The sequence below is a fragment of the Caloenas nicobarica genome, chromosome 2 (assembly GCF_036013445.1).
Source record: "Caloenas nicobarica isolate bCalNic1 chromosome 2, bCalNic1.hap1, whole genome shotgun sequence".
NCBI lineage: Eukaryota > Metazoa > Chordata > Aves > Columbiformes > Columbidae > Caloenas > Caloenas nicobarica.
The window spans coordinates 73,805,199-73,877,287 of NC_088246.1; the positions used below are offsets into that span (position 1 = coordinate 73,805,199).

General features: G+C 38.2%; 1 protein-coding gene across 4 annotated transcripts; it reads left to right on the forward strand.

Annotated features, from left to right (window-relative positions):
* Positions 1-14,082: 14,082 nt before the first annotated feature.
* Positions 14,083-41,253, forward strand: SLC35B3 (solute carrier family 35 member B3). Of its 4 annotated transcripts, XM_065629569.1 has the most exons (10): positions 14,083-14,181; positions 18,793-19,071; positions 20,428-20,549; positions 22,482-22,636; positions 24,205-24,312; positions 29,203-29,300; positions 32,120-32,212; positions 32,635-32,746; positions 37,377-37,446; positions 38,577-41,253. In XM_065629569.1, exons 2-10 carry the CDS (start codon positions 18,871-18,873, stop codon positions 38,725-38,727), a joined length of 1,110 nt encoding a protein of 369 aa, XP_065485641.1. In that variant the 5' UTR covers positions 14,083-14,181; positions 18,793-18,870; the 3' UTR covers positions 38,728-41,253. The 4 variants fall into 4 exon arrangements, 2 of the variants coding, with proteins under 2 accessions (XP_065485641.1, XP_065485640.1); XR_010605814.1 differs by lacking the exons at positions 14,083-14,181; positions 38,577-41,253 and adding an exon at positions 36,881-36,975 and having other exon boundaries at positions 18,801-19,071; positions 37,377-37,449; XR_010605813.1 differs by lacking the exons at positions 14,083-14,181; positions 37,377-37,446; positions 38,577-41,253 and adding exons at positions 35,189-35,308; positions 36,881-37,060 and having other exon boundaries at positions 18,801-19,071.
* The last annotated feature ends 30,836 nt before the right edge of the window (positions 41,254-72,089 follow it).

Here is a 72,089-nt window from a genome sequence, read left to right on the forward strand (position 1 = left end):
CTAGAGTCTCATAAATAGGCCACTGAAACTTTAAAGCAAATATAGGGCATGCCAGAAAGTGAAGTGCAAGCTGTCAGCCATACTGATTGGTTCTTCTAATTCCTTACAGAAAAAAGACTTGCCAGAGCAGATTTTTTTTTTTCTTGTAGGCTTTCTCAAAGAATGGACAACGATCTGTTTTTCCTAAACAGCAGCCAGGAAATCTTCTTATCTAATTATTGTTCCATTGTCTGCAAAGGCAGAAGCCTTTATGAAGGAAGGACAAAAATCCTAAATGGAATTAGTTAAGGAATACCTCTCCAAGAACTTGCTCAACTTTTCTGATTTTCCCTGGCAGAAATCCCACGGTCTTACTCTCTATTGTAAGGCTGCTTCCCATCAGAAAGAAATGCAGAAAATGAGAAGAGAAAGCATAAAGAAGCAAATTGTGACTATCTCACAAAGGTCATTCAATATTCAGCAAGCAATATTCCAAGTAGATTGTCCACCTTAACTTTTTAATGCAGCAGTTTTTAAAAACAGAATTCAAACTGATCACGGTTTTAGTCTTATTTAGTTCCATGGACAGTACAAGGTCATAAAAAACAAAGAGGTTTGCTCTGTAAATGAATGCCAACTGTTCTACCTATACATGGCATTTCAATAGGTATGCAGAGCTGCTTAGGTTTTCTGCCATGGCCTTTTATCCACCACTCAAGTGATAAAGACATGAGTAAACCACAAGGAGGTAGTGAGAAATCACCACAGGAAGGTAGCATAGAATCAACAAAAACTGCCTTATACTCCATGCCGTGCCCTAGTACAGAGCATTGTTAGGTGTGTGGAATTTCAGTGCTATAGAAAATATATGGTATGTTGCATCTCACTGGCTAAAAAAAGGCTGCTATTAATTATAGCAGTTCCCTGAACTTCTCCAATTTATGCCAGAAACTTCCGTAATCCCTCTCTTGACAAACCCTTCAGTATTTCACCTCTCAGGAGAGTAGCATCAAATAATCTGTCCCACTGGGTCATGTACATTATAGAACTGCATATCTTTTACAACAGGACTTCAATACAGTGGGCAGCCCAAAAGAATGAAGCCAGTATCTTCTGACCAATGCCTCACTTGAAAAGAATTGAAGTATTTTTGTTTACAAAACAAAACATTCAAATGCCCTGTATTTATTGTTACCCAAATGAGAGGCCAGTAACATAACATAGGCTTACCCTTAATAGACAGATTTTAGAGAACAGCTATAACCCTGTTACACAGTTTATACTTCACCAGTCTCAAAAATTGCTTTAGAGGACCACCACGTCCTGCTAAGACTGAACTTGGTGTTCTGCATTCTGAAGGAATTGCATCACTCTTAACCACCGCTACAATCTCTCTCTTCCTCATACCTACAGAATGCCAAAAGCTTTGAAATGCATTACTATGCAAATATCTTGGGTGCCTTTACTACACATTTATATTGCAGAGTAATCAATAAATTATTATTTCAATATTTATTGGAATCTCAGAATAAGAAAGAAGACAGATTACACAAATCCATCTTAGTTGATTAATGGGTACTCCAGCAAAAGGCATACACTGATGGAGTGGGTCAGTATGCAGACTATATTACTGAATATTTCAGCTCGGTTGTAAATATAGTATCTGTTTCTCTTAGGGACTGTCACACTGAGTGCAGTATAAAAGGCAATAAATTTCAACAGATTAATTAACTCTTTGGTTACTGGGGCTGTGTGTCACCTATCCTGGCACCTAATAAAAAATCCCTTAATGCCAAGACATAAAGAAGGGCCTCTTTGGAAATGAGTTATTAACAGCATTTCGTGAATAGATGGAGAAATTGTAGCCCAGCCATTTAAGTGTCATAAAGTGCAGCAAAGGCTGCTGGAGGCCTCTGAGGGACGCCAGGCAATACCATAACAATCAAATCTGAGATGGAAGAGGGATTGAGCTGTCCACTCAGAATTTTTATATTGTCAAAGAGCAGCGAGGAAATAATGTGATCAAGAAGTGAATTAACCTTGTGTGTGAAAGAAAGGGGATGATCTGATGGAAAAGGCAGTAAAGTAAAAATCACTCCATAATGCCTACATTGCAGGCTGGTCATGAGGGGCCCCTAATGTCTGCAGGCTGTCACGGAGCAGATCCAGCCCTCTAAGTACCATAAACCCATTACCTGCATTAGTCTGTAATTGGAATACATTTATTCATACTTTGTAAGTTCTTAGGGTCCTGGTGCTGGCTAACCACACAGCATTAATTTCTGTAAGTGTTCTCTGTTTCCATCCTTGTGATAGAACATGGGACAGTCTTCTGGGGCAATTAATACTCAAAAAAGGGATGAAAGACTTATATACCATGTTACATTTATATGTATGTCTACATCACATCATATTGTTTAATCTGGTTTCCTTGGTGTCAATTGCCTATGAAGCTATGCTGGCATTTCCAGTAAATAAGAAGCTGCAGAAATTTGCACTGTTGGAACTGACACAACCATATGGGAGGACTATATCAAGGAGGAAATAATCCATATCAGGTCTGACAAGGTTGTTTTGACCTAAATGTCTTTAGTAGCATATTAGTCAAGCAAGAGGCAGTGAAAGTCATAGAGTATACTTCTGTCACACAGGAGTATGCATTTTTTTTTTTTTTCTCCTTACACAAGAGAAATTTTCCTTGGATCACTCTTTATGGAAGTGATGGACACAATCAAGACATTATGTCTACTGGGCACAAGCCTCTTATGTGTACATCATGCACAATCAGATGTGACACCAGTGAGGCCTAGTATAAAAAAAACCAAACATGCATGGACAAACACACTTAAAGTGACCCACAAAGACACAGATAAATTACACACAGAGTGGGCTCACACGCGATGTTTTGTATGTTTAAAAGTATTTTCTATTATTAATTAAGGCTGACTTCCTTATAAAAAATTTGTTCACTATTACCTCAAAGCAGAACATACAACAGCGCAATGAGTGCTAAAGGCCATCTAAGCAATTGGTTGCAGCATCACTATATGAACTGAGTACAAGAAAAGCATCCTTTAAAGAAGGTCTAACAAATCCTTACCCTATTAGAAATAACTCAAATTACAAACCTAAAATGCAAGTTTAACAAAGGTTTTAAAATGTACTATGGCTCTCCAAGTATTCTTACTTCAGTGAGGAAAATTCCGTTATCATCCATTCCAGCACAATTTACTCCATCTAGCAATCAAAACCAGGCTGAGAAATGGAAGCATACAAGGTCTCATTGTTGCTGCCAAGAGAATTTGCCAAAAAGAGAATGTTTCCTGGCCAGCCATTGCCCTGAGAGGGAGGGCACAGGACTCCTGGTATAAGTCATCTCTCTTAATATAGCCATGTTCAGCTGCCATCCTGAGGATACCGCTTGCTTTTGGTTTACAAATCTCCCCAGTCCAGCCCCTTGCACTTCTGACTCTCAGAATGTGAGCACAGTTTTAGTTTAGCTAAGAAGGTTTATTAAGATCTACTATTGTATCTAATTTTCAGAGGGCCTAGAATAAGTACTACTGTAGCTCTTGCAGTCTGCCCTTTCCTCTAACTGACACTAAGGAAAAAAAAATGCAAATGACATTTTTGTCAATACTACTTCTTAGACAAGCTTTTGTGAAACAGTGTGTTTATATTTATGCAGACGATTTGCTAACAATAGGAAGGGATATAAAATTAAACAATCAATTTCATAAACAGAAAATATTTACTACTTATGGTGAATGTATTCTCTTCCTCACATTCCATTCAGCAGGTCAACAATAGCATGAGTTCAATGAGTTTGGAAAGCTTTGGATGTGCTTATAATGAAGAGATTACATTATAAATATAACCATTGAGTTATCCTTCTCTGCTCTTTCAAGATTGTCCACACTCTCTTAAATGTTCATGACAAACATATAGCAAAATACTTAATGTCTGTCAGCATTATATCCACTTTTAGTTACCACCAGAAACTATACAAAAGCTTCTTCTAGGAGCATCTCTCCAGGGCATGTAAAAATGCATCCCTAATTTATCTGTCTCTTTTGTTCAACCAGCCAAGTATCCAAAGCACGTAAGTGAACAAGGAATACTGGAGAATACATTCAAAGCTGAAATTAGGTTAGTCACTTCCCAACTCTGAAGGACAACACATAAAGTATACAAATCCCATGAAAATATGGAATCAAACTGTACAGCACTGAGCAGATTTAAAAATCACTTTCACCAAAAAAAAAAAAAAATCTTTCTCCAGGTCTGCAGAGCAGCTGTGAGTGCCAAGCAAGACCCAAGGACAGCAAAATTAAATCTAGCAGAAGTCCAGGCACAGACTGCCAAGCATTGTGTGCAGCAGGAATACAGAAATCATTCGTCCTATTCCTAGACTTCCAGTTCAGTATCAGGTGAAAACACCTCATCATTTTTAGTAACCTCACACTGCTAATCCAATTGCTTGAAATGAAAAATAGTTTTGCCAAAGAATATTACATTGAGGCAATATTTGCTGAACCTAATGGCATTTGAGCACATGGCCACAAAAAGAGCGTGACCAAAGATCAATTTTTCAGACTCTCAGTTTGGTGAGAAACAGACACTTTGCTCCTCAGCAAACATTACAAAAATTGACACCTATATTAAAAGCTTGTTTAGTATTTCAGTTGCATTTTTGTTCCTCAAGACTTATTACTTAATCCACAAGCTTCACCTTCCATTTATGAAACAGGCACTTCAGTCCACAAACTACTAGGAGGAAAAATTACTTAACACATAGTACTGTTCACGTTCACATTCATGATCAGAGAAGCCTTCCTAACCCTGATTAATTCTTGAATTTCAATGAACTAAAACCAGGTTGGATGAAACTTTTTCCGTGATTATATTACACGCCTAAAGATTTCTAAAAAAAAGTTCACAGAACAGAAACATACATATATGAGTAAATAAAAAAGTGTCAAATACAGTGAGCCAGCAAAATTTTGAGAACAAAGACAAATCTGCCTGTCTTCAAAACAAACTCTCCTCAAATCTGAAGCATTCTGGGACAATGACCACTGTGCTGTGGAAGGAATTAATAAGCTCTAAGAGTACAAGAACTACTGCCCAGTGTTATGAATGCTTCACTCACTACTTCAGTTTTCTCACCTATAAACAGAAGCTAGAATAAAAACAGCATGGTGTTGAAAGGCTATTTGTGAGAGCTTATGTCACATTCAGACATTATCAAACACTGTACTAGTTCAAAGTATTATAGATAAATGGCTGGACTAAAAGACCACATTTCTATGCAAATGACTTTTCACTTGAGGACACAAGCAAACAGAATGGTTTTCATTCTTTCGTAATGGAAAATGTTATAAGAAGATGGTCTAAGTCATGAAACATCACTGTTCATTGCTTAAGGTTATGTCTACATCACACTCAATCACTTTAAACTGAACTCCTACTCAGTTCAGTTTTGTAGTCATGGGACTTAAGTATTTACATGGGGACAGCAGCATATGAAACACTGAACATTGAGACTGAAGAATCCCAGGGAAAATGACACAAAGGAACATTGTTTCAATCTGAAAAAAAAAAAATCTGTGGGCTTTGGAAGAGTCACTGAAGTATGTCCAGATACCTCAGCCAAAAGCAATGATTCTGGTTAGTGAGCCCAGGAGAAATTGTGCTGGTGAGTGAACTATCAAATAGTTCCTAATAGGGAGGTTCAAAACTAGCAGAGTTCTAGCCACTTCCCATAAAGAATGGCCTTTAAGATGGCTGAAGCATAATATCTTACAAGCAAAGGACCATGAAATTAATATTTTCATACAACCAGGTACTCTTCTAATACAACTGTGGTATAGCATGTTTTCAGAATGGCTAATCAGGATTAATGCTCACACAAACACATAGAATAATACTAACCATGCTTACCAGTCAAAGTGTTTGCCACAGCCAATACCATAGAAGTACAGTTATTCATTTTAGTAAATCTACAAAATTTATTTTTCCCTTGAACTTCTTTTTCTCTCCTGCAGTAAATATGAAAAAAACCAAAAAGATTAATCTTCAAGATTAAATGCATTGTGTACATGGGAAATAAAGGCCACTAGTTTCTATCTAAACAAAAATTGTTCGACAATACCTTTAATCCTTTACAGTGAACCCTGCTGGTTCTTGCTCACGGAAGGATTTTCTGCCATGAGCTTTTGTGCTCCAAGTAATTTTCGCCTTTCTCATGTACCATTAATAATGCTACTGCTCCAGGTATCACTAAACAATATAATTAATGGAGCCAAACTACACTGCAACCTAGCCATGTTGCAAAGAGATTTGGGTCTATAAAGAACACACTGAAGGCCTTGGCAAAACTGGCCGAATTACCACAAATAATAATGCTGTGTAGATTGATGGAGGGAGAAAAACAAACAAACAAACGAACCAACCCCAACAACAACACACCACACAAAAACCAAACCCCATCGCCTTCAACATAACCAAGCAATTGGAATACAACTGTAATAAACTGAGAATAATGAGCATGTTATAAAGCTACTTATTTGTAAATATCAGTTTAAACTGCTTAGCAAAGGAAAAAAGCTTGCAAGATAGACCTGGCAGGGGGGGTGGAAATAAAAAGAGACTTTAGATTATTGGCCTAAGTTCAGCAGCAGAGTTAGCAATTTATGGACTTGATTATACCTTCAAAATGAACAATAACCCAGTAACGACTGCAGTAGAAAGGTACTAAATTTTTATGATATGGGGTAATCAGGGTGGCTACTAAAGACATAGTAGACATGCTGCAAAGAAGAAACAATTCACATTAAAATAGCCGAGTAACAAATTTCTTTTTGAAAAGGATATTTTTCTTTATATGATGTCTTTAGCAGACTGTAGGCTGTTTCTTTAAATGAATGCATATGACACAATTTTCAGGCACACTTGGTTACAGAAACAGGCACTGCACTGTATATCATGTTTAGAAATAAATAGAGCTGTCATATCTGGATTCATATTGACATTTACATCAGACTCTTAATCTGTATAGATTTGACATATAGGAAAAAGTCAGTCGCCCCACATATAAATGATGCTTACATATTCATAATCAAAATGTTCTTGGTTGTTTACTCAGTAAAGCAAAACTAGTTTCTTCATACACCTCTACTATGGCAGTAAAGAGTCTGACATTTCAGCATATTTGGAGACTGTATGCTATTTTATTGCAATTACTATTTCCAGTTAAAAAATAAGGGGCAAAAGTTGTGGCGACTTTTCAAAAAAGTAAGATATTCATTTTTGTAGAAGGCTGAAAGGAATTGGATTCTGTGCTTCATGGTGCAATGGGTACTCACAGACTGTGGAATTAGCAATTTCCTACAAAATTAGTAAACTTTTCCCTTCTATTTAGTGCATGAGTTGTTAATAAAAATGAAAAAAAAAAAAATGAAGTACCTATGATTAGTCAATAAGCAATGTAATGCTTTTTTAATTACGTAATGCCTACAGGAGTAACTCAGTTGCTATAAAACTGATCCAAATGAAATTATAAAATAGAGCATTCAGAAATTAATGTAAATAATATCCAAGTATTTTTATGACTCTACTGTGTTTTTTCCAATGTCTTGCTATCTTCTGGAACTTAAAACAGTTTTTATACTGTCCTCTCCTGAATGTTTACGTAGTAAATTAAGCCCAAAGTTGGGCATCATCCCTGTGTAGTTCGATGTTGGTCACATTCACAGGGATTTCCAGGAGGCAATGAAGTCACATATGACATGAGAATTTTTAGGACATTGAAGATAACTTTCTAGATATCAATTTATCTTTGTCAGCTGCTTTATGCCACAAAATATTTTTCTGTTCAAGCATTTCAGACAGACTCTGGATACACTGTATCTTATCCTATTTCAAAAAGCCAATACACAATGCTTTAGATCTAACCATACTTCTTAACTGGGTATTTCTTGAAGCAATAAAATTCCCAGTGTAATCCACAGCCCATGGGCTCAGATATCTGTGAGTCAAGACGAGGTTTTAAGAAGCACATTGTGTAATGTTTATTCGGGTTTACTTCAGTTGTGAAAGACTATGTAAACTATAGCCACACAGGAAAGGAAAAATACAAACTAAAGTGAAACTGCTGAAATAGTAATAATAATAACTCAAGAGCTCAACAAGACACAGTACAAAAGTCTAACAAGAAACTTGAAGAGTCAGAAGAGACACTTGACAAACTAAGAATGATCCTGTTCTGAAGAACAATAGAGATCAACACTTCCATACCTTTCAGAAAGCTCATCAGATACCCTCGTTGAGAGTGATGAGATATTAATCCTTCACGTCATAGCATGTTAGCTCCAGCTACCCACCTGGCATATTAGTAGTTGATAATTGCTGTATACTGGGAAGTTACATATGATATGCTTGCACTCTCTCCATGCACAGTAGAAGATGCCCAAATAAAAAGTGACCCCACAGAATGTGTTTTATACCAAATGAGTTGTAGATCATATGAATTGGTATTTATTTCTATTTTCCGTAAGTTATTCCAATTCATTAACTCCCCTGGTCAGAGGTAGCATACCAGTTTTGATGCCCATAAAGCAGTGACAAAACTACTTTACAGGAGTGCTGTTTTATCATATTTGCAAGATACTCATAAGACACTATAAAATATCATTAAAACACCCATGAGTACAAAACAAGTGATGTGAAAATTAATTTCAAAACCTTCCCATGCATACCGTGTTAGTTTCTTCACATTAAATTATGTTATGGAGATTTTCACAATCTTTCTTGCCTTCAGAAAATTTGAGAATACATATAAAATCCATTATTTATCATATCAAGTCTTTAGTAATATAGTGTTTTGCTTTTAACCACAATTGTAGCTTATTCCCAGCTGACACTATTTTTCTAGCGCATTAGCAAACCATATAGAGTTCTTTGACTCAAGCTGTTAACTAATATTATTAAATAATTCAGCAGAAGAAATCACTGAAATGTAAATAATACTTCAACCCTGCTTTAAGAGAAATTAAGATGTAATGATGAATGAACTTCAGAAACTCAGGACTTTTTATTCAAATTTACCCAAACACAATATAAAACATTTTGATGCTTATCTAAAACTATCATTCTCCAGTTCAGCTTGTCCAAACCTATTCTCTCCCTAAAACCACCAATCAGAAGCATAAAACAGACCTTGTATTCGCCTTTCCTTCTTCTGAGAGATATCAATCCTTCCTTTCCAGTACCCACTTGACACCAACAAAACAGTTTGTTTTGTCTTCCAGGAACATGCCTTGCTTGTGGAACACCTACTTTCCAAGTTCGTGTATCTCAAAATACTGTATAATGTCTCCACTTATCCGTTCCATGACCTTTACAGTGCGCTTCAGTCCCAGACATATCCAAATTGAGAAACTGTTAAAGCTCCCTACAGCAGTTCCTTAGCTGAACATTAGAGGCCAACAACTTAAATGGCTTCAAAGCAAGACAGAGAAAGTGAAGGGGCTGTTTACTAGTGGCCATTAAACATTCTAGACACAACCTTCATGTAAGTCATTGGCACAAGCCAGGGGGCTATGCTAGCAGGACGACTGCTTAATGTATCCCCAGCTTCTATGCTCCTCTCTAGACTCCAGAGAGTGACTAAACAGACCTTTGATCTGACCCAATATTTCTTAAGTTAGGTCTCAAGCCCAGACATCCTTCATTTCATGAAAGCACACATCATGTAGCTTCAGGATGAATAAAGAGCCACATCCTTACTCAGCAAACTTCCCAAATCTTACACTTGAAGAAAGGGCATCCATCACATCTTCAATTCTCAGAAGCAGGCCCTGAATTCAATCTTTGCACAGCCGTGACACACCCTATTATTTACAGTCTGGAAGGTCCTAAACTATTATAACAATCATGCAATAGGACAGTGAGAAATTTTTATATGGAAAACATTCTATCAATCAAACTGCCTTACTAGCACTTATTCTGCCATTGTCTCCAGTGTAACAAAAGACCTGCAGGCATAAGTAAGACACCTTTACTTGCATGCTCTGGAGTGTCATCAGTGTAATGCTGCCAATTTTGGGTCATACGGCTGTTTCAAACTGCTTATGAATCAAAATAAGTTATTCTAAAGACGGCTGCTTGTGACCTAAACTGACTGGTAAAGTTACTTTAACCTCCTCAGATCAAAAAGTACAAAATAATTTGAATACGTTCTGACTCATACACAATATTTCTTATATCAATCAGTTATGACTGCAAAATTCCCTACAACGTTATTCCAAATAAGTTGTAGAATATAGATCCACACACCCACCCTCTAAGAAAAAAGCACTTACTGTTTGCAATTCCAAGTACTAGCATGCATATGCACCAGTGACAAGATAGAAATAATGAAGTTGTACTTAGACAGTTATCAACACTTGATAGATTATCTGTCTGGTCATACGTTCCATGTTTTAAGTGCAATTTAAAAATTTAAAAATCAGTATTACAGCACTTTGTAATGTCAGAGACAGAATGTTAATTTAACTTTATAATTCCAGATACAACCCTTGACTATGAAGTGATGCATCACACATTTCAAACTGGGTATTCTATAGTCATATAGAGTTACTGTTAAAACTGCAATTTAGTTTCTGAAGCAGTAAGACACAGAAGGTACAAGGAATACATTAGAAAATATTTTTAAAATTAGGCTAAGAAAAATCATTGCAGCTGGAATTTAAGCACAGAAAATTATGGCAAAGGATTCAGAAAATATTTATTAGAAAAGCCTAAATAACATATATGTTTTAAGGTAAAATACATGCTTTTTAAAATTGCACTGATATTGTGATACTTAGCTATCCATCCTCATTTTGAATGGGCACTTATTCCTAATTTTAAAAATATTCCCAGCAAAAAGCCCATCAAGTCTGTCTTCTACATGCGCCTTATTTATTTTGTTCTCATTCCACAGCATTTCAGAGTAACAGCAATAAAAACTATGAAGCTGGCAGGAACATCTTGCTGTGAAACATACGGTATTAAATTATCAGTAACACCATTGTATTTGTCAACAAGAGAAGAAATCTATTTATTCCTTTTCGCCATGCTTCAGAGATAAACAGCCTCTCTTCCTTTTTTCAGCGAAGTTTCTAGGTTCACCTAACTCCCACAAACTCAGTGGATGAAAAGCTATGACAGCCAAAATGCAATTTCATCTAAACAAAATACTTATTTTTGCATAATACTTAGCTGTCTTGAATGCAAACCCTAAAGCACAATTCATAGAAAAATAGGTGACTTTGCCTGTGATTCACCATCATTTCTGGTAAAGACAATAAACCAGTAAGTTACATTGGTTTTAGCTGTGTCAAGCCTCACAAACTTCCTAATTTGCATATGTCATGGTTTAGTCAACATCACAGGTTCTAAAATTATTTATACAAAGCTAAAAACCACACAGCTCTGAGATGTGGGTTCAAGCTTTTGAAAGTGGTATTAGTTTGCCTTTCATGCTGAAATATAACAAAAACGCCTCATTGTTTTGTTTTGTTAACTTCTTTTTATTTATCAGCCCGGCAAAAATGTTTGTATATAGTTGCGTCACTAGTGCTATATCTATTTATGTGTTTCATGGGGAAACATACCTGTACTATTTAGTTTTTGCACACATAGGAAATATTTTTACCCCTTTTAAATTCTTAACAGGAACACATACTATGTGACAAAGATATTACTGTCCACAATCCACTAGCAAAAAGCAAGATGTGTACTTCTTAAAAACATTCAACATTTGTGTTCTGTTCCACAAACAAGAAATGCATAACAACTTTGTTCTGGTTAAGTCCCAACCCACTATATAGGCCATGGGCACAGGCATATCGTTTTACAGTTGAAAAATTAGAAATCCTCATATTCAAAGAGCTGGAAAACAACCTAGGCTAGACAACAAAGATGAGAAAACCTAATATAAAGATGGTATTTCTACATTAGATTGTAGTGAACAAAAGTTCTTGTCAATAAAATTACAGCCAACAGCCTTATTGTGTATCTTCACATATATATTCCAGAAGAAAGACATAGGGTTAAATTTGCACACAGAGTAAGCTTCCCTACTGGTAGCCCAAGTTGGTCAAGGAGAAGTAGAGACAGGCAGCATGAGAAAACTTTGAGATCCTTAATACTTCCACTGCCCCTGCCTGTGATGTACAATATCTGTTTCCTGGATAAAAAGAGAAGTTAAGTCCCCAGAGCCTGGATCCAGTACCTTTCATAAGCCCTAACTTCATTTTTAAAAACGATAAAAGAAAACGTAATTTGCTTTCCAGCTTTACCAGTAATCCATACGTGTTCATGTCGCAGACTACAAAAACATCTGTGAGATCAATAATAAACACGCTACTCGTCGTTCGTTCTTCTGCTTTATTGAAAGAGAACATTCTCCGGCATACACCCCGCTCTAAACTTTCTCCAGTTTGAATGATGGAATACGGATAATAGGAAAATGCATTGCAAATGGCAAAATGGCATGTTCTTTACAAACAGGCAGGAGACCCTCTGAGATTAAATCAAGCAGTTTAATTTCTACATTTCTGAATAATAATGAGTTATAATAACACAGCAATATGACGGCAAAGTCTCATATATTAGGGAATATCAGAATCACATTTGCCAGTGTGTTCCTCCTCAGCACTCACCGATCCTCCTTTTCAGAAACAGCTATTTTGCTAAAAGGCTTCAAGTTATTTTTAAGTCAACTTCAAGCACACATTTTATTTTTGGCATTTGTCACTTAACAAATATGCTTTAAAAATACGATTTTAAATGCTGGTGCACTTGTTGCTACTAGCCAGAATACATACTGATTTACTACACTAGCATTTGAAAAGGTAAACTTTTAAAACACTGCAAACATAAAAGCTCAAATTTTCCAAATGCTACAGGACAATATATATTTATGTATAATGTTAAAAACTTCTGCACCTTGTTATTAGAAACACAGCACTTCCATTTTATAGCCTAATAGGATTAATAACTAGATTTTACGTATTTTCAAGTTACATCTAATTCATACATTTTCCAAAAAATGCCTTTAGCTACTTTTCTTGTAAGAATTTTACCCGATTCTTTTGGCCATTATGTTCTCTACGTATTTTGCCATTATTGCTCTCATTTACCTTTTCTCGTCATTATTAAATGTTTTTATTATTTTCTTCCCGCAGCCTCACACAGACACACCACCAAAAGAATGTAGAGTAGAACACATTTTTGCGATCTTTATGACGGCAGCAGCTTCACGTGGGTGATTTACTACTCACATTAGACTAGCGGAGCATTAGCCAAACCTGGGAACAGAACCCCTTCTCAGGGACTCCCAACTATTTTGGTTTCACCGCGAGGTGAAACGCGACCGTGCTCCTCTGGGGCCTTCCCTGAGCATCAGGGCACCGCCTGACCGACCCACGGCTGCCGACAGGTGCCCGCGGCTGACGCGCCCTCACACCTGCCCGCGGGGCGGCCGTTAGCGGGCGGCCGTTAGCGGGCGGCCGTTAGCGGGCGGCCGTTAGCGGGCGGCCGTTAGCGGGCGGCCGTTAGCGGGCGGCCGTTAGCGGGCGGCCGTTAGCGGGCGGCCGTTAGCGGGCGGCCGTTAGCGGGCGGCCGTTAGCGGGCGGCCGTTAGCGGGCGGCCGTTAGCCCCTGCCCCGCTGCTCCCTCAGCAGCGCACCCCGAGCGGAGAGACTGTGGCTCCTGCCGCCCGGGACACCTTTCTCGCAGCGGTACACCAGCACCCCGACTGTGTTCCGGAAGGAGAGGAGAGCACATAGCGGGATTATCTCCGATCCGCCGCCGAGCACCTGCTGAGAAACCCCTGCGAAGCCTCAAACCCAGCCCTCTCCCGCAGCGCGTCAGCTGCCTACGGAGCAGCGGGCGGTTCCCAATAAAGAGGCCCCGCCCCGCCGCCAGGCAGAGGCAGGAGCTGGAGGAAGCCGTCTATCGCCTCAAGGCCGAGTAGCGGAACGCCGAGCGCAAGCGGCCGCTCTCTCGATGCGCTCGGTGCTCGCGCCGAGCCCTGGCATCCCCGCCGCCACTTCCGGCTGGAGGGAGCGGGCCGGGCGCAGCGGCGGTTGGTGGAGGAGGAGGCCGGTTGGCCGCTGCCGCCGTGCCCCTCCCCTGCTCCTCCACCGAACAGGTACGGGGGCGGGGTTGCTCCTCCCCCGCGCACCGGGGACGGGTGGGGAGGGGGCGGGGTCGCTTCCTGGGGAGCGTCACCCGGCAACTGGGGGCCATGGCCGCCACGGTGAGGAGCGCGGGGGTCTGGCGGGGCAGGAGGAGGTGTCGTCCCGTGGCGGTGGGCCCTCGGGGCCGCTGAACAGCGAGACGTTCCCTTCCCCGGGTAGAGGGGTGAAGAAGGGCGGCCTGTCGCGGCTCCGGAGCCTCAGTCCCAGCCCTGCCCGGGGCAGCTGGCAAGTGTTCGGGCAGAGCCACGTCTGCCCTGGCCTTGGGGTGTGGCGTGGGCCAGACCTCGGCAGCTCGGGCGGCAGAGGGCTGGGCGCAGGCGAAGGGGCAGAAAGGAAGCTTCAAGGGTCGCGCTGGTCCCTGCCTCCCTTCCCTATTATTAATTATAATTTTATCGTTAGTTTTAATAATTTATGATTTATAAGCCTAACGGTATTCAGGAAACGACTATACAACGCTGTCAGACACATGGTGTGAACTGTGGCGTTGTCACATGCAGGGACAGGTTGTCATATGCTGCCCAGGGAAATGGTGGAGTAACCATCTCTGGAGGTGTTTAAAAGGCATTTAGATGAGGTTCTTAGGGACATGGTTTGGTGCTAGAGTTAGGTTATGGTTGGACTTGATGATCCTGAGGGTCTCTTCCAACTGAAACGATTCTGTGATTCTATGACAGGAGTTGGACTCTGATCCTTGTGGGTCCCTTCCAACTCAGGACATTCTATGATTCTCTTTTGCCTTTGGGGCAGGAACCAGGTGCCAACAAGCAGAGGATATGCTCAGGTCTTTGACAGATGTAGTTTTGCGTCCCTGTAACCCGGAGTATCCCTGTTACTGTGCCAGCTGCTATCCTACTGCCAGGTGTTTGTAGTATCACCTCCAAAGGAAATGAATCTTGGCAAAGGCCAACATGGAACTTGCCTTGCATGGCTCACAAGGGTGCTGAGATGCTAGTTTCTGCCATACTGATGCCTTTAAAGATGTTCTTCAGGGTTAAATTAAAAAGTTCCAGCATTTCCATAGTGTTTCTTCTGTGACTGATACAAGCCATGAACTTTTTGGAGGTCGAAGAAATTTTGCTTTTCTAGTTACTTCTTCATTTGATTCTTTTTCATGTAATAACCACTCTATTTTACTTGTGGTCTAGGATAAAATATTGCTTTGCATGGGACTTTTTTTCAAAGGGGAAGGAGCAAAAGGTCTTTGATCTGAAGAATGTGTTGTTTGCATTTTTACACAGAGGAGACAAAAAAAAGAAGGGGAATATGCCATTTTACACACATCAAGACAGCTCTTAATCCACCTGACTCTTTATAAAACATTTTTGCTGCATGTTTGTTCAAAAGGCGAATCAGTTGCTTGAGGGATTTTGGTGAGAGGAGGATAAATAACATTTTTGATAGTTAGAAAAAATAGGAGTATGAGAAGTCTAGTGGACTTCAGAAGAATTCTGTCACTGTTAGTAATGAAATTACTTGATGAAGAGTGTTTCAAATGCATGTATACATTTACAGTTTCTTCAGTTTTAAAATAGTATTCCTTGAAATGTTTCTTGAATGTGGTAATTTTTTTGTTTCCTTTAGAAGGTAATGGAGAGAAAACAATTATTAGGCATTATCTTCTTATGGGTGGCCTTGAGTGTGAATAGAGATATCAGTGTTGTTTCTTACTACTTTAGTAGTAGACTCAGCAATCTGCAAGAAATTAAATGGACAGATTGTAAAAACTGTTGGTGTTCCTGAGGAAATATTTTGAATATAAATAGTTGAAAATTGGAAAATTGTGTTAATTATGGTGTGGGTTAATGTTGATAGGCAGCTCAGGACTATACAGCTGCTTGCTTGCTTTACCCCTGCCCCAAGAGGGATGAGGGGAAAGGAAGAGTAAAAGCAAGAAGATTTACAGCTTGAGATAAAAATTGTTTAAGAAGTGGAGGAAAAGTAGAAAAAGAGGGACAGAAAACAAAACAGGTGATGTAAAATCAATCACTCCTCCCGCAGGTAGACCGTTGCCCAGCCAGTTCCTGAGCAAAAGATGGCTAACCTCCCTACACCCCCTCCTCTTGCTTTTTATTGCTGAGCATGATGCTTTATTGCATAGAATATCTCAGGTCAGGTGGGGTCATATGTCTGCTTCTGCCCCTTCCCACCCTCCTGCAAACACCGAAGTCTATTCACTGGAGGGGGGGGAGAGCAGAGGGAGAAACAGAAAAGGCCTTGATGCTGTGCAAGCTCTGCTCATCAATAGCTAAAACATTAGTACGTGTTTTTGGCATTGTTTTTGTCACAAATGTAAAACACAGCACCGTACAAGCTGCTGTGAAGAAAATTAATTCCATCCCAGCCAGACCCAACACACTTGTTACTGTTTCTTCTTCCCTCTACTTCTTCTGATCCTTACACAGATGGTACACAAATGATATCTAAATTAGTGGCTAGAGTGGAAATTGTAGGTACAAAACTATGCATTATGCAATTCACTTCATTTTTGAACTCTCGAAGCACACATAACAGTACATGGCTGTGTCTTCTGCTGGGCATATGTCATTCTCTGTGTTTCAGCTTAGGTGAAAAATCAGGCTCACATCATTTCTGCAACTCTTGTTCCTGCTGAGAAAGTGTGACATTAACAAATGCTGTGTGCCCAGCAAGAGGAAGTGCACACTGGACAGGAAAGATCTGAACAGGCACCAATGAAAATACAAGTTCAGCTAAGATGTCGATGTTGGATAGATTTCCAAATACATTGTCATTCCTTCATGGTGATTTGCTTCTTGGGCTTGAACATGAGCATGCTAACTTCGCATGCAGCTCTTGTGAGGAGGGTAGTAATTCATATCCTGGTTTAGTGACCAAATAAGGATCACTGAGTATCTTCTGCAGGCACCTTTACTCTTCTTACATGATGGAGGAAATGCTATAAAGGCAGGACTGAAGGGGACTGCTCAATCATCACACCCAATCTTAACAGCTTTACATAATTGCTTTCATAAACTTCACCTTAAAAACAGTTCAGTTGTTCCTTCTTTCATTTTTTTAGGCTGCTCTAGAATACAGGTAGTCTAGGGATGAAAAGGTAGTTCCTAGTAAAGTTGGTTCATGATCACTTTGTGTCCATTTGCTCTCATGTCCTTAAAATTATAATTGGTTTTCCTCCTTAATGGCAATCCCTGTGATACTTTTATTGGAAGCAAGTCTATTTTCTTTTCATCAAGGTTTTGCTATGCTAGACGAGTTACGCTTTCATCTCGTTTCAGTTTGTAAGATGGACAATCTGTTCCTCATACCTTTTATACAGTTGTTCTTTGAATTGGTCTTTGAGGATGATCAGAACTCTGTGTGTACTGTACGTGGAGGCTCACTAGTGCTTCATTGCATGACATTGGTACTTTTCTGGTTTTACTGAAAAGAGTCTACTTAAACTTTGTCTTTTTCCATTTTTATGTCTACCTCATTTTGGGATTAACTTAACAATCCACAAGGGTAAAATTTCTCACTTTTGGTTTTCAACTGACAAGCTCTGAATTTAAACATAAACAGTTGATATAGTCCCTAAACTACTGTTATAGTCCCCAAGCTGTCCTTTCAGAACTTTAATAAGAATCTAATTCCAACCTGACAACATGTTGTATCAAAAAAAGGAAAGATGACCACATTGCAAGATTTATGCTAATCCTTCTTTTTTCAGCTAAACTTGTCATTTCTTATATTGTATAATGAATTACCAATGTCCATGCAGATTACATTTACTACATTTATGGCATGATATAGCTTTTATATACTAGCATATTTTCCATTTAAACACAGTGGGAAAAGCATTTTTCATACATGTGTGATAAGTATTTTTGAGCTGGGGAAAACAAACCACTAAGTAGTTGAGACAAACAGAATTTAATTACTGACTGCTGGGTGAACTAGATGCTGACCTACACTTAAAAATCGTGGGACAACTGACCATTGTGTTTATCTTCAGGCTGAAAAGAAAAAAGGAAAAAAAAATAAAAGCCTCAAAGATCATATTCTCTGCTGAACTGGAGAAAATAATTTACTTGTCAATCTATTAAGCTGCTAAATTCCTTCTCCAGGCTTCAGTTATCCAGTTTTGTTTTCTATTACATGTGGAAGTGGCTGCATGTGGTTAATATTAAAGGGTTTTCCATACCATAGGCCTCATCAGATAACCAATCTAATTTCTGAGACTGGCTTCTTAATCTTCTTGTTTCCATCTTCATGTTCTTTTCCTCAGAAGTGTGTGAGAAGTAGTGAATGAATGTGAGAATGCAGGCATAACTTCCAGTTCAATGGGTTTTGTTTGTTTGTCTGTTTTGTAGAGTATAGGAATACTACTTCCCACATGAAGCAAAAGTGCTTTTATAAAATGTTGTTGGCCTTTGATACTAAGTGATGTTAACTTTGAACATCAGGAAAGATACATAAAATTTACTAATAAAAACAATCCAACAAAACTCTTAAACCTTTGTATTTTCTGTACAAACATCACTTGGTTACTGTTATTGTTGGAAGCGTGTATGTTATGTCCTGTCTGACTTTAGCATTTCTTTCAGCTTGCAGATAGAGGACACACAGAAAGAGACAACCAGAAAGAAGATAACAGTAGCACCGAATGCAGCGAACTAGGAATCATGGATCTGAAATTCACTTCATCAAGAAAATACATTTCCATCAGTGTACCTTCCAAATCTCAAACTATGTCACCTCATATCAAATCAGTAGATGATGTTGTAGTTCTTGGCATTAATCTCAGCAAATTTAGCAAACCTACTCAGTTTTTCATCTGTGTTTCTGGAGTTTTTATGTTTTATCTAATCTATGGATATTTACAGGTAAATGTCTTAGGCCAGTTCTTCCTACCCCTTTTCTTTTTCAATAGCATAATAATATAGTATGTATTTTAATATGCATAGATGTTTAAAGCAGATATTGATTGTGAAGTCAAGCTTTCAGAATTGAGGAGCAGTAAGTAATTATGTAATGCAAGATTCCATTAGAGTTCACATGCCTAGAAGGTTTGATTCAGTTGGACTTTCATAACTGGATCTTTCATTTCTGTGTGCAAGATATATCTTTCAATATTGTTTTGAATGTGTATTTTTTAAATGTGATTTCATAGTCTTCTGAAAACAAACAAATTGTAGAACCATACAGACTGACATGTAAAGTGTTCATTGATGTTGAAACCTTTAGATCTCCTTGAGTTCCATGAGTGCTGTACAGTAATAGTAGTCTACTGTTCTCTCTGTTCTCCCTTCAGGACAGAGCTGAAACATGAACTATGGTTGCTTGTTAAGCAGAAGCATAATGTTTATGCCGTTTTAGTAAAACATTTCTCTTCCTTCTAGCCTTTTTTATCTTGAGCAGCTTCATTTCTTTTCTGTTTTTTGTTTGTTTGTTTTGTTTTGTTTATTAGGTTCAGGTGCGCTTCTCAATAAAGCAATGATTTTAAACACTGGTAATTGAAAATCACCATGTTTCCAATGCAGTTTTCAAAACCAGCTGAGAATTTTGTTAAAATAAAGTTACTTCCAAAGAGTTAGACAAAGTTATCTGTAATTGAAAGCAGAATCTCAAAAAGCAAAATATGAGGTAGTCTTTTGTTTCTATAACTGACACATCTGCCTAATTCTTTATGCAGTGCATGTATTTTCCATAACAAATTGCTCTGGCTTTAAGTCTTCCTACAGCCTGCAGATTTACAAGCTCACAAGTGCCATTTAATATAGACACTCAAAATATTAGGTGCACATTCCTAAGAGATTAAAATTACCAGTAAATATGTCTTTTAGAGAAAGTTTGTATTTAATTTATTGTAAGCTATTTATAAATTTTGGATAAAAACTGTCTACTGAAGTAAATGAACTGAAAACCAACTGAAAAGCAGACAGGAAATGATCTATAATTTGAGATAAAGACTAGTGGATCAAATATATTCCCCCTGATGAATCGTTCCATTAATTTCAGTGGATTTACACCAGCAGTAAATTTTCTCATTGCAGTTTAGAGGACCTAAATTGTCTTTTTCAATACTTTGCAAATTACGTATGGCAGGTAAATTCTACTTAATATGCAGCAGCTGCAAAGGCTAGATTTGCATGTACGTGAAGCAAAAAAACCCCTTGATTCTGGTTTGATTCAATATTTCAGTGTCTATATGTGACCTTGGTGTTTTTTTGTTTTTATAGGAATTGATATTTTCAGTGGAAGGTTTTAAACCTTTTGGTTGGTACCTCACTTTAGTGCAATTTGGATTTTATTCTATTTTTGGACTAATAGAATTGCAGTTGATTCAGGACAAAAGGAGAAGGTATGTATTTTTCCAAGCATTTTACCTACTGCCCATCAAGTTAGAAGCTTTTAATATTTATGGTGAATTTAACCTACGTTGTTTGAACATGAGTACTGTGAAGCATTGGTAGCAGTTCTGTAGTTAAAATAAGGTGAATTTACTGGGCGATGTTAGAAAATGTTTTTTAAGCACCCACTTAGATTTCAGACCTGTAAGTAGTCTTGTTGTCTCTACTGTCACTTTGTCTCACAGAGCATATTCTACCCTTAAGGTAACCAATACAGACTGACTCATGTATGTGTTGCTTGGGATTGTAACGTCTAGAATGGGGCCAACTGCACTTCACAGCATGTGAAGCCATCTGTCACTGAATGCCTTTTTCTTTGAACCTGGGCACCTCCTCACTAAGAGGTTCCTTTGACATGCTGTGCATCTTGGAGAATGTCAGAGGTCTGCTCTCTGCCATGCGACTGTGTATGTTTGCTTCAAAGGATGTGCTTATGTTTTGCATTTTTTCATTTAAGATAGCACTCGTAACACCCTGCCACAGTATTATTCTGTGTTTCACTGCAGTTGACCAAGGAGATTCTTGCTGTCTTGAATCCTATGGATATGGGGTAATTGATATTACTTGATGTGGCCATTCTGTGGCTTCATGCCCAACTATAGCCTCTGCAAACTGCATACTGAGTTCCTCTGGAAGCTTGAATAGAGGCTGTCATGTTGTACATGAATTTTAAAATTGCTTTACAGCATTCTGTACTACTTGAGCATAACTAGTTTTCCTTACCTGTAGTCAGCCTTGGCTGATTTTGCATATACTGATTTTAGGTAATAAAATTATTTTATAGCCAAACAATGTAAGTTCAATGAATTAATCTTTTCTATTTTAAACATTGACAGCTCGTATTTCAAGTTATCTGACTTCTTGAGTCATTATGCATCAGATAATATTGCATAGTTACCTTTTGAGCATTCCGTAACTAGTATTTAGGTTTTGATTACCACATAGTTGCTAATGCTTGCAGAGCATGACTCTGTAAGTAAGCTATGTTGGAAATCTAGATCTCAAATATATTTGAAATTTTACTTTTGATAACCTAGGCATTTTCTTGTAGGTGCCAAAAATTTATTTCCTAATTTTTATACTGAATTCTCTGTTTCTTAAATTTTCTTGCATGCCTCAGAGTATGCCTACATCACATAATGAGTTATGGGTAAGACAGGGTTACAGCAAGACATCTCCTTATGTTGCTTAATTTGGCTCTGAGTATGCATAAAAAATACCTGAACATATGCACAACAATAACTGTAAAAAAATCACAAAGTGAGCACAGCAATTGCTAAAAATTACTGTTAGATCATCTGTTGCCAGATGGTGATTTTTGTCAGCTTGCAAACAGTATATCTGAAAATGTTCAACAATCCCCTCCATTCATGATATCTGAATTGCTTCTTTCTTAGTTGTGTTGAGTTTTATAAAACAATATACTTTTTTCAGCTTTCTTAATTCTAAAAATGTCAATGTTCCTGTGAAAACTTCACCAAAAAAATTGACACAGTGACCATGACAGGACTAAGATTCAGGATATCTTGGTATACCAACCTTCAGTGTTTCTTTTGACAAATTATCTGAAGCCTTTTTCTTGATTCTTCTGTAAATAATATACATTCTCGGAAGGAGGTTAAAGAATTACTACTTGAATACTTCATGAGCCATGAAGTTTTTATTGTCTTATATTTGAATGCTGTTTATTAGCAGTATTTGAAATATGTGAAATTTGGAATCAGTAATTTATGTGCATTTAAAAATTTCTCTTATGGAGTGAAATTCAGTAAGAAAGATGGTCAAGTTGTATTACAAACATACTCCTTTATCTAAATTTTTCAAGCTAAATCTCTTCTAGATGAGTCTGTAATACCAAGATTTGTATGCTTATATTTTTTTAGAATTCCTGGCAAAACCTACATGATAATAGCATTTTTAACAGTGGGAACTATGGGTTTGTCAAATACCTCTTTAGGATACCTGAATTACCCTACTCAAGTCATCTTCAAGTGCTGTAAGCTCATTCCAGTTATGATAGGTGGGGTTTTTATACAAGGTAAGTGTTAGTCCTGCTATTAGATGATTTTTCTGTTGTTTCTTTGGGAGTCAGTCATGTATGGAATCCTGTATTTGTTAAATTCCAATGAGGTTCTTGGATAGAGCAGGGTAGGTAGCATTTTTCCTATAGGAGGAAAAACATGAATTTCTGAAGCATCTTCTCTGAAAATGTACAAATGCAATTAGATGAACAGAAAATGTGGGGAAAAATAAGTTATACAGCTCACTTGCAAATCTTCATTTTTATGCAGGCTTTCTTAATTTTTAAGTAATGCAACTTTGTTTTCTAAACAAAATCACTTCATGAATGACACATTTTCAATACTGAAATGGAAAACTTGAAATGGGAAAAAAAAATCCAGCCATGACTCCTGAAGAAATCCCCTACTTTTCTTGCTTGAAAAGCTTGATTCCTAAATTCCTAATTGAAATTCCTAAATATTTATTAAATTATCAATTGGAAATAGACTTGGTTTTACATATCTTTGGCTAGTCCTAAAATCATAGTTCAAATTCCAAGAACAGAAAAAGGGATCTGGAGGACAATGTGTAAAGACTATAGTTATGTGAATAAACATGCTTCGGTATTTCTGGATTTAGAAGACTTAACTATAAAAGTTTTTCTTTGTTAAATACACAAGGATTCATTAAATCAGTAAAGCTCCACATGGGCAAGTGTTATGAAGTAGAATCTAGAATTATATATTTCTGTTCCTGTAGTTAATTCTGGCCTTCTAGTTCCAATATGAAGCTGAAATTTTAGTGGTTGCAGATTTACATATGGCCATGCATGCACAGTATTTACCTTTTATTAGGAGTCATTTCGTATCATTTTAATGCTGAGAGACTGGCATTCACTTAAAGCTTTATGAAACTTTATATTGTGTCATAGTAGTATTGTATTCTCAGAAACTGTGATTTTTTTTGTTGTTTTTTTTTAAATTTTCAGTTAAAATGTTCAGTTCAAAAAAATTCCCTTGGAAGCTTATATTGGAAGTACAGCTTCTGGGAAAGGAGTATGTTATTTCAAACAAGATATACTAACTCCTGCCTTTTCATTTCCCTACTCTATTAATATTTCTTTCTCCACTCACCTCCACGTCTCGTCTCTCCCAAACTAAGGGACAATACAGGGTTCTAAAAGTACCCAAATCACCTGGGTTTGTGAATGACTTGTCTTTAATCAATAAAGGCAGCCAAAATGTTTTGCATGAGGGAAAAATCTTAAGAAAACATCTAAGCTGTCCTGAAGTTGCTGAGATGGTGCTTTGTTGGGGAGGATGTGCTTTATAGCATTGAAAATGTGCTTTATGTCATTAGGAGTAACCCTAAAACTGACCACAAGAATCACATCAGTATCTGTTAAGGTCCTTCTCCATGTCAGGCACTGCTGTTGTAGAAGAAACCACTCTGATCGTGAAAGGCCAGAGAATTAAGTCTCCTACTTAAGTAAAAGAATGACGTTGGAAATGTTTTTTCCTTTGCCTTCTAGTTTGCTGAACAGGATAAATACGGAATTCTGAGAGTGTTAACAGTCTGTTCGTGTTCTTTGCATCGCTTTTCTAGGAAAACGTTATAATATTGCTGATGTGTCTGCAGCCCTATGTATGAGTCTTGGATTAATCTGGTTTACTTTAGCTGACAGCACAGTTGCACCAAACTTCAACTTGACAGGTAAAGAAATATTATATTTTAGAGTTTAACAAAATGCTTGTTTTTTCCTGCAATAAGAGTTCCATAGAAGTTCTGGGAGTTCTTGGTGGACTTCCTTCAGGTATCATATGGATAATGCAGGTTTCATTGTAGCTTTGCACTAAAAGAACTGTATCTGTGGCAGAAGAGGTCTTCTTTTCTAAGTGGTAGTTTTTAGGTTCTTAAAATTTCTGGAAATTCCATCCTTTAGCTTGAAATGTCTCATGCTTGTTCTCAAGAAATACTTAGTTCCCAATAGATATGTTTAAATAAATATGATAAAATTCAGTTTGACTATTTTAAAACTTCAAAAGTTTAGTTGTCTTTTCTAGTTAAACCTTTAAGTCTTTTTTCCATTTCTGAACTGTTTACTTTGTAATAATTGATGGTCTCACTCAGATTTGCTGTAGTTCTTAGTTGGAGTGCTTCTAACTGTTCTACACTGTGTAAAATCAGAAGCAAAGAAAAGATTTTAACCTGCTTGGGTTTAAAAACTTGGTCGAATTTCTTTCTCAAATGACAAGTGAGAATTGCTTATTCATAAAATCCATGTTATTTACTTGGCCAATGTTTGGATTAATACTGAACATTGAAACTTTTGAATAGTCAACTTTTAATGTATTCTGCTTTTGAAATTCTGAGATGTGTTACAACAACTGTTATGACAGAGGTCTGTGTGAAATCTTTATTTCCTAGTACTGGAGGCACTGATTTATAGGTTTTGTTCCTAAAAATAATAAATTCTCAGTTTTAAGGAAAAGACTTATTGTCCTCACAAAATATTACTTCATCTAGTGTTAGTAGTGATCAGTTTGTGATGTTGTCTAAACTGTATGTATCTTTTGCTCATAAATTAATTCTTATGCCTTTTAATGTAATTTTAGTGCTAATGTTAGTGGAAGAAATTACAAAAGTTTGTGAATTCTATAACCTGCTGTGCATTTAATGTGTTTATGTGTGGTGTAAGTGGGTGGCTACTTGAAAATAAATGTATTTTGAGTACAGTATAATGTTGGTATGCATGTAATTCTGATAGATGGATATGTTTTAGCTTTACAGCTCTTTTTTACTGTAGCCTGTAAGTGCATTCAAATGTTCATATATTCCTTTTATAAAAATTGAATTGTTTTAAATATGTGCTATGGCTCGGTTCTGAAAATTTGGAAAGATTTGGAAAGTTGATTCTTCAACTGAATGGGGTAAGGTGAAGTGCAGCAAGTGTAGTGAAGTCTTGATGCCCTCAAAGATGTGCAAAACACAGGATAAAAAACTTTAAATGTCTTCAGAGAATAAACAGGATTGTCTTTCATTGTTAGTTTATTTTGAACACTTGAAGTCTGTATATATAGATGCGTAGAGCACCACCACTTGGAGGAATTTAGTTACGTGAAAATAGAATATAGGACTAGAATTCAAATCTGGATCAAGTCTGGATGTGCCTCTAGGAAGGTGATTCGAAATTCTCTTGCTCACCTGAGAAGGTTCTTTCTATATTATTCTGTTCCCTATTACCTGTTTTGTTTTATTCCCATGTCACTTAATTTAACCAGAAGAAAGTTTTTATAATGGGAAAGGTGGAGTTTTTCCTTTTCTTGGATGAATTATGGAGACACATGGTCCCTTCCTTCAAGAAATGTACTGATTTCTGATATCACAGAAAGATGTAGGTGCTGAAGTGAAAAAACAGTGATAAGAATTATTAAAAACTTTGCTCATTCTGCAAAATGTCATATTCTTTTGAATAATTACACTTCATGATGTAAATCACACAATAAGAACTGAAAGCAGAGAGGCAGAATTTAATTTTGTATTTCATAGAGTATCTTCAAATAAATAACAAAGTATTTAAGGATACTAAAACTTTCAAAAACATAAACAGCAAATTAAATTACTGTTTTCTAAAGTTGCAGTTTTATGTTGCTGCCTCCTTACTGCACCCTAAATTACTGATTTTGTTCCAGTGGTTTATGCACATTTCTGTAGAACTGTTGCCATGCAAGCCAGTATGATTGTAGCATAAAGTCATAGAACTTCAACTAACTTGTTAAGAACAAGCTGTTTGCATTTCACTGTTGTATGTGGGAAAAACTGTGCTGTGAAGTTAAACAAAATACATAATCTTCGTTGTCTGAAGCAAATACTGAAAATGGAGCATGAGCAGACGTAAAATATTATCTGGATGAACAGTTTTACAAGTCCTTTTATTTCTTTTTTTTTTCTTTTTTTTTTTTTTTTTCTTCCCTGCTATTGAAATCTAATCTCAGTATTGCTGGGCCAAAAAAGGAATCTACCCAGATTTTGTTTACACATGAAAGAGGTCAGCCAAGAAAACAGAACTCTTCTGCCAGAACAGGTACATATTTGTAACTAAGGAAGAGGTATACTCTTCAAGATGGAGTTGGTGCCAAGAGCTCTAAGTATCTCCTAGCGTTATCAAACTGGAGAGGTAGTAGTAGATATCCTAAACAGCTGTGAATAATAGATACAGGACTTCCAAAAGAGAAACCAGAAGAGAACAGTGTGCTGAAGGAGACAGTCTTGAAATATTGGTGGTACAGGAGCTTCCATTGTTCTGGCATTACAGGTGTAAGTGGGAATTAACTATTTTCAGTCAGGACACAGTAAAAGTATCAATTCTGTGAAAATTCCACCACCCTAGACTGTTTGTACGGGTACAGTTTAGACTTTTGCAGGCTGAGGTGTTTTGTACTTAGCTTCAGCATTATTAAGATGATATTATAATACTTCATTAGCTGTCTCTACTGTGTCTTCTAATCTTATGTATGGTAGGCTTTTAAAATCATAGAATGTCCTGAGTTGGAAGGGACCCACAAAGAACATCAAGTCCAACTTCTGTCCCTGCATAGGGCAACTCCACAGTTCACACCCACAGTTCACACCATGTGGAGTATTAAAGAGGTCTTAATGGGCAGGTAAACTCTAAACGACTCAGTAGTCTAACACATTTGCATGGTAGGGATTGCAAGTGTGAGAATGTATTGTTGAGGAACTTGCGTAAATATCCAATAGCTTATAAATGTGTAAGCAGTGTTAATATTTTAATGACTTCAAGTATCACATTAATAGTGTAAAATACAACATAATGTAGTGTTTCAATCAAGTCTGCTGGTGCAAGACCTCTAGGTTTAATTTCTTTCAGAACTAATTTAGGACCAGTTCTTCCAATCGTTTTTACTCGTGCTTTACATACTACATGACATTACTGGCCTCATTCATTGTTTTGCTGCTGCTGTTTGGCAGGTGCAAGGCTGTCACAGTGAGTGGAACAATTCTTCTCATACTCCAAACTGTGTATGTATGTAATATGAGCATGTGTCTTGTCCATACATTTCTCCTTTCCATGCGTGCTTAGATTCCAGGTAACCTTTTCAACTCCATCTAGTGCTGAGCCTATGTATCTTTCCAGTGGTGTGCCTGGGCCATTAAGCACTGCTGGTGTTCCAGCATGATAAGAATGCAGATGAAGATGCACTCAGTCACTTTACAGAAGTGATCTGCAGCAAGGCTATTGCTGAGCTGGAGGTGTTGTTATACTTTTGGACCAGAGCTGAATCCATGGAGTTAATTTATCTGTACTGTAGTCAGTAGCATAACCAATATTATTCAGGTTATCGTGTCATTTCGATTGACTCCTACCTTTTCCAATGCCTGATAACTTTGAATGATGAAGAGTCTTTTTTTGTTCCCTTCCCTAGCCAGAGAAAGGAAATGGTTCTCAAACTAAAGACGCTGGTTTGGAAGTTTCCATATATCCAAAAGCTGGCCAAGGAGATGCCACCTTAAACTTCATTGGTCTTAAAAATGTTAAATCTTTCATTTCTGAAAATCGTAGGAGCTGGGATTTTTTTTTTCTCTGTCAGGAGCTTATACTCCATGTGGTCTGTCAGAATGCCTATTTTGAGACCTCTGATAGTAAGAACATAATATTAAGAAAATATAACACTGCTTGTTTCTAGTCTTCCATTCCTCATTCTTCCCTGACACTTAGGATGTTTTAAGGAGCCGACAGTTTTAAGATGTTTTAAGATGTTTAAGATGTTTTAATAGAGCAGACAGTAAATATGATTTTGATGACTGATATCATCTGTAATGTTATATACTTAAGAAAACTGGTATTTCAACCTGTGTGAGTCGTTAATCTCTACCTTTTGCAACATTAAATACAACAGTCTCTACAGTCATGAAAGAAACGGAGTTTGGAGGTTGGGAAATGAATTGTAACTGTCATGGATAGACAGTTATTAATTTTTGTTATTGGAAAGTTGATTACATTATTGATGGTGTAGTGACTTTGTCGTGAACAAATATGGTAACCTGAAATCATGGGCTTTGTACCTGAACGATAGTTCTTTAAAATTAGTATTTCAACAATGGAATATTTCCACTGTTAATCCTCTTGCATTTGTTTTGTAATTACAGCTAACATTTCTATTTGCCTCTGTCAGGAAAAATAATCTAAGATTAACTACTCAAAAGAGTATGTTCTCTGGTTTTTTATCTTCAGTAAAAATACCTCAGTAAATGCAATTGACATTCTTTCACTCTTGTTACTACAAAACTCCAGCAAGCTTCTTTATAGCACTGTCCAGATGTTCCTGTCAAGCTTAGAGACACACAGAGCTTGGTGCTTAACTGGTGGAGGGAGTGGGGGTGGACAGTGCTTTATAGTGGCATAATGAAATACTTCTGCTGACATTTAGAATATGATATAGAGGGGGATTTTATTATTATTTTTCTATTCCTGAGATTTTTAATTTTTTTCAGGATAAGTACAGAGTGGTTTTCGTCACTACTCTGCTTTGCCGATAAGTATTCTGAACAGGTTTTTGTTTGTTTGTTTTCTTATATTAGGTGTGGTCCTAATATCCCTTGCCCTCTGCGCAGATGCAGTTATAGGAAATGTACAGGAAAAAGCTATGAAGTTGCACAATGGTTCTAATTCAGAAATGGTAAATACCAGATTTGCAATTTTAAAAGAATGCGTTATTTTTAGACAAGGCATACAATGGCAAAACATGAGACTTAATCTGCTTTTCTCTTGCATATGTAAAGGAGGGCTCTTGGTATACTATGCTTGGGGTTTTCTGTTTGCTTGGGAGCTTTTGGTGGCTTTTGTTTTGTTTTGTTTTTCAGCCTTTCGGGGTGCTACTTTCTGTGTGCAACTTCAAATGGATTTTGCAGCTACAAACCCACTTATTTCTAGCAACAATTTCTTTGTCTACCCTGCAGGCCTGAAATCAACAGAGTGTTTTCTGTATGATCATGCACTTAGTCTCTCAAAAATGTATACTGTTCTTCTGGTATACATAAGCATGTATTACCTGGAAGACATGGCTTTTCTTACTTTGCTAGACTTCTGATTCTAGAGTGTGCTAGCATGTGAGAGGCAGCCTTTTTTCTAAGCTTTTGAAATCAGTAAAACTGGCTTTCAGAATGGGTGAATATGTGTGTTCCTGATTCAGTGAAATACATGATTTTGAAAAAGTCTTTTTCAGTATTTTTTATATAATCTTTTGGAATGTGGATTAGCTGTTTGTATGGTTGGACATTTTTTTCTTTTTAGACAAAACTTATGTTTGGCTTTGGCATCTTCTTCTCTAAAATTGAGTAAATACAAGAAAATCTTTTATTATAACAGACATCTGAATATGCCACAAGTAAAAAAACTACTGAAATTGAATTTGCATATTTGACATATATTTGACATTTAACTAGAAAATCTAGTTTCTCATTTATGAGCTTTATAAATAGATAGAAAATTAGTTAGAAAGAAGCTTCATTTGTGGCTGAAAGGGATTTAGGTTGGCTGAAGAAATTTGAGTTATAGGTTTCTAGCAAGTGGAAGAATATACCTGAAAAGGGTCACTATATTCTTGGCTTTGATTTTTGTACTTAGTATTCACTGCTGACCACTGCCAGAGGCAGAGATCTCAGCTAGATGGACCTCACCTAACCCAGCGCAACCTTCTATAGCTGTAATCTCTGAAATCCAAAACAAAGTACAATCTGTAACTGTTTTCTTGCCCACTTTGCATATTGCCAGCAGTCATCTGACAGTTAAGTGCCTTACCTGCAATGCACGTGTGGTCTCCAGAATTTTGCTTTTTATTCTGCCTTAGTCCAACAAATGTTGGTCTTCATATTGTATACTCATACTACTTGTAGATAATCAGTCTAGTGATAAAGGATATAAAGGTTTTGTTTGAGGCCTAGAGACTACACTCCAGGATTTTATTTGGAGAATTCAGTGCGGAAGTACAAGCAGAATTTCAGAAATAACTTTTCTCGACCTGAGACCGTGCATGAAAATTTAAGAGGTCTTCTGAATTGGAGATCATGTTAACAGTGATCTGGAAATCAAGTTGGATAGTAAAGGAACCTGTCACCCACAGGATCTCTGTTCCATGGCCAAATTTGGAATTTGGCCTGGATTAAGCAGTTATAAAAAGAGAAAAAAATGTATTGTAGCTGAAATAGTAACCACTGCTTTGGAAAGTTATACCTGACTTTGCCTTGTGTGTGATTCTAAGGAAGTGACTTATCTTTCTGCCTAACGAGGAACTAGCAACGTGGTGCTCATTCCTGGCTGTGAAAAGTGAGGTCTTTGGGTAGTTTGGGAGAAAAGCTAGATGCAGAGGCAAATGAAGAACTAGAGACTAACTTTTGTGTGTATAAACACTGTAAAATAAGTGCTCTGAAGATCAGAGCATTGTTTTTTAAGAGGTTGAAAGCAGTTCTGCTCTTGAAATGTATATCCGTCCTCCAGTATTGCAGAGCAGTGATAAGGTTTTTTTGTCTTATGGCATTGTTATTGATTGTTTATAGATTTATTATTACAAATAACTGAGATAGTATAACAAGAAAAGAATTCATGAAACTTGTGTGAAAAGATGTATGCGTGTAATTAACACCGAGTTTTGAAAGTGTAGTAAATCAGCGTGTTCTAGCTCGTAATGTGTAGAATAGTTCTGTTCACTGCCTCCCTTTTTTTCACAAGAAAAGGCCACTAAAAGTTGCCCAAACAGTTGAATGCCTCCTACTGCATGGGAGGATGAATGGATGGATGGGCAGTTCCAGCTTCTGATGTTGCCTCTACATAGGGAAAGATAGGATGAAGATTCTTATGTTGCTTTTGTATGAAGCTACGAGTTATAAGGGTACAGACAAAATTAAGAGCTTACCTGTTGGCTGAGTTTAGTCTGTTTTGAGTGCTGAACTAGGTCAGAGCTGCTCAGATATGAAAATCTTGTACCCTATAACCATAACACAGGTGTGCCATGTATGTGAAGTGGCACAGATGAAAGTTCTTGACACTTTTTCTGGCAGTGCGTAGTGATTATGTGCTCACCCTTTGCACATTTAATGTAATGTGGATCTTTACTGTTCAGGATAAGTAGCAGAAAACAAAATATGTTTAGTGTATTATTCAAACAATTTAATTATATAGCTGCATGAAGTTTTATTTAGGCTGTGAAATCCTGAATTTGAAGGATTTACCACAGTCAGTGTTGACCTCAGGATATTATTAATGGACTAGCTTACAAAACTTTTTTTTTGTGTAGCTGTGGGTAGGCAGGATGTCTGTAACACTTGGGCACTTTTCACTGCACATCAGCTACTATAGAAATCCTAGTAGAAATATATTTAAACACTGCAAATTCAGCTCTGAGAAGTTGAACATATTAATAGGGCCAAATATTTGAAAGCATTTAATTTTGTCCTTCTGTATAATATCACTTAGTAATTATTTTCTCTTAAACTATTCTAGGTTTTATATTCCTATTCAATAGGTTTTGCTTATATTTTATTTGGATTAATGTGCACTAGTGGATTAAGCCCTGCAGTAACATTTTGCTCAAAGGTATGTGTAAAGATTTCCTTTGTTTTATGAAAAACCTCATTGGAAAACATTGCGCTTTGTGGTTTAGAAAGTCTCACCACTTCTCTGAAGTTATTTTCATCATGTAAACTGGTTGACGTGTATAATTCATACATTAAGCAAGTTGTTACAGTCTTTGATGTATAAGATAGGGTAATGTTTTAATAGGGTGGTGTTTTAAAAAACAGAACAAAATCACAGGACCAGACTTATGAGCTTATAATTTCATTATTATTTTTCCATTATTTAACTAAAATTAAATAAGGATCTTTGCATGGATGCATTGTTGAACAGCTTATTATTGCTCAAGCAATTGATTAAAGTCTGTGTTTTTATGTCATTTTATAATACCTCAGGGTTTGTTTTACATTTTCCTAACAGACGTTTTTTTGTTGTTGTTGCAGCATCCAGTTCAGACTTACGGTTATGCATTCCTTTTCTCCCTGACTGGGTATTTTGGCATATCCTTTGTTCTAGCATTGATTAAAATCTTTGGTGCCCTATTGGCTGTAACAGGTATGAACAAATGATATCTTTACTGTTTTTGGTATAAAAACATGAAGTAATCCTATTTTATTATTTAGGACAGAGCCCTGGAGAATTGTTCTTACTCTGGCTTTTTGCTGTTGGTTGTACTGACTGACTGTGGTTTGTGTAGCATGGATCTTTTCCAGTAGTGTGTGTTTGAGAGCTTCCTGATCCTTGCTGTGCCACAGTTTCAATTTTGAAGAACCTCTTAAGTAATCTTGTTCTCATAGCCTGTGTTAGTGCACAAACAACAGTGTTCTAAAACAGAACAACCAGACATTCTTGGAAGAATTGGAACTTCAAGGTGTAAGGAAAAGACAGGTATTTTTTGAAACATGGAAGGAAAAGGAAGGATGTTCCAGTAAGCCATAGTAGGCAGTGTCATAGTCTCTAAGCACAGAATTTCTGGAGATTTCCAACAAATGGTATTACTAGAAAAACTGTGAAGAACTCTCCTAAAGCTTCTGGACATCCATACACTCTCGGTGAAATGCTGCTGTAGCAATGTTAAATGTACACTCCAGGCTTGGTTCAGAATAAAGTCAAATGGAACAAATGCTAACTTTTATGATCGTATCATCAGTTCTTTTTTTGAACTGAAGAGAATAAGGAGTGTGCATTAGTTTTGGAAGTCAGAATTTGAACTAAACAAACTTCTGATGGTCTGCGTAACAGCTGCTGGATTATCTCTAAAGTGCAACATTTGTATTCACAGGAGTGGTACTAGCCTACCAATGACAGAAGCAGACTATATAGTCTTTCAGTTGTTCTTGATTTCTGATGTAATTTTCTGACAAAAAATTGAAACAGTCATGCTTTCTGTTAAATGCTTAGTACAGCATATGACTGTCAGCCTTGTCAAAGGAAACAAGTGTAAAGAACTCCGATCAGTAATATGTTGAAAAGATTTGGGCCACTCACTGATGTGTCTGCTAACCAGACATGAATGTGGAACAATAAAAGGGGCCTATAAGAAAGATGGGGACAGACTTTCTAGCAGGGCCTGTTGCAATAGGACAAGGGATGATGACTTTAAACTAAAGGAGGGGAAATTCAGACTGGACATGAGGAAGAAATGTTTTACAATGAGGGTGGTAAAACACTGGCAAAGGATCCCCCAAAGAGGTGGTAGATGCCCCATCCCTTGAAACATTCAAGACTAGGCTGGATGAGGCTCTGAGCAACCTGATGTAGTTGAAGATGTCCCTGCTTATGGAAGCAGGGTTGGACTAGATGACCTCTGAAGGTCCTTTCCAACCCAAACTTTTCTATAAGTCCCTAAAGTATGTCAAAAGTTACTGGAATGCTCTCCAGGCTAAGAAGGTTACTAAATGCCATCTGGTGTGCTCCTGTGATAGTTCACATACAAATAAAAAGTTTCTGTGATTAGTTGTTCTCACCTAATAATATAATAATTTCCTAGCAGTAAATGCAAGTCAGACCTATCTGCGCTGACATGCTTCAGGTATGTATCCAGATTGATGAAGAAAAGGAGGACATGAATCAAGAGGCAGTCACAGCCATTATAGATTTTCAGCCTTTATAGATATTCAGACTTGACTCTCATGCCTTGTGCAACTGGCCATATTCTTCATGTTGAGCAGGCAGTCATCTGGAAAAATCAAGTGGGGAGATTGAAATCCTACTCACTGATATTGGCCCTCTATGAATGAGGAAGCCTCTGAACACAATGAATCTCAGCACTGCTCTGGGAAGTAATGTCATCTGGTTATGCTTGGTCTTTAGTAAAGCATTGGCTGATGTGTGCCTTAAAAACAATGAAAACTCTTAAAACTGAACAAATTCTGGGTGAAAGGGCAACTGTATGGCTTCAGAGAAGGAAGTATGTTCAGACCCTGTCGGTAGTTTACCTGAGATCCTTAATGGAAAAAGTGGTATATGGTTAAATCAAAGGAATCACTAGTAAGACAGATGCAACAGAAATTGGGGCCCAGAAATTATTTGTGCTAGTTTACTGTGACTTGTGTCTGTATTTGTGACACAAGTGAACGCTTTTAACCTGTATTATTATGAGTTCCTAAAACAGTCGAGTGACTGGAGTGTTTACAGATCAGAATATCTTCAACTGTTGGAACAAGGGGAAATGACAGTTAATGACAGCAGTTACTTGTAATGATAACATTTTTTATGTATCTAACACTAAAGGAAAAGTCTGACACTTGATCATTTTTGTCATCTTCCTGTACACCTGTTTTCAGGCTGTCCCTTAAATTTTTACTTTTCACTATATGCAACTACTATAGAACATAAAATTGTTTATCTGTAGAAAATTGTTGCTTCCAAACATAAAATGTAACTCAAGTGTATTTTTCATAAGTCAGTCACTGCCTGCTTAACTTCCTCTACCCTTTCTATAGCCATTACAGTAGTCTATCAAGAACAGTTATACCAGGCTTGTTCCATCCTCAGGTTTACCCTTTCTTCAATCTACAAATGGTAGTCACAAGAACCCCAGGGGAAATGTGTAGCAAGATGCCATGGAGCTACTTTCCTCTCTTCCCTCTACCCCTAAAAGCCGGTTTCTCTCAGGTGATGCTTTACTTGATTCGCAGTAGTGGAGAGGAAAATACAGACAGTTGTTTTCTGACCTGAGGATTGCGTGCTCCGCTTTCCTATAAATTATTATCTCTGCAGCACTTCTGTTTCGTGGTTGTTTTCAACACAGTTCAGTATGTCTCCTGACTGGAAATTGGCCCAGCTGAAAGGGTTGGTTCATGTCCTACAGTAGCTCTTAAAAAAAAAACAACAAAAAAACCAAACAAAAAAAACCAACAAACGTCTTACTGTGCTAAAAAAAACGTTTAAGGATGTTGTGGAATAGCAAACCTTTCCCAGGTTTTGTTATGCGTGACCTTGACAGTTCTAACACTGGAGCCCTTTCTGTCTTGCCTGTAGCAATGTGAAAATGTTTATTGTGCCTTGGCAGAACACCACATTCATTACTGTCCCTCCCACCCCCCATCCATCCTCTCCCTTCTTGGGGGGGGTAGTGGGGTGAAAGAGTTTAATGAAAATTGTATTTCTATTAGCAGAATGAGAAATTATCAGACTTAATTGGGAAAAAAGAAGAAAAGGCACTTAATTTAGAAGGAAATGGTTACATAAATATTTTAATTAATAACTGATTTGAAAGAACAGAAATAATCGTAATTAGAACAACTGAAGTAATTTAAGCATTTTTTAAATTATTCATCTGTAAACTGTTTTCTAATTAAAACTCAATTTTCTTTTTCATTCTCCTTTAATTTTTCATGTAATAGAAAATCATTTTACTTGATGCACATAAATTTCTAAAAATGTAAAGAAAATTATTACTAAAAAGTTGAGATTGAGGCAGATGAAGCAATGGCGAAGCCTGTTTATTCTACTACAAAACATGTATTTAAGTAAATATATGTTTGTGCAGGAGGGTTGGGGAGAATGAAGCTTGCTTTACTAGCCATAACAACATGAAAATACATCTGTAGTCATTGATTCCTTCTGTCAGTATATTGCAGTGAGACTAATGGGGGTGTAGTTATACAAGTAAGGCTTTCCCGTCTGATATAGTAAAAAGTACGTCATGGTAAGCAAAATTATTTTCTGTTAATAAAAAGCATAGTTTTCTTTAGGTGCAGACAATTGTACTGGGGTCTTTCTTAAGTGAGAAGCCTGCACTATCATGTAAACACCTTCTCAGGCCCTTAACCTTCATAGCTGAACATGTACGCCTGACTGCATTGTTACTCTTTTAAAAAACATTTTCTGTAACTTTTACTCCTTTAATTTGTTTCAGTGATAAACTATAAAGGTTTCCCAGTACACAATTTGCTAGCAACCCTGTATTCTTGTTTGTAGAAGGTAGCATTGAAATTGTTCAAATAATTGTTGGAGCTGTAGTCAATTGGAGAGTAACCCAAACAGATAGTTTACTTCCATTTAGGTAACCAGATTGTGTTCTCAATGTTCCTCATTACCTCGATTCTTTTTAGTGGTAAGAACACACGTAGAAGAATTTCTCTTAATGGTTTTGATGAAAATTTCCTAATGCATAATCATTGAAGTGGGACATCCTTGGTCTCTTAGATTTCCAACTAAAATTGTGTTTCTCTGCACTATTAGGTAAATTTTCAGTAACTTCAAAAGAATGACAAGATGCTGATCCCATTCCACTTAAAAATGAAGCCCAAAACACAACTGAACTGTCACAACATGAGGTGAAAATGGCAAGAGATTTGATGCATCCAAATAGTGATACCACTTCTTTCTGCTTTAACAGATTAGCTTATACCATTAGTTACTTGCAAGGATTGTTTGTTACTTTAAGATATTGTGAATTGATTAGTTAAATAGTCTTGTCCTGAAAGTTCCTCTGCTGCAGATACTGTGACTGGAGCTGATACCACTGATGCAGTGAGCTTGTTTCGAACAGTGTCTGGTTCTAGTGCTGTTTTGCACTGGACTGGGGCATCTGCAGTCTGTGTTTGCACAGGATGATCATCGTTTTAACCAGATGCTTTATCACTTAATGAGGTTATCTACTAATATTGAAGGCTATATTATGTTATTTTGCTGTAAGTGCATTCTTAAAGAAGTAAATATCTGTTTTCCCCTGCAGTAACAACAGGAAGAAAAGCAATGACCATTGTGCTTTCTTTTTTGTTCTTTGCAAAGCCATTCACATTCCAGTAAGTATTTATAATTTTAAATGGGTTTTAATATATTTTATAAAAAAATGTGTTCTTAATCATGGAAATATAACAACAACTAATCGTATTCAGGCTTAAATGCTTTTCATTATATATCCTTTACAAATGTTGGCAATTTGCTATAAATATTGGCTGGCGTCTTGATGCTAATTGTACTAGAGAAAATCTTTTCCTTTTTTTCTATAAGATCTGGAAGACAAGTTATTCCATGCATTGGATTTTTTAATTATTATTTTTTTTTTTTAAGAAAAATATTATATAAACTCTAGTGCTTATGATACTTAATAAATTGTTTGAGTACTTTCTCTGTAGAGGAAGATTTGGCTAAAGGAAAGCATTTTCTCCATTACAATATTGTTTCCCCTTTTATGAGCTCAGGTTTGAGTTCTTAGCTATCCCTTTTAAATAACTGCAAGTTTCTACTATCTTGGCATATTAAATTGCAGGATTTTTGAGGTTGGGTTTCTTCCTTCCCTTTTTTTAATTTTAAGGAAGAGCTTACTCTGAAAAATGCATCTAAGTTGTTACATTGATCCTAATTGCTTCTGTTTTGAAACAAAATAGTATTCCATTTTATTGCTATGTATAAATTTATTTGAGATTTGAGAACAAAGCTTACAGCTGCATGCCCAAATGGAGTTTACTCCAGCTGAAAATCTTGAGGCTTAAAATAATGGAAACAAAAATGTGCTTACATTGGGAAGTATGGATATCAGGCACTGAGTGAGAACACATTTTGGACTAGTAATAGAGAGTATCTCTCTCATAACTGTAGAAAGGAAAAGAATATTAAAACCCCTCAGGACTACTTTATTCATGTGCAAAAGAACATCTACTGTTTAGTTATTATTTAACTATAAATATACCTTAATAAGCTCTTCAGCCAAGATGGGAAAAGTAAAAGTGGAAGGATAGTAATAATAAATATTGAAGCAAATTCTTTCTCAGAGTCCATTAATTTGTGTTTTGTTTTGGTTTTTTTTGTCCTTAAACGTTTTTCTCCTTAGTGTAGGGGCTTTATTTTTATTTAATCCATAAATATTGGTATATAATCACCACAGTTAAAGTACTAATGGTAACTTTTTTCCCCTCCTCTCCTTCCCCTTTAGGTACGTGTGGTCAGGCTTACTGGTTGTCCTTGGCATATTTCTTAATGTTTACAGTAAGAATATGGATAAAATCAAACTGCCTTCACTACATGGTCTTTGGAAAAAAAGTGTGGAAGAAAGAAAAACAAGGACGTTGTCACAAACTGTATAGACAGTGGTTTATGCCTTGTCTAGACTATTACTTACTCATTACTGTTTTATTGGAACAGTCTTCAACTGATTCACTTTCCAAAGGGAACGTTATTAAAACCAAAGGAGCTGAAGGCATATTGTCTGTTTGCAGATTGCTAGAAATGCACATTTTTGTGAGCCCTTTCTTTAAAGCACTTGAATTCATCGTAAAAGGTGTTGTAGGCCATTGTCAGATGGCATTATCAAGCAATGAAGGACAGCAGCTCCTGGCAAAGTGCTGAGAAGCTGCACTCCAAGTGGGACACAGTGGAAGACTAATTTGGGCATTTTAATAATATTGGCCGTGTGGCTGATCTGAGATTAGTGGTTCTTTGTCTTTGTTAATTGTCTAGGCAGAGTAATTTAAATGTAATACTTTATTAACATTTAATGAAACCTAATCAGCAACTGGTTGACCAAATTGTGATTTTAAAGGTAGAAGGTTTATAATATGGTATGTTGTTACTCTTTTCCATTTTAAATAAAAAAGTTGTGGGGGTTTTTTTTAAGTTATTGATTAGATCGTCACAGAATTTTGTATTTATTGTAGTAATTGAAATTTGTATGGAAATCTTACCGTGTTACTCTTTTTGATGATTGCTTGCAAGTAACAAAAATGAGATTGAGTTTGTGCAGCCAACACCTGTGATTTTTAGAAGCAGAGAATGGGCTTTGGGGCTTGAACAGAGTGAGAACACAGAATGAAAAAGTCATGATTGAAACAGTGGCATAAAAAGCTGTTATTTGGTGATTCTTTGGTGAAATACAAAATTCTTAGTGGCCTGTGGCCCTCCGTATCATAGTGATGTAAAGAGACATGGAAGTCTTCTAAACCAGTATCATCAAATCAAAACTCCTCATTTTCAGTATTGGAGTAAAAAAACAACAGCATCTGCTGATGTATTTGGAATAGGTATTGTGTCAGTCTATGTGGTCCTGTGATGAACTTAAGAGCATTAGGGTACAGATTACAATTTTCTTTATTTAATGACAGAAGGAGACAATATACTACCAGCCTGTCTTTTTCACTGTGAATTTTGGAAGACTAAGTCCATTTATCTGTCTTACTCTTATATTCAACTTGCTTTTGAATCGCTTGCCGTCTCTTTCATTTTATATATTTAACAGTAGCACTTTAAAAATACGAATCACCTTATAGTTAATTGTTCTCATGTGGTCATGATTTTTTTGTTCTTGTTGTCTCCCTTAGGTGCATCTTCACATGTGTTATTTCAACTTAAACGAAAGTAAATTGGAAAATAGAATCATATAGTCAGGAAGAATGTACAAAGAATTGAAATATCTCACAAGATTGCCTTCTGCCAAAATACTAGCTTATGAAAGTATTCAAAAGGTGGAAAATGTTTTTCAGACATTTAGGAAGAATTGCTGTTTCAAGGAGATTGTGATCAAAGCACAGACACAAAATGTGCCTTAAATTTTGCTGTCTGAGTTGGTAGCTAGCATATGCTGTGTTAAGTCTGTTACAAAATATAGGTTGTTTCAAAAAGATGGACCCAATGTCAAAGATACACTGATTTCAAATTGGGTCCATCTTTTTGAAACACCCTGTAGAACATGGAATAACAGAGCCATCTTGGCACCATGGGACAAACAGGCCAAGTGGAGACCTGCACTAACGTAACTGCACTGTTTCCAGCACTCAACCTACTCTGGTGTGTCAGCAAAGCCTTTCAACCCATATTCACCCAGTAGTGCCAAGTTACGCTAATTTATTGCATGTGACGATTTTGGTTTTTTAAGTTCCAAGCTGCTGCATGATTGATTATGTCATGGATAAGGTCGAGAGGTGCGAGCTTGATGAGCAGATGCACCTTGAAAGAGAGGAATGGCCTGTCGTGGCCATCCGTTTTTATGTTGCAGCCAAAGTTTTATGACAAGATATGAAAAAGGGTACAATTTCAAATTGGATGCAAGAGTGCATTTGACCAAGTCAAGGGGATTGATACACATTCCTTTACCAGTAATATTTATCAACTCGTATTCACTTACGTTCTTTTCACTAAACAAAGTTCCTCTTTCCAGTGAGGGTAAGTTACCTAACAAACTCAAAAGAGGGACAGTTTTTGAATAATTGAAAAGTAGTTATGGAACATTTACTGCTCTGTTCACTAGCTTGATGGAACTTCGTAATTAGCATTTGAGCACTGTTTTGGCAATTTTTCAGTCTCAGTTTTGCCATCTGTAAGCTCTGTCTGTTGCTAAATGTTATTGAACTTCAGGAAAGCAAATTATGTGAAAGCTACCATAAATGCAGAAAGTCATAGTAAATATAATTCATTTGGCATCTGTTTTAAATAAATAGATGAGAAGTCACTCCCAGAGTTTCTGACTAAAATTCAAATGTAGTATGTAGATTGCCAAACTGTTTATAGAATCCAGTTTTGTCTCTATTTTCTCTCTTTGGAGAGCATAGTGTTCACAATAATTTACCTTTTAATTTATTCTCTATTGTATACAAGACTGAGTTAATGGAGCACATGTTAGGGGGAATTTTGATTTATTTTTTAATTATTTTTTTTTAAACTATAGAAATGTACATTTTGTTTTATAGGTGTACTTTTAAAAATGTTTTTTATAGATGAATATTGTAGGCTTAGTGTCAATAGCATACATTTAAGACTCGGATTTTTATTTTCATACATGTGAGTCTCGTACTTGCTAATTAACAATATGTAAGCATGTTAATGAAAATGCACACACGAGAGTAGTTCAGAATTTGCCACCTGTCGCGGTCTGTGCAGTTTCATACTTTCACTCGGACAATAAGAAAAGCTTCATTTCAGTGAATTGCTGTTTGTGTTTGTTTGTTTGAAGAAGCTTTATAGTGCATGCAAGTGAGAGAACCTTAGAAACCTCCAAGTGTTCTTATTACAAAATTTTGGTTTAGGATCTTCTGTACTGTATATGTATGTTGGTTTTGTGTTGTCTATGAAATATGAATAAGGGCTTGTCCACAAAGTAACTGTAAATTCTTTATTTTTTGTGTAAGACCACTTATATTGGGGTGTTGGTTAACCCTTCCTAATGTTGCTATGTAGGCTGATTATAATATAACTTTTGCATTTTATATGCATTTGGCTCCTGGACTCTTTACAGCAGGCATTATGAAACTACAGAAAAAAACCTTTCATTCTGTCACTATAAAATTTATTATCTAAATTTAATGTAAATTAGTTTCTTCTTATTCTTATGCTACACAATTTTCTCCTCTCTATAGAAAAATTGTGATATAACAATTTGTTATAATATTCACACTAAAATTTAAGGCTGCCCAAGGTCTCCGTTGATGTCAGCAGTCTACCTGTGTGACACCCTCCATTTCTGCCTCCTGGGGAGGACTGAGGGAGCTCTGTTTTCCTAAATTAGTATGCATTTGCAGTTGCTTTCATATTACATTTTTGCATTTCTTTGACACACTTGAATACCAAAGCAATTGACTATGCAGTGGATTTCTTCAGTATTTCAGTACATCAGTATCGTCAAACTCCTGGTTATTCAGGTCTCTGTATGTGAACATGAGCGTGGAAGAACTAATGCTCTGAAAACCCCCCTAAAACCTACAGTGTTTCTTGAAACTGCGTTAAACTGTTTTTCTTGCCCTTGTTTTACCACTTGTGCGCTTTGAACTTGCCACACATTTTAAGCTAAAACTGAGGCATATGTCATTCCTACTTGTCTTCCTTCCTTGTCTTACTTGTGGCTGCTGACTCCCTTTTTAACATGCACTGTTGATGTGCTATGGATTGTTTCAGGTTTCTATTCCTGCATTTAAGGGCTCACATCATACTGGTACAGATTGGTCACATTCCATATTTTCTGATTCATATCAGTTATGACTGTCTGGATGATTCTGTTAAATTCTTTTTTTCTCCACAAAAAAACCCTTTCCTTTTTGTACTTTGCATTATTTTTGGAAAGGTCTCGATGAGTACATGTATGAGTTAACTCCTTGACCTCATTCCGTCTTCCAAGAAAATCTCTCTTCTCCTTTGCTTGCCTTTGAGAACTAAAGGGAGAGGAAATAAATTATTGTAAGTGCTCTTTTTTCTTTAATAAGTGCCTTCCTCACCAACGTGGTTAGTCTTAATTGTTTCTTTCTGCCTCCCATGCTCCCAGGCACAAACAAGCCCTTCTTTTATGTTTGACCACTGCTTGTTCAGTCATGGAAAGTTTTTGAGTTGTTTACTGTTCTGGAAAGATGTATAGAATTGCATGTATACTCTGGAGGGCAGGAAATAATAAGTAAACTTCACAAGTTAAGGAAGTAATTAAGTGGATTCATACTTTTTTTCTAGAGGGATTTTATATATGGTTTAGGTAATAGCTCAGAATTTGTTAGTGGAAGAGATTTTTTCTTTTACATTTTACCTGTTTAAAAATTCTCGTATTAATTTTAATATTTAATATAAAACTCCTGACTATTCAGGCAGTTTATAGACATTAATTTTAGTCTCACCTATGAGGCAGAAGAATTCTATCTCCATTTCACTGATGAAGCAGAGATGGCAACTTGCCCAAAGTTGCCTTAGTAAGTCAGGGAATAGATGTTAATACCCTCAGTTATTCCATGCCCCAAGTCCAACAGAGCCCTTCTGTACCTGAAATAAAACAGTACCATTGTAAGCTCCATTTTTTTTTACCCTGGTATTAGAGATTTTTAAATAATTTCTGTTCTCTGTTCTATACTAGCATAATTTAAAGTGAAACTAAGGCAGCCATAGAATAGGCTTCTTGCTGCTTGTTTGAAGCTTCTTTGCATTGTGTGCATTGTTGTTGTCGTTGTTGATTTGTTCTGCTTTCTGTGAGCACTGCTATGGAAACGAGCCAGAGCAAATAGCAGCTGTAGAAGTGTCATGACCTTCCCGTTCAGGTGACTCGTCTGAATTCAGTCCACCTGGCTACTGGTCAAAAGCTGCAGCTATTGGAAAACTGCGAGGAATTGTCGTAACATGAGGAATTGTCGTAACATGAGGAATTGTTATAACCTGAGGAACTGAGCGTAGTGATATCATGCTGGATCTGTGGATCCATGCCATTCACTTGTGGAGAAGCAAAGACAGTAACGCAATAAAGAACGTTCGAACACAAATGCTCAGCTTAGAATATAATGCTGACTTAACGCTTCTTTTCTATACCTGGATCAATTTCTGCTTTTTTGTGGGTCTTTTTGGTTGTTGGGGCTCTTTTTGGTTGTTGGGTTTTTTTTTGTTTTGGTGGGGTTTTTTGTTTTGTTTGGGGTTTTTTTGTTGTTGGTTGGTTTTTTGAGGTCTTATAGTAATGTATTGCTTCTCTACACTTTTGGATATTTAAATATTTTTACTTTGTCAGGTTTCTCAGTTTTATGCTTCTTCTCTTGGTCCTTTATTTTAAGTGTAAAGTTTTACCTTGTAATCTTCATTACACCTGTAGTACTGTGTCCAGTTCTGGGCTCCCCAGGACAAGAGAGATATGGGGCTACAGGAGAGAGTCCAGCAAAGGAACATGAAGATGATGAGGGGGCTAGAACATCTCACATGTGAGGAGAGGCTGAGAGAGCTGGGACTGTTCAGCCTGGAGAAGAGAAGGCTCAGGGGATCTCATCTATGCGTTTAAATACTTGAAGGGTGGCTGCAAAGAGGATGGAGCCAGGCTCTTCTCAGTGGTGCCTGGTGGCAGGACCAGAGGGAATGGGCACAAACTATAACAACAGGTTCCCTCTGAACATCAGGAAACACTTCTTTCCTGAGGACTGAGTGGCCAAGCACTGGCACAGGTTGCCAATAGAGGTTGTGGAGTCTTCATCCTTGGAGATACTTAGAAGACATCTGAACACGGTCCTAGACAACCAGCTGTAGGTGGCCCTGCTGAGTGCGGGGGCGGACCAATTGACTTCCAATCTCAATCATTCTGTGATCATAAATCTTATGATCTTTATCTGTCCAGATTCTAATGCTTCCACTTTTTCTCTCTTTCCAAAGTGTTAATAAACATACTTAAAATAAGTATCTGTGTTCGGGTTGGCTACAGTAACTTTGCTGAAGCAGCCATGGTGACAACACCCGATAGTGTGATTCTGGCTTCAGAGCACAACCCCTTTGAGAGAGAGACCTTCATTTGATAACTGCTGCTCAGTGCAAAATGAGAGTATGTGAATCTCTTAGAGCAAATGCAAGAAACTGTGAGAGTAAATTGATTCTCTCAACAGAGAACTATTTGAGTTATTCATGAAGGAGTTCAAAGTTGCTTTTGATTTTCTACATTTAGCTCTTACCATGCTGTTGAGTGTTAGTACAACATCTGATCTGTTCAAAGTGTTCCTACACTGCTCGCTGACTGTTAGTTTTCGGCATTTTTCATGAACATGGTCAGCTGTGGTGGATGCCATCTTAGTTATTCAAAGCCCAGGTATAAATAGAGTTGTGTAGTATCAGGCATTTATATGAGCATTATCTATGCAAAAATCTCTGTCATGCAGCAGTCCTAGTTTCATATCAAACCGAAGCGAAATTGCTATGTCAGGTTGAACACCTGAACCCCAAAAGTGCTGGAACACACATGCACAATAAATGCCGCTATAACCATTGTACAATATGTGACATGGTAATCTGCTGTTTACCTGTAACTGCAACAGTGAAGGGAAAATAGATGAAATAAATGTCCCCTGGGCTTCTGTTAGTATGGTACATCTGAATACAGAGTGGTGTAAGTTTGGCTTCTGCTGCAAACTGTCTCCTGGAATGGACTTGGTGATGTGTTCAGAGTGAAATACCCTGTCAGGCCTGGGTGAGGGCTGCAGAACAGCAGGCTTTGGCTGTGGCCTAAGTCTGGTTGGTTCTGTGCTGCCAGCAGGTCTGCTTTGCTCTGCGTTAAGACAGCAAGTCTTACCTGTCCTCAGCTTAATGAATTTTCTAGTTAGCACCGGCAGTAAAGTGGATTTACTAAACCAAGTCTTACGCATTGTTTCAGAAGAGCTTTTGTGCTTCCTGCCTGTGAAGTCTTATGGAAATGTAGACATCCCAGAAGTCTCTAGCATTCATAAGAAAACGAAAGGTTGTTTTTAGATCGTGGAATAGGTTGATCTCCCTGGGAAGGACACAGTGTTATTACACGAGAAAGGCTGTAGCTTCAGTTATAGTCTGTGAAGTAATTGGTGCATGGTTCAGTAGGCCACTAAAATAATCTTTGGGAATTCAGACGCATTTATAGGATCCATTTACTGGTACCACTTGTAGAAGAATGAATCTTTCCTGACAAGCTACAGTTCCTATTTTTGCACTTTTGCCTCATCCTAAGTTTCTGAACTCCTTTATGTTTCCACAGCATTGCAGTAACTATTTGCACTCAGTGCTAACATAAATATGGATATAATCAAACCTCTTAAAAGTCTTTTTCACACTGTAGTCCACAACTGAGGAACAGGAATGAGGCAGCAGTGACATCTCGGTAATGAAACGTTGTGAAAGCTTCATGGCCCACTTTTGTGTGTGACGTGATATTTTTGGCGGCCAAATGCAAAGGTGTGTCCTCGTTGCGTGCTTCTCTGTGACTTCAAAAGCTGCAAACCCTCGTGCTGGTTTTGTTCCATGAGAACTATTGCAGTGCTTTGCAATACTACATGTTATAGGTAAAGAGCCCTCAGCACAAAAAAGTTAAGGGTGCTACAAGCAATACTTAGGGGGTGGATTATGTTATAGGCTATCTATAGAAAGCAGAGGCACTCAGATTTGCAGATAGATGAGTTATTCAAACTCATCTCAGCCTTAATTTGAATGGTCAGGTCCAGCTAAATAGTTGTCCCTCATGAGCAAAACAGTGATAGCAATAGGAACTGGAAATGCCCCGTCTCATCTTTCAGGACCTGTAGTTCAAAAGTTAAAAGCACCTCTTCAGAAGAGCATTGAGGTAGAGACATGGCTCTGACTTCTGTGGCTGGGGAGAGAAAAGCCACATCATCCAAGGGTGAACAGTGCTGTTTAAAAATAGAAACAGCTTCTCTGCTCACCGCGTCTAAAATCATAGCCTGCTATATTAATGCTCTCACGCCTAATCCAGTAAATCTGCTTATGTTTACAAACAGGTAAAGGTATACCTATTTATTTTGAACTTGATTGGTGTTTCAGTTTGAGATAGGCATTACAGCTAGGATTTGGACAAGTATGGACATGTCCACAAAGAGGATTTGAGGCCCCCAAAAGGCTTTGATGCATGAAGCGGAGTTCATATAGGCTTCATGCAGCGACTAAGCAAAATTTAAGCTCTTTAGGCTTTAACATGCCTTTAATCTTTTGTTGTTCTAGCCTAAAGTTAGGATTATTTATTTTGTGTACTATCCAAATTTTGGTACTGGAAAATCATTTTAGTGAGGAATATATGAAAAAATGACCTTAATAAGTAGTTCAGGTTAACAGTTGGTGGTATTCTATCCCTAGTTTACACCATCCTGTGCAGTGCAGCTAATAGTAAAATCTGAATGTGAGTGCTTGGTCTCTTCAAATGAGGACTGCACTCTTGCTGTTCAGTAATATCACCATCCTTGATTTTTAGAAAACAAATTCTTTGTAACTACGTAGGTAAGAACTGATATAAAAGTAGCTAATCCTTAGTACGAGTCACACCTGATTTCCCTGGACTCCTTAATAAATGAGTCATGCCTGGTTGTACAATCTTGGTTTGCAAACACTGTCTTTCCTGGGATTAAAGCAGCCTGAGATTAAGCAATTGTGCTTGCATGTTTGCCAGGAATGAGACCGGTTATTGCCTAAAGCTTTTGGATCTCCAGGCACACAGGTAAAGGCAGCTTGAATTCACCATCTTAGACTTTGTAAATTTTGCATTGCAAGGCAGCTTTGATATAATATATTCTTTCTCAGATAAGAGCTCATTTTTTTCCAAGAATTTGAAGCAGAGGCTGTGTACAAATGATACATGTTTGGCTTCTAAATAGAAATGTCGCTAGTTGGGAGAGCTGGATTTTTTCATACTGAGAGATTTGTGTTGAGAAGAGGTGGAGCTGTGCGTTGGAAAGGTGCAATGTGGTGTCTTTTATCAGACTGTATTTCTGCACTGTGCACTGTGGTAGGATGAGGAAAGAACATCAATAAAGGAAAGAAATTAAGATGCGCTGAAGAGCAATAGCGTTAATTCTTGGCTATCCTATTTTTCCATTACATATGCAACAGATACAAAGCAGGTTTCAGTAATCAGACTAAGAATCAAGACAGGGATTTTTCAAAGTAATGGAAGACAACTGAAATCCTGTTGAGCCTTAACTGCTTTGCTGTTCTGAAAACATCAAATTCAGTCACCACAGAAGAGCACTAGGCTGCCCCTGTCTGTGCAAAACTTCCCTTGCTGTCTGTGGAGATCAACTGTGAAGACTGGTCATAAATGTATACCTTGATTGATGGGTAAAGACATTCTTTTTAGTTATGCTGAGACTTCATGGCCAGAAATGGGATGGCTTCAGCCAGTCATCTTTGTTGCAGGTCCTTCAAAGTTGGGAACATCTGTGCCAAACTGAAAATGAGCAAACCATGTTTGGTAGATCTGCAGGTGGCTGAAGTGTGATTCAGTGTGATTTCTTCAGTCTGGTAGATATCTTCTTCCCGGTCTGTGACTGTTGGATCACTTTAACTGTCCTCTCTCGGGTAATGAATAGCGTTAAAATGTGTATTTTTGAAAGTGCAGACACTTGTGTTTTGCACAGTTTGGAGAGGTTCTGGTTGATTTTTTTTTTTTTCTTTGTATTTTTCCTAATTAATATTCTGTGGCACAGAGGATTCTTCATAAGTAATTTTCAATATTGACCTTTTGTCCTCTTTGTGTAGTTTATTTATCGAGACTCACAGTAAGAGCTGTCTGCATCTCTTCTTCCCTGTGTTCCTTTCTATTGTTGTAATCTCTCTTCAACAGAATTGGTAACCTCTATTATTTTCTCAGCCTCATATAGTAAATAATGGTACATGTCTGAAGCTTATCACAACAGCAAATAAGATGGTGCATAACACATCATCCTCCCCAAATTGCCACAGCAGGGAGGGCTGGCAGTGCATCCATTACTTCTGTTATTTCTCACAAAACGCTTAGTTTTACTGCCTGTGGATGTTGTAGGGCAGCAACAGAAAAAGAGCTGAGGCAGCTGCATGAGGACATGGGCCTTCAGGAGAAGGTTGTTCCGTTTTAGTCAGAGGAGCAACCCACACTGGATTGCCTATGGTTTTATCTCTGTATTTGATCCTCTGCCCTCACCCTTTTTGGGTTTGTGTTTGTTGTTTGGGGGTTTTTTTCATTCCTGTAGTCTAACTGGAGAATCCCAGTTAAAAACATGGCATCCTAGTTACTAGTTTTATACTATGCAAGTAATTTTTCTATCCTTTTGCATTCCTTTCACCATGACAACTATGACCTTATTGAGTGTTCACAGGATTAGTCTTTTGTTATCCTTTTGACCTAAGGGTATGTGTAGTATTTCTTTATGCAAAGAAGGTCTTGAATTATTGTAAATATTGAAGACCACATCCCCCAAAATATGTAAAACTTTTGCTCCTTTAAATGGATGATAGACACCTAAGAGTTTTGTGTCCACAAATTTCTGTGATGTGAGACTCAGAAAGCTGCCGCACAGTACATTCAGCAGAAACTGCCCATATGCACGTACCTCTCACTGAAAAAACCCACAAATTATCTCATATGTATTGAGCATATAGGTTGTTACTGTGGAACAGCTGACAGTGTAAGATCACATTCTTCCCTATCTTGTAGTAACTTTCATGTGTCTGTGACCTGAACTCCATTACATTTTGCAAGAAGCTGGATTAAATCTGGGACTGAGCAGGGGCATGCAGCTGTACTTCCTCAAATACGCATTTAACCTCATAAGCTCAGAACGCTCTTTACAAGAAAATATGGAGAAAAATCATAGCAAAGTCCCATTGCTTGTGGAGTCTATTAATATCCAACTATCAAAACACCAGTAGCATGTGAGTTGCACACTGTCATAGGGGTCAACATACCCTCTCTCTGCTAAACCACTTAATATCAAGTGTGAGTTTATATTTGTTATATTACCCTACTGATAAATAAAAACAACACATTTCTCTAAAAAGTGTAATTTCATCTCAATGTTTGAGCTACATCCTGACTCCCTTAGCTCTCAATGAGTGTGTGTAGTCAATTGATGATTTGTTTTGACTGTGTGGAATAAATGATGCTTATGACTCTAACTTAATTTAGTCTCTTTGGCTCTGAAATGCTGGCATCCAAAAACATTTGTTACTCAAAAGTCTGTGGCTGACACTACTGCAGATTATTTTTTAAACAATGGATTAATAAAGTACTGTTCAGTCATGTCTCCCTTTTTCTACTCAGTTGTCTATTAAAATCTATAGATAGTGCAATAACTACAAATACATACAAATTCGATTGAATGCAGTGCATTGCACAATGTACCATAAAGCCTGTTGACACATATGAGCAGTACGGACTGCAGATGTATTGTTATTTCACTGCAAGAACACTGTAACTGCTACTTACATTTCAGAGGAGAGCAGAAACCTCAGAAAAACAGAATCTCATGTCTTTGGGATTTCTTGCTGAAACAGAGGAGCTAGTGCTCCTGATCTGCCAAAAAAAAAAAAAAAAGACAAGAAAAAACAAAAAAAAACCCCAACCAAACAAAAACCCCCACAAAACCCAAACATCTTTCCTGAAGAAAAATAAAGTATTTGAATCCTTTCCTTGTAAATGAAGGACAGGGCATTACTACGAACTCATATGTTTAGTATGCATGAAATTAGGGGTTTATGCCGAATAACAACAATTGATGAGTTTTAAATAAAACTGTGGGTACAAATAGAGTGTTCTAGAAATACTTGAAAAGCAAAAACATAAAGTTTGCTACGAAAGATTGACCAGCTCCTCCCTGGGACTGAGTTTCAGCAGTTTAAACTAATTCAAACTCAACAGCCAAACTGAAGCAATTGAGTGTATGATACTTGGCTTGGGCTGAGGGTAAATTTAATCAGTAGGGAAAATATTTTGGTGGTAGGAGAGGCAGAGGTTTCTCCAGAAAAACAAAACCCAAGGAAGTACAGTTTGCACTTAATGGAAAACACTGTTTGATCTGAGATGTTACATTTTTAGTTAATGATACCATTAAAAAGCCAAAAGAAACAAAGGACTAGATTGACAGAAGCACATGGGACTTTTATCCAGTGGTCTAGTTACCAGACCAGTCGCCTTGGCTGATGGAGTCTCTTTCAGTCCCTTTTTCTTGAGAAGGCTGTAATGTTGCCATAGATGATGCTAATTGGTACAGTAGGTTCAAATAAGAGGATGGAAAGATGGAGGGACACTGTCCCACCGCATAGTACAACATAATCTACTTGGGCATTTTTGTAGCTAGTAGAGAAGTGAAATAATAGAATTAGATATTCTATATAGGTTTTCTATTAAAAGTTCATTGTATCTTACCAGTTTTACAGGATGAAATTGAATCAGCATGTTTACAAATGATTCTGTTCAATTTTATTCTTTATATTTCCCTAGCATTGTAGCCAGAGCACCAATACCTGAGAATCTGTTCCTTATACTTCTGTTGCTCCTCCAAAGTGAGGCTGTGATGGCAATTTAGCAGGAGGTCAAGAGTACGTTCTTGAATGGAGAAATATTGAGGCCTGTTTAACCCATCCTTTAGAGATCTGTCCACTGTGAAAGTCCTCTAAAACAGCAAGTAAAGGGGAAAAAATGTCGAAACACTATCTTGCTTATCTTTGCTCTTGCTCAAGACATTTTTGGAGTAGGGGCCTGCATGATGATGGGTTTTTTTATTTTTTAATTGTGTCTTCATTATGAATATTGAGTGCTAGTACTTTGAGTTTCTTAATTGGTATTCATGTAATAGCGTATTTGTAATAGTTTATTCTAAGGAAAGTCTTGAGCTAAATTAAAATTAAGTTCAGGTTTTGATAGCGTAATAATGCACAGAATGTACATTTTATGGGGAAGTTGTAACTATCCCCAGCCAGAACAGCCTAGTTTGCACTTTGCCCTCCCTGCCCCCACAGATCCACCTCCTCTCTGCTTTCCATCCAGGCATGCAAAGGATAAAACATTGGAGGAAAATGTGTAGCATTGTTTTAATGGTGCTTAATTTTGAGGAGCTAAAATGCCTCTCTGTCATGGCATAGTTAGAGCTTTGTGTCTCTGCAGGGCTGAGGTGAGGCTGGAAGCTTCAGTTATGTTTTCTGCTTTGTTCTATGTTGTTCCGTAAGTGTAACCTGAATTGAATTTTCTGGATTTACAGTACTTGGTTTAGAGAGAGTATTTGAACTGCCCGGCTACCACTGTTTGTGTTGGGGTGACGCCTGCCCAGCTCTGCCTCGCTGGCTCCCAAACAGCCCTGCAGTACGAGGTCGTCCTCCTCATGGAAAGCGGACAGAATCAACAGGCCGTCGGCTGCACGTGAAAAGTGACAAAACATTTCTCCCCGTTTCACGGAAAAAAGACAAGGGGACGGCTGACACAGGCACGCTGTACAGGGGGAGTCTTAACACGGGCCTGCTGGATCCCAGCCTGGTGCCTTTATACCTTAACTGCTGTATTTCTCTTCGTTTTACAGGTGGCACTTTTGGACAGTGGCTTTATGCTGCTGTTTCAGGAAACAGTATCATGTGGCTTTACTCCCATCAGCTGACAGAGAAGTAAGAATTTCACCAGCTTGATAACTGCTCTCATTCTGGCTGATCTAACATTAAAAACGTAGTTTGAAAATACCTTCCAGGGCTGCTGCGGTGGCCCAGATAGGGCTCTGTCAGAGACCCCAATTCATTTCCTAACCTTTCAGTCCCCTGGGCGCCACGTTTACTAAGTAGACTCCCTCAGGTTTCCCCACAGCAGGCAGAAGGGCAGCTGAGCAAAGAGCTTAGTCAGTGCTTCAGCAAGTGTTTGGGTACTTGCTGGAGATTCATCAGGAAATGCTCGTGATGCTGTACCTTCCTAAGGCGACCTTAATTAGCACACAGGCTTGCAGCCTTCTCTCTGCCAGGATGCTCTCTCACAGCAGCAAAATGGAAGTAGGTCCCTTTCCCACCAAGGTACAAAGGGAGCTGGGAGGCTCTTTGGCGAAGCGACCCCAAAGCAAAGAGCTCCCATCCTCACCTGTGTGTTACGGATTAAAATGTTCATGTGCTCAACTTCATTTAGGGGAAATAATGTTCAAATCTTGAAAGCCTGAGTATTCACAAAGTAAGCTTGATCCGTACATCACACATTTCAGTTAGGGAACACAATTCTGCCATGTGACTTCTGCATCAACTCAAAATTCCTTGACTTGCTACCAGTTCCTCCTGGATAAACAATAGGCCACAAATTTGTCACAAAAATTGGCAAATAATGTTGAATTATAAATATATTTGAGAAAATTGTACTGCGTTGGCTGACAATTCATTAAAAAAGAGGAGTCGAAATTGATCAAATGAATTGTTTGTTACTAATTATTTGCCTAGTGCTAGCTGTGATGTGAGACCTTGAGGGTGGGAATAAATTATCTTAATGAGGGATTAGGTTAAGGCATGTTATAAATTCTCATTTCAGGAGCTAACCCCACCATTAATATATTTGCCTATAACTATGAATCTTCTTTAATAGCTGCCTGTCTTCTTTGCACTGCATAAAACGTTCTTCCTTTGTAAATCTGCGTTCTGAAAAGAAAGTATGTGGTCCTACAGATTTTATCTTTGTTAGAAGGACAAAATGAATACCTACAAGGAAATAACAGTAATGTAGACTGTACGTTATATTTCATTATGGAGGAAGAAATGTTCATATCCCAAGGACAGATGAAGTACCAGACACCTTTTACTGTGAGATAAACACATCCCTGCTTTTGAAAACCTTGTTTGTATAGCACATGTGGCCTTAGAGATATGGTTTTCTAAGTGAAATGAAGATGGACAACTGGGGATAAGATGCCTTATACAACTTGGAAAGGAAAAGAGGAACAAGGATGCAGATATTGTTTTGCTTGTAGTAGAGTCACAGAATCACAGAATCACAGAATGTTAGGGATTGGAAGGGACCTCAAAAGATCATCCAGTCCAATCCCCCTGCCGGAGCAGGAACACCTAGATGAGGTTACACAGGAAGGTGTCCAGGCAGGGGGAGTCAAGAGTTGCCTCTTATGATCTGAACACTGTGCAAGCTCATGATGGTAATGTTTGCCTCAGACAATCCAAGTAGTGAGGATTTTACATCTGATCTTCCTCCATTAAGTTTCTGTAGCCATATTATTTTCATACTTAATTATTATAACTGCTATTAATAATTCGTAGCAAAATCTGAGACAGGTGATTCATAGGCTGGTTGAGATAGGGACCATTTCTCTTGATGTGTTTGTGCAATGTCTCGTAACTCTATATACTACTGCAATATAACGACCATGTAATAATAAAGCATTATATTTTTCTCTTCCTGTCTTTTCCCCATTTCCATCAGTTGTCCTCAAAGTGTTTTTAAAAGAAAGGGCATATTATTATCTGTATTTCTACAGGCAGGTCAGCACCCACAGTCACCCAGCAAGTCAATGTGGCAATAAACACACAGCCACACAGCTCCCTGTGCTGTGCCTCACGTGCATTGGTCCTGTGCATGCTCCTTCCCTTGGGTATTGCTGCCTCCAAAGATCAGCAGTGCTGGCTATTTTGTAAGTTGAGTGGAGAAGCAGGAGGATGTGTTAGGTGGTCTTGCCTTTCTGTGAACTCTTTTTGTTTCAGAATTTGTTTGGCTGAATTTCCTCTGAATTTTTGAGGCATGATACCATGCCTCAATTTGCCGAGAGCTTTAGAGCACTTCTTAAAATGATACTTTACTTCCTTTCTCTTTGGTTTGTCAAATATACACTGCTGGTTTTTTTACTAGTTACCTGTCTCCTTTCTGCAGCACTTGGTGTATACTCAGTGAAGCTCTGGGAGCTTTGCAGGATGTCTGTGCAAATTGTCAGAGCTCTTTGGAGATGGTCTTCATCTCAGCGGAAACAAAGCTGGGCCCCCTCTGGTTCCAGAGGGACTTGTTTCCCAGCATCCTCAAGCCCCTTGCTATTGAAACTCAGAACAGTGACAAATTTCCCAGTACTCATTATCCTATTCAGGATCAGTTCAGAGGCAGCACTTGTGTGTTTGTGTTTGTGCAGGAAAGATTCATCACATTTTTGGTCCAGCTACCTTGTCAGCTCCACAAACACATACACGCGCACACACAGAGGGAAGAAAAAATGAGCTTCATTCATGTCAGAACTCAACAACTCTAAGGGCGCAAATATTCTGTAGTCACTCATGAAAAGAAATTTTTAATAATAAATATCTAACAATTAATGGGCTGGTAGCTGCAGTTGTCTTCAGGGCATAATATCTAATTTCCTTGCAATGTTTCATATCCTTACTTTTCACGCTGCAACAGTCTATCATTAAAACCGAATGCAGGTTTCTATCACTTTTATTTATTTTTCAAATCAACTTATAAATCAGTGCCAGGCCTTGTTACAGATGAGTTCCAATAAATTATCAGCTGTGGACAAATTCTGAATGTTAAACATTCTCTGTTTCTCCCTTTTTTTCTACTTACTGTGCTCCTGTGTCGCCCTCTGAGCCTGGAGTGCACAACAGGCAGGGGGATTTGGAGAGATTTTTCCCCTTTTAAACAATAACCTGGCTACTTAATGACATGTTATTTAAATAATGTAAAAATGTGTTTGTTTCTCAGGAAAAAAAAAACCTAGAGAAACAGTTTCATGCAACCTGCAACAAAATTTATGTCTCTGGACTTTAGTAAGATAGACATCATCTCTTTTACTTCTAGCTGACAGGTAGTTCCCAGAGTGATGTGCAACTCTAATCTAAATTATATTAATTCTTTTACCAAAATGCTCTGTTGGTGGCCTTTGGAAGGAGTTCATAAGTGCTTTTGTGAGCTGATTCTAACTTTTCCTTAGCTGATCTGTCACTTCGAAACTGGGTTATTGAAATTAGCAGTGCATTGCTGATTTTGATGTGACTCTATCAGGTAAGTATATTGGATTTCTAGTTTTACAACTAGGCTGAGATACATCAAATGGCCTAAAGTTACATCCCCTTGTGTGGCTGATGGGAGACACTGACTATTGTAATTAGTAAAACGAGCTTTAAAAATATTCTGGGCTGCAGTTGTCTACAGCTGCGGTGCAACAGTGAGTGTGGTCCTTAGGCTGGAAGAAGTCTGTATCCTGTGAACATATATGTAAGTAAAGATGCCAAAAAAACATCATTTATACAAAGCCTTCTCCAAAATGTTGTGTTCTCTCTCAGTTTTCATTTTTGGATCTCCTCAGTTTGCTTTAAAAGAAATATATATACAAACTTTTATGCCTCTTTTCTCTTTCATCTCTCTCAGGTTTTCAACACTTTCCCCCGATTGCTAGACATCATGGTTTCCAATCTGCACAGAGTATGATTTGGTTAATTTTACTTCTTTGAATTCAAGTAAACTCTAACCCATTCCTTGAACCAAGGGAAATTGCTGAGTGTTCCTTCTATTCTTCTCCTTTTAATTTTTTTTTAGCATAAATCCCCTGTTATTTGACTCTCTGATAGCTTATAAGGTGATATCTCTGGACATTGTCTGATGTTTACCTTGCTGGATAAAATATGTGATTTGGTATATTGTTGAGTGGCAGACAACATTAATCCTTAGCATAAAATATGAAATCCTTGAAGAAAAACAGGAAGAACTTCTACACAGCACGGCTAAACTGTGGCTTAGATGAGAGCCAGAAGTGCAGAGTATGCGGTAGTTTTAGACACTTACTTTCTTTCCATCTGAATTAAAAACAAACAAACAAACCAAACCAAACCAAACCAACCAACAAACCAACCAAAACCAAACCAACCAAACAAACAAAACAAAACAGGAAAAAAATAACTTGTAACCATACAGTGCCAACTTCTGGCTTTATCTGAATACAGTTAGAAAATTCTTGGGTCATGTTTGTGGTCTCTTCTGATTCCTGCCTACTGAATATTTTTTAATCTTTTTATGCATTTCTTCCCAAGTACCTGCCATTATTTCAGTAAAGCAATTAGTTTTCTTCCCCTAAATTATTCCTTTAAATATATCTCCTTGCAATTGGCCAGATGAACCTGTCTTATTCTTCTGGCAAAATATATGTATATATATATGTTTTATTGTTTCGCCTTGACCCTCACATTAAATGTTCTTCACAGCAAAGATACTGTTGGTTTCATGGTCTGCTCTACATCCACTCTGAGCACAACGGCAAATGCACAAATAAACGCAGGTACAGAGTTGAGCCAAATACCCTCACTCTGATTAAAGATGTGACTGTTTCTACCATACTCATGCACCTGCTTTGCTCTGTTTATCAGTTCACATGAATGGCTGACAAGGGGAATTAAGGATATCTTCATCTGCAAAACCTGCAAATCTAGGGACAGAGGAAAACTACAAGTTGAACTTTGCTATTCTGCCCTGTCCTACTAAATTTAATTCAGGCCATTTGCACTGTTTGTGTGATGTGAAAAGCTGCCTAGAATAAGTACTGAGCTGGGAACGTGCAATTCACAGCTCTCTTGGGGAGCTGTATTTTAAATCTGGACCCAGCAAGAAGAAGCAAATGACTTTTGCATCCTTCCCCTTAATTCTACCTGGATAATGAGGAAACTGACAGAGTAAAAGGCAGAGACAACCTTTTCCATTCTCTCCAGTGAGCCTTTTGAATTTATTTCAAAAGTACTTAATGACCTGTCAGGAATGCATTTATATATCCATTTAAATCCTGTAGCGGCTGAGCTAGATGGGAGAGATGTTCCTACCACACACTGTGGGCATGCGTCTTTGCTTACAGAAGGATTCAGGTTCCTGAGTCGGTGTGAGGAAAACTTCCAAGTGCTTCTGTGGACCTTTGTCACTCCTGTGCTCAGGTGACAGGTGATACTTCTCAAGCTGCATGGGATGAGGAGCTCCTCTTATCAGTCTGTCTCTCTGTCAGCAGTATATCTTTGCAATGTAACATCATCCTATGAGACAATTCTGATTCTAACAATCATATGTTACATGTTAGCCATAACACAAACATGTCACAAACAGATCAAGTGTACACCAAATAACAGCCAGGTACATGTTTTCCATTACCTGTGGTGCTGAACTGCCAGCAGTTTGAAGTGCAGATGTTTTGGCCAGTTATCTGAATTCATACTAAGATGCCTAGATTTAAGCTGAGATTTAGCTGTGTATTCTCAGTGTCACTGAAAAGCAGGACACTTCTATTTCTGTGTTTATACTGTAGCTGATTTCAGGAAGTCAGGCTGAAAAAAATAATGACATATACTAATATTTTACTACTGAGAAGTTTATTTTTTTGATCTTCTAAATCCACTGTGCTTCTTTGCACTGTGTGGAGCAATGTTGCCTTACATTCAGGCTGCAGGGGATTATGGATCAGGACTCCTGCTTCTATCCACAGCTCTCCAATTGACTTCACATGCAGTCTAGGGCAAATCTCACTCTTTTCCCATTTACACCTTCTCACTTCCTACAACAGATTGGTAGGAGATACTGCTTCCCAGAATTGCTGTGAGGCCTGATTAGCTTTCAGAGTGCTTGGAGCTGTTTGCATGAAAACCACTATAGAAGTGGAAAAGTATTTTATTTTTTTAATTATTATTATTATCATCATTATCATTTATTATTTCATAGGAGCCCTTTGCATTGTTCTCAGGAGTAGCCTGTGCCTAGTGGAAGACTGCCTTCCAATCTTTCTAGACAAGAGCTCTATTAACATACAAACGAACAGGTCACACTATTCTTGGAGCAGAACTCTTTAGCATGTTAATGACAAATTCACACTAGTGGCCCCTGAGTGCTCTGGAGAAATACAGGTTTTGCTAAGCACTTAATAAAAAAAGGCCATCATAAAATATGTCACTTGGGGCCGATTAATACTGTTGCAAGAGATAAAATAGAAGAGGAAAATGACATAAATTTATCTTTTCATGGGTGAAAAAGTGTGGCTTCCACATATACTGCGATCTCACTGTTAACGTAGTATTCATTCGCCGCAACTTGACAGAGGCATCCATGTGGTCAAATTTTCAAGCGAGGGCTCACTAGAAGGCTTCAGCTTCGCTTTCTGGGCACCTGAAATGACTACCTTTTGTTATGGCTTAGAAAAGAACTCGAAGTCAATATGGACTAATGTGGTGATGGCTGCTGGAAGCCACGGGATGGATCCACAGCCACCATGTCCTGCCCTAACGCCACCAGAGGACTGCTAGGATTGATGTCATCTGAGGACTCATCTCATGGCCCTGGATATTTAGTTTGGTCCTTCTGTGCAAGATGAGCAGTTCTGAAAATCTGGCCCTGCAAACAGAAGGGCTTTTTTTACGCTTAGGGCCACAACAACATGCAGTACTTCCAGCTTCGGGTATATTTTAGCTGTGAAAAGGCATAGGAAACAGTCATGGTCCTTATTTCTTACAAAGCACAGTTTAAGGGAAAGGGATATTGTTTTAATCAGGAATTCTACAGGTCACTTACATGAGTTATGGGTGAGAGAAGAAAATTTTGCTCGAAGGACTTTATCCATAGCCTGAAGAATTCAGCAGAAAACATTCTTCTTGTTTCCCTTGGGCCTTGGACCAAGCTCTCAGTTACGAAATTAAATTTTATTCTTGAAGAACATTGTTTGGTGGCAAGATTTGTATGCATGCCTTTAAAAACAGTCTTCTTTTTATACATGCTACATCAATTTTCCTCTGTCATTTTTAGTTTAGAAGCCAACAGCCGCAGCAGGGCACTGGAGTGCACAGCAGCGTTACCCATATTCGGTGCTGGCTGCTTGTTGCATTGTCCATGATAGCAAAGGTGAGTTGTTCCATAAGGGGAAAACACTTCAGGGCTTACTGCAGCCAAGCGCAGTGATCCAGCAGAGCTCTGCACCAGCCAGGGGCTGTCCACCTGCTGCTCCAGCCAGAAACCCTCATACACACACTGAAAATCGTGGCAGGGATTTAAAGACGGCATGCTGACACTGATGTTGCCATTTTAAATTCAATCAATTAACATTATTAAGAGGCAAAACCATTACTATAGTAGATATTCTGCTATTGCCCTCATGGAGCTAAATGTTACACCAGGTGCTGATACTGAGTAGTTTTCTGAGTCCTATAAATGTAAGATTGTATCTTTGAGGATTTCGTGCATTTCTGGTTTTTTCTTTTTTCTTTTTTTCTGATTAGGTGTGGGGGAGTTTTCTGTTGTTTTTTTGTTTGGGGTTTTTTGGGTGTTTTTTTTTTTTAATTGGGTATAGTGAGGGAGTTTGTAGAGGAGTGAATGACAAAATGAAACTGAAAAGCAGTATAATTGGTATTTTAATTGCACAAATACCAGCTTCAAAATTCCAGTAGCATAGCCAACTTAAAATATTTACAAGGAAAAGAGCAACAGCGATATTTCTTCAGGGGCTTTTAACTAGAATCCTAATGAAATCACCTTCTGAAGGTGCGGGCAGCCTGAAGCACGCACATGATGGCAAAGGAGGTGCCTTTGTGCATTAGCATTCAGAAAGACTACAGCCTGTGACGTGGCTTGTGCAGTGGCCACTCAAAGCTTCTCAGCTGTGGGGAAAGTGAATTTTGCCACTCTGGGAATGGGAAGCTGATCTTTCCAACATATCTTTCCTTCAAGGGGCAGCGGTGGCGGTATGGAAAGACCTCTGTGAGACATGACAGGGCTCTCTTTGCCTTCATTCCTCTGTTTCCCTCTTAGGAAAACTAAAGCACCAAGTAGAGGTGTGCAGCTGATTTTCACCCAGCCATGAGGTTAAGAGCTGACATGGAGCACGGCCTTTACCCAGCTCAGGATGTTTTTCAGGGCTCCACAGCAAGACCTAGACCCAGATCAGGCTTCTCCTCCGAATCACCTTCCTGTCACCCTCCATCAATCAAAGAGGAAGAAAGGTCTCAACAGATGAAAGTTAATCAGTGTGGCTTGGGTACTCCTGAAAGTGTAGTAGAAGGATGGTAGCCAGTGTGTTATATTTCCTCAGGATAGACAAGTCCAGGATATGTACAGGCTCTTAGTTCACTGTGACTTTGGAAATGGCAGAAATGGATAGGCTTTTTTTTTTTTTTTCTCACTTTCACTGGTTTTATGCAGAAGGAACTATCCTGACTCCTATGAAATTACTCTTTATTTCCATAAGTGTGAGTGTACTAGTAAAAGTACTAGTGTACTTACGGTAGTAAACCAGTATAAGCCAAAGGTATTTATGTTTGAAAACCTTGGCCTGGGATAAGGAATATTTGTGTCACATGAGAATCTGCCTCTCAGTGAAAAATGGTGTTTTGGTTAGCATTTACAGGTGATTGTATTTTTGCACCTACAGAAAGGATCCAGTTTTCAAAGATGCTACCTGCCTAGCAGGCTTCATAGGACTAAGCAGAAGAGTTTGATGAACATTTTGGAAAACTAGAGAGCTGTTTAAAAGCATTAAATAAGGCTCTGGAATCCTATCTGAAAGCTCCCTTTTAATCTGATTTTAGCTGTCTCACAGTGCACTTCTACATCGCAGAAATTTTCTGTTCCTGTTACACAGAGAGCAAAGAAGGAGAAAGAAACCAACTTATCAACCAGACTGAAGATGGATGTGACCTCACTCATTCGTCAAATAGAATCAAAGTCAATACAACAGTGTCAGTAAATCCCATTTAATGATCTCTCCCCAAAGAACTTTTACATGTAGAGAGATCCATTATTAATTTACCTCTTTGAAATATAACTCACCACACAACAATAAGCCACAGGGGCAAGAATCATTTGTAAGACAACTTTATGTTTTACCAAAACCAATAAACCAGTCCAGGGCTGCTAAGACCAATCATAGTAGCAGCCCAAAGATTGCTTTATCTTCTGTTGTCTAGTGAAAGGCCTCTATTAAGCATTGCATAAGCAGAGGAAGGTAAGACGTGGCATTATCCAGACATGTCCTATGTTGCTAGAACAGCAAAACAAAGTCTTAAGCTGGGCAAAATTTTTGTTTCATAGGAAAGAATAAATTCATTCTTTCAGAAGAAAATGACAGTTGCCATGTGAACATCTTAAGTCCTGATTCTCATCCCACATATCATTGTCTTTCCTCTGCAAAATTCTGCTGACTTGGGTTTTTTAAAATGCAGCTTTCAACCAAAGTGGCAGGTAGGTTTTAGCCTGCCTCACAAACAAGCCAGCACATACAGTAGCAGAGTCACTGCCACCAATTGCACTGTGTCCATCCCTACTCACAGAATCACAGAATCACAGAACGTTAGGGATTGGAAGGGACCTCGAAAGATCATCTAGTCCAATCCCCCTGCCAGAGCAGGAACACCTAGGTGAGGTTACACAGGAAGGCGTCCAGGCGGGTTTTGAATGTCTCCAGAGAAGGAGAATCCACAACCCCCCTGGGCAACCTGTTCCAGTGTTCCGTCACCCTCACTGAGAAGAAGTTTCTTCTCAAATTTAAGTGGAACCTCTTGTGTTCCAGCTTGAACCCATTACCCCTTGTCTTACTGTTGGCTGTCACCGAGAAGAGCCTGGCTCCATCCTCGTGACACCCACCCTTTATATATTTATAAACATTAATGAGGTCACCCCTCAGTCTCCTCTTCTCCAAGCTAAAGAGACCCAGCTCCCTCAGCCTTTCCTCATAAGGGAGATGCTCCACTCCCTTCATCATCTTTGTGGCCCTGCGCTGGACTCTCTCCAGCAGTTCCCTGTCCTTCTTGAACTGAGGGGCCCAGAACTGGACACAATAATCCAGATGTGGTCTCACCAGGGCAGAGTAGAAGGGGAGGAGAACCTCTCTCGACCTACTAACCACCCCCCTTCTAATACACCCCAGGATGCCATTGGCCTTCTTGGCCACAAGGGCACAGTGCTGGCTCATGGTCATCCTGCTGTCCACCAGGAACCCCAGGTCGCTTTCCCCTACACTGCTCTCTAATAGGTCATTCCCCAACCTATACTGGAACCTGGGGTTGTTCCTGCCCAGATGCAAGACTCTACATTTCCCCTTGTTATATTTCATTAAATTTTTCCCCGCCCAACTCTCCAGCCTGTCCAGATCTCGCTGGATGGCAGCACAGCCCTCTGGCGTGTCAGCCACTCCTCCCAGCTTGGTGTCATCAGCAAACTTGCTGATAGTACACTCAATTCCCTCATCCAAGTCATTGATGAATATATTGAACAGTATTGGTCCCAGAACTGACCCTTGAGGCACTCCACTAGATACAGGCCTCCAACCAGACTCTGCCCCATTGATCACGACTCTTACTGAACTCAGTAAGAAGCTGGGGAGAGCAGAGTACCAAGGTGATGGGCACCATCAAAGATTGTAAAACTCCTTGGAATTTGTAGGAGTGCAAGATGTTGTGCCTATGTAAGGTCTTATTCTAGTGTGAAAAGCAGCAGAATGGAAGTAAGAATATTTATAGGAATTACTGAGTGACATTTTGTGGCATATTTCACTCAAGAGTTCATACTCTTCCACTCTAGTCTTAAAATCTATCATGTGTAATAACACTCCTTTCTTCTCTCTCTTTCTCCACATATACACATGACTGACTTAGATGGTGTCTACATTCTCCAAATAAGCAAATAAACGTACAAAATTTGAGACTATGGAGATAAATTATAGATTTAATAATACTTTCAGACAGAGATGAATTATCATTAAGATTGGTTAACTAACCTTTTGATGCAGTAATATCTATTTACTCATTGGTGAATATTCTTCTGCATAAAATTTACACACTTTCTTTCTTTTGAATAAATCCAGTTTTGCACAACTTCAGGGCATTTATTCGTAAGTATTCTAGAAAATCTTTCTGAGAGTCAGGAAAGAAAACTCAAAACCTTGTATATGAGAATAAAATAGCATCTGCCTGGCTGAAGTATTTTGGGGGTTTCTTACTCAACATGATACTATATTTAGGGAAAAAAATCCTAATTTTTGCTTGTTGGGACAGAACAAAAACACTAACACAAGTAAGAAGATGTCCATTAACTTCGGTGAGCTCTGGATGAAGCTTCTTGTCTAGGAAGAAGGATGCTGCTGTGCGCTTTATCAGCAGCAGTAACCCTAGCAGTTATCTTCCCCCCTACACATATCTAAAAAGCAATTTAACGCACCAGCAGCAGTTGCCTATTAATCGGGCTAGAAAAAAGGTAGCCTGGGAGGGTGGGTTTAAAAGAGGAGTGTGGCACTATTATGTATTGCTTGCAAAGTAAACAAGCAACATCAGTATAGTCATTTCCTAATTATGAGCTGTTTCATAAACTGTAAATGCTAACATGGGAGAGGTAAATCATAGCAATTTAATTAATAAAACACTTTAGACAATTAAATCCATATGTGCATGTCCTGGGGCACAACATCAATAATAGAAGCTTGCAGGCATATTTTGGAAATTTTATGCAATCATTTGCAGATCTTGTAGTCAATAATTGGTACAAACTGTTTTAACTCTTCCTCGCCTGGACTGGAAAAGGGAAAGGAATTGTTAATTACTATTATTACTGATTTCATTATTGTTATTATGTTACCGATTTTTCCATCCTATGTGCGTATTTTAAATTATTGCTGTGCAGGCTTCATGATTAATCTGATTTTTCTCCTACATGTATGTGAGCTCTGTAAGCAGTATAATGAATGAACTTCATCCTAGGAAGGTAATAGACTTGTTTTCCTGATCCATAGAGCTAGACTAAAATTTGCACATACCCTACAACTTCGTGCTCTGAAGTCTGAGTGCAATTTCTGAATAAAGGGGCTTGAGCTCTGAAGTTGCAAGGATTTATTCATGACCAAAGCTATCTTAAGATTTTGGAGACCCCAACCGAAGAGCTGAATGGAGACTTTGACAGTTCCAGAGAGGCAACTGATGGATGTACAGAGAGGCTACCTCACATGTGCAGTAAGGCAGACTCACGCAGTGGCTGTTACCCTGATTCATCACAAACCAGGCTGCTGATGGTCCAGAAAAGCAGCAGGTAACAATAACTAAAACAGTGCAAGAAGACCTATGCCCAGTACTGTTTTCCTGTGAGACACAGAGCTTGACATTATAGTATGAACCTCTATAATTTTTGATACCTAGTAGTGCCTGCTAAGCTTGGGAAGCCATTTGACCACAACAGCAGCCATGTGCAATTTGTCCACAGACAAACTGCTAGCAATACCCAAGCTCAGCATTTGTGAAATGTCAGAACATCTCCAAGGAGCCAGCTTCAGGATGAAGCAGCTGGCTCTAGCTGAGCTCAGGCATCATTCAAAGCATTGCATCCCCACCTGCCAAAACCAAACATTCTAAACCAAGAAAATGCTGGAAGTTTCTAAGGCTTATTAAGCTTGGAGAAGAAAATAGCACAGATCACACCCCTGTGCTGGCTCCCAGCTAATTTCCAGTGTCCACATAAAGCTTTGTTCTTACAAAGCAATAACAAATCCAGCCCTAGCAACATCAAAGCATGGTATGATCTTTGAACCACTATAACTCCATGTCCTCTGGGACAATGCAAATCACAAAGACTTTTAAAGCAATTAATGGATTCAGCCCCATTTACATTGAAGTTCCAGTTCTGATTTATGCACTGCTATGATAGCAGTGCTCCCTGGGGACAAGGCAGTTCACAAAGTCCCAGAAGTAGCATATAAATGCTGGGGACATCTTCAGTTAAGGGGATCTCACAGTGGGGCAGTCTTCCAGTAGAGATCAAACAGATGTTAAGTCTCCAGGGAAAACAGTCAAGCCTTCTGAGAAACTCCATTTTGAGTTATACACACAGTTTAAGCCCCTCAATATTAACTGTCTACCCACTCTGACCCTTAAATGTCCACCCACTTCCCAAAAAGAACCAAAGAAGACATTTAATCCCAAAAAGGGAAGGCTTGCCAAGGACTTACTAAAATCCACCAGGGCTTTCATAATTTCTCTTTCTTTCATCTGAAAAACAATGGATAATGATTGAAAATTGTTGAATAGATATGTAGGGAGATTAATTAGCTGGTAAAGTGATTCTGCTGTTTACTTATAAAAATACTGTGGGAAAAAATCTCTCCTCTGATACAACGCTACCTCCTCCCATGAACTCCAACTTCCCTTGCAGTTTTATGGTCTCAAATTATGTGAGGTATTGCTATTATCTTTCTCATAGCAGAAAATCAAGGGATTAAACGTGTCCCTCTTTCTGATCTTTAGGGCTGCTGTTTCCACTGCCTGTTGTTATTTGCAGGATCAGGATTTCATATACTACAATCTGCAGAGCATTTGGGGTCTTCTGAGAAAGTAAAATAAGTGTGAATCACTGGTGCTGTTACTGATAATAAAGCGAAAATGTTTGCTAGTAGGGAGATAAAAAATCAGGAGCCTTCTGGAAATGTGGATTGTAGAGTGAGAAAGATGTAAAAATTTCTATATTCAATTGAAAATCATTGTAAATTGAAGCTTAGTTTTTTCAAATCCCTTTTAAATTATTATTATTCAGATATTTGGTAATTCAGCACAGCATACCACAGCAGTTTTATTTTAAACTGTGAAGGCACTTGTAGCATGAAATTCTGACATGAGGGATATTGGTTGTAACTATGTGGGTCATTATCAAGTAAATTGACAATATATAATAATGAGTATTTGCTTTTTATTTCTATTTATAATTATTTTTCTACCCTGTAGAACACAGTAAAACTCTATTGGTTCATGCATGTTTTCACAGTGTGGGGTGATATCAAAATGAATAATACTGAGGTGGTTGCTGGCAGCGCATTATGGAGAATATACCCTTATGACATCATTTATATGTAAATCCTGCTCCAGTTCATCAGGATGTTAAGCAATTCCAAAGCCTTACTACACTGTCTTTCTACCCACTTGAAGGAGTTTCTTCTGTTATACTACTTTGATTCCTGATACAAGCCAAGCTGCTTCCTCTGATGAGAGGTGAGCAAATGCCCTGACTACTTTTCAAGTCCCATCACACAGCCATGCTGGCAAATATTGCCTCCGATAACACTGCTCCTAACTCCTGCTGCCTCAGCTCTAAGGCTGTTTAGACATCTGAGCTGTCAGAGAGCTGAGACATCACCTTGAACTGCAAGAGTTAAGAGAGCCACAGAAAAAAAGTCCTCACAAAGGGCTTATAAGTACAATTGTTAGTTGTTCCTGGTAAGCAGTGACTATCACACCTAGCATGATTAGCGGGCATGGTCAGCCCATAGGACCTCATCTAAAGTTCTCTGGAGCCAATAGAAAAAATAGTGGTAGAACAAAAACTTACCAACTTCTTCATCAGTCATTGCAAACCTACTCAACTTCACCTGTATGGTTCTCGTGCAATATGACACGCTCTTTAATTTTGACCATCTGTTCAGAAGATTACAAAGATTAACATCACTTTATTTCTTTGGGCAACATCACAGGCATCTGGAAGAGGCATTAGTCTTGTGGTAGAAAAATGACCTCTACATGCAAACTGAGTTCTATGGGCTCCAGAGAAAGGGGAAACTATACAGCAGTATTGGTTATTCTAAAGATTCTAGTATTGTTTGAAGGTGCCTCTTGAGATGAGTCCTGTTCATTGTGCTTTTAGAGTCAATCCTTCTGTTCTAAATGGGTAAAGAACTCATTAAAAACCTAATTTATTTAAAATGTTTTATCTATGCATTCTCTCAGGATGTGCGTCTATATATCCTATATTTATACTGTAATTATAAATTGTATTTCATCAAGAGAATATACCACTGCTTGTTTCAGCTCTTTCTTCTTTATGAGCCAGACAGCTTGACTTTTAAAGGCTATGTGTTCTTCAAGAATTAGAGATAAGCTTAGCCCTTGCTGTACTTTTAGTTTAAGCCCACAAATAGTCCTACAGAATCAGCGAGATCATTTCCATGTTTAATGATGATTGTAGATTGGAAGACAATGAAAAAGAAACTACTTTCTCTATTATCACATTTGTTTTTAGGATTTTCATTACAGAATTTGCTACATAATTTAATGGAATACAGTGCAAATTACTCTAAGATTCAATATTGACTATTTAAGCTATGTTCAAAGATCCTACTGTGGTCTTTCAGAAGACAAGTCTCTTACATGGAATGAATGCACTCATTTGAAAGTAAAAGTAGATATGTCCTGAGTGAAAAAACGATTTCAGTTTGAAATTCAGTTGGTTCTCACATTTGCAGTTAAAAAGGTCACTCTTTTACTAGTTTTGTGGAGAAAGATATGTATGTCCAAGATGGCTGCATTTTTTATTTTCTTAATTGATCCTGCTAATTGTGATTATCAATACTGTAGATTGACTCTAGCTGTGGACTTTGCTTAGTTAATGGTCTTGTGCAGTTGTATCCGACTGCTGAAACGATACCAAAATGCCCCCAAACAACTCACAGATAGTTATTAAGCACAGACTGTTAAGTTTAATCAACTTCATTAACGCATTTGGGGTTTTTAATCCATCCCATCAGTATGTTTGTTGACTCAATTTTTATTATGTGTAGCAGAAAACTCTCCTGTATGATTTAAATTCATGATAGGGAAACCCCGCAAAGCACAGAGCTTAATGTGAGATGTAGACTACAAAACGCTGCTGCCAAGGTGGCACATTGCTGTGTACCTAAAAAGAGTCAGCAGCTCTGAAACAGGAATGATGTTGGTCTTTTTATAATGCATGAGCTTGACTTCATATTATCTAGAAAAGATATTCTTATTGTTAAAGACCAGAAGCATCGTGTCCTTGAGTGAATGTGGGATGAAATGTTGGACAGGTTGAACAGGTTGCCTCAAGCCTGTGAGCAGCTGAAGGGAGGCAACACACAAGGGAGTTGGTTAGAGGCTATTTCAGGTGTGGAATATTGTCCCTCTAAACTGGATTCCCTCCTGATGTAAGATCTTGTGGATGTTACGGGTGCTGAGTATTTTCTGGGGAGTCTGGAGACATCTGCTGGTGAGACATCATCGTTGTCGTCGTCATCATCATCATCATCATCATCATCATTATCATCATCATCATCTAGTTATTCTTATTAAAAAATTATTCTAGCAATAATTATTGTAACAGTGATAGCAACAACCACAAAAAAAAAAAAAGCCCTCACTGTTGCTTTAAAACAAAGTTATATGGCCAGGTCATAGAGATTTAGCAAACACTGGAAGTGTTTAGCATAGATACTCAATGAGGAGAAATCCATTTTTTTAAAAGAAGATATCATATTGTCGTTAGAGAGGGAAAGTGCTGTGAATCCAAACAGCTCCCTGATATATCCAAAAGTTAACACATTCAAAAATTAAACATGGGCAACTTCTCACTGTAAGAATAAGGCGTTTATTAAAAATTATTATTTACATCCATGAAAGCCCTCTCACTGTCAGAATGCAATGCTTTTTCTTTTTTTGCACTGCATTTGGTAATAATAAAAATATCTTTTCAGGCAATTGTACTAGCTCATGGTCCTTTTTTTAGTAATAATAGCTACATGGTTTTAGATATCTCCCCAGTAAATTATAATTTAATTTTCAGCTATTTAAAGGTCACTCTGAATAATATATATGCTGCTTAATAATCAGTTAAAATAATGGCACCTTTCAGGAGTGTAGGCTAATAGCAGTATTGCCTTTGTGCAGGCCTTTGCTGTTTTCATTTGTTGTGTGATTGGTGAAGCAAGAGAGAAGTTCCCCTCATATGCCCGATCCAGGTCTTCAGTCTCTCTTTCTTTCTCATTTTAATGGGAGGAACAAAAACCTTTTCGCAATCAGCAGTAATCTCTCCAAAGGTCTTTTAATTTAAAAAGTCATAAGTGTTAATTAGCTATTATTAAGTGCCCCCTGTATAAATTAACGTGATTGATGAAAAAATTAAGGGTAATGAAAAATGTAGCAATGCATGTATTTTTAAGAGACTATATTAAAGATGAAAGTCCCCAAAGACAGAAACTAAGGCCTGCTGCACCCATGCCCTGGCTTTTTTAGTATTAATAATAGAAAATATATAGATATATGTCTCAGGAATGCGCATGGACACATTGGATATACCAGTTGTAATGTATTTGTCACTTCACTGTGCTTTGAACACCTCTTTGTGACAAAGACTTTTTTCAGTGTGGTGTAATTTGTCCAATTTCTTTTTGGTTTATGGACCAAAAGGAGGTTCTTTGAAAATGGAAACTGGCATCCAGAGGCAGAGAGAAAAGAGAACTGAACTAGATTAATGATTCTTTTTCTCATTAATTTTATATCACAGAATCACAGAATCACAGAATGTTAGGGATTGGAAGGGAACTCAAAAGATCATCTAGTCCAATCCCCCCGCCGGAGCAGGAACACCTAGATGAGGCTACACAGGAAGGCGTCCAGGTGGGTTTTGAATGTCTCCAGAGAAGGAGACTCCACAACCTCCCTGAACAGCCTGTTCCAGTACTCTGTCACCCTCACTGAGAAGAAGTTTCTTCTCAAATTTAAATGGAACCTCTTGTGTTCCAGTTTGCACCCATTGCCCCTTGTCCTATCATTGGTTGTCACCGAGAAGAGCCTGGCTCCAACCTCGTGACACTCACCCTTTATATATTTATAAACATTAATGAGGTCACCCCTCAGTCTCCTCCCCTCAGCCTTTCCTCATAAGGGAGATGCTCCACTCCCTTAATCATCTTTGTTGCCCTGCGCTGGACTCTCTCCAGCAGTTCCCTGTCCTTCTTGAACTGAGGGGCCCAGAACTGGACACAATAATCCAGATGTGGTCTCACCAGGGCAGAGTAGAAGGGGAGGAGAACCTCTCTCGACCTACTAACCACCCCCCTTCTAATACACCCCAGGGTGCCATTGGCCTTCTTGGCCACAAGGGCACAGTGCTGGCTCATGGTCATCCTGCTGTCCACCAGGACCCCCAGGTCCCTTTCCCCTACACTGCTCTCTAATAGGTCGTTCCCCAACTTATACTGGAACCTGGGGTTGTTCCTGCCCAGATGCAAGACTCTGCACTTGCCCTTGTTATATTTCATTAAATTTTTCCCCGCCCAACTCTCCAGCCTGTCCAGGTCTCACTGGATGGCAGCACAGCCCTCTGGCGTGTCAGCCACGTCTCCCAGCTTGGTGTCATCAGCAAACTTGCTGATAGTACACTCAATTCCCTCATCCAAGTCATTGATGAATATATTGAACAGTATTGGTCCCAGAACTGACCCTTGAGGCACTCCACTAGATACAGGCCTCCAACCAGACTCTGCCCCATTGACCATGACTCTCTGGCTTCTTTCCTTCAGCCAGTCCACAGTCCACAGCAGGACACTACTGTGGGTTACAAAATCTGTTCTCATTTTTTCTGTTATCAGAATCAAACTCCAAAGTATAAATAAGAGAAATACTCAATTCCCAACAAGACTGATTTGCTTCTGTGTTACAAACTGTTAGTTTGTATCTATTCTGGGTTCTGGAACCTGTTTGCCTACATGAACCGGATTGGACTACTATTTTTTTAATAGCATTTCTCAATGAACTGGACAGGCTAGGCCACAGTGACTGTACATCACGAGACATCTCACAGAAGAAAATGTTTGAATAAATAATATCAGACCTGAAGATTTTATTTGCTGCCTTCTCACCTACCCAAAACATAGCATCTACATCATATAGTCACTAGTTTACTTAGAATCATAGAATGTCCTGAGTTGGAAGGGACCCACAGGGATCATCCAGTCCAACTCCTGCCCCTGCACAGGACAACCCCACAGGTCACACCGTGTGTCTGAGGGTGTTGTCCAGTCTCCTCTTGAACACTGTCAGGCTTGGGGCCGTGACACCTCCCTGGGGAGCCTGTTCCAGTGCTCCACCACCCTCTGGGGGAAGAACCTTTTTCTCATGTCCAGCCTAAACCTTCCCTGACACATCTTCCTGCCATTCTCTTGGTCCTACTTGGATTTTTGTTTTATATAAAGGCCTCATATGAAATCAAAATCCTAATGTGATATATATTACATTAATATCCATTGAGAAATACTTCCCACCAAAAACTAGATTGGCAATACAAAGAGAAGGACTAAGAGAAATATATTATTAGCGTTCTTGCATGATGTAAGGGCAGGATCCCTCTCAAAGAGCCAGGAATTTAACCTTAAACTCCAGAACCCTGCTGAAGTGTGCCAGCAGCAATCAGTTTCATAATTCGCAGCTGTAACAAATCCTGGTTTCCTGTGGCACTGTGTCATGTCCTGTGGCTACAACAACTGTAGCCCTTACCTCTTGTTCCACCTTCCATTGT

Excerpts from the sequence above, each read along its gene's own strand:
- SLC35B3 (XM_065629569.1), top strand. The coding sequence starts at position 18,871 with ATGGATCTGAAATTCACTTCATCAAGAAAATACATTTCCATCAGTGTA. Across the intron at positions 20,550-22,481 it reads ATTCAGGACAAAAGGAGAAG|AATTCCTGGCAAAACCTACA; the intron begins GTATGTATTTTT and ends ATATTTTTTTAG. Across the intron at positions 29,301-32,119 it reads ATGGTTCTAATTCAGAAATG|GTTTTATATTCCTATTCAAT; the intron begins GTAAATACCAGA and ends AAACTATTCTAG.